We start from the raw sequence: 60,948 nt of genomic DNA on the forward strand, positions 1-60,948 counted from the left end.
GCCCCGCGGCGGAAGGATGCGGTATGGAGAGGGGGCAGCGCTCCCGCGGAGCTCCCTGAGACGGCCAGCGGCGGCGGGGCCGAGGGGGCGCCTAGCGCTCGGCCCAGCCCCGCCGCCCGCCCGCCCGGGGCCGTGAGGGGCGGCGAGGCGGCAGCGGCCGCGGCGGGGCGGGCGCTGCGCGGGGATGCCCGCTCGGGCCGGAAAGTTTCTTCCCCGCGGCGGCTCGGCCGCTTCCCGAGCGGACTTCTCCTCGGTCCTCCTCGGTAAGTGACCGCGTACCCCCGACGCTGCCATCTTGAGCGGCGGCTCCGTTCGCCCGCGACCCCCGACCGACGCCCCGGGGGGTGTGGTGGGAACGACTGGGGTTGCCGCCCCGCGGGACTCGGCGCCCTGCCCCGACAGCGGGGAGCTGCGAGGCCAGCCCGGGCGGCTTGGCGCTCCCGGGGGACCCAGCGGCAGCAGCCCCCGGCGGGCGCCCTCGGTCTCGTGCCCGGGCGCGTTTCAGCCGGTGCCCTGGCGGAGGATCCCGACCAGCCCCGTCTGTGGCGGCCGAGGGATGGGAAGGGATTAAACCGAATCTGTTAATACTGTTAAAAATGCATTTGGTCTTTACCGAGCAAGGTCCGGGTAGTGCTTGAGGGCTCGCCGAAGAAGCCGCCGGCGAGGGGTTTCTAGTGGAGGTCGCGGTCAATTCGTGCGAGAGGTGGCTCCAGCCCCTGCTGCGAACCCCGGGCTGCTTCATTGCGTTGCGGTCATTGGCAATGGCCGGCTGTCCGGCGGTGCCCTCCTTCCCATGCCCAGCTCCGCGCTCTCCATCGCCAGAACTAAGTGCCAGGCGATGCCGGACTGGGAAGAGCTGATCACTATCTCCCTTCGCCGTGGCAGAGGAGACGGGCTGCTGGCTAGTGGAGCAGCAGAAGGAATGAGACCAGCGAACCGGCAATTAAAGCAAAGGGTGCCCCGATAATTACACTTTTGCGTCAACAAAAAATGTTGTGTGGGTTTTGTTTTTTTTTTAAATAAATAAATAGTTCAGTGATAGGAAAGAGAAGACAACTCTCTGCTCTTTGTTTTGAGCGTGCAGTACCTTGGAGAGTAATTTAACAATGTCCCCTCTGACAATACCTTTCTTTTTCCGGGGGAAAATACAAATGGAGTAAATGGGACACGAAATTACCGCATACGTGGCGAATCTGGGAATGGAATAGAAAAGAAATGAGATTTAGAAGCTGTACGGGGGAAGGGAAGCAAGTTTTTTGTTGGTTTTTTTTTTTTTAAGGTGCTTTCTCTATCGACTTTCAGTGCAATTAATTGAACTTTGTAAATCGTGTTATATTCGGTGCTGTCATCTTTTGCTCCCTCAAAGAAAAAATAATCGGACACTCAGAATGGGAAAGCGGAAAGACGGTCCTGCTCCGCGGTAGCATGAATGATATCTTCCAAAAAGAATTGCAACAGTGCAGGAATCGCTCCTACACGCTGTGTTTTGTAGCTGGGATCATTGGAACTGAGAGCTGACTTCTGATGGTCTGGCAGAACAAAAGCCATGAGTGCTGAACGTTTAGCCCCCTGCCAGTTTCCTCCAAGCGATCATTGTCAGTTCCCCGGGTGACTGGAAAGGGTTCACTTTGCCTTTAGTAAGATTTGACATGCCATCCCTTACCTGTCAGCCACCATCTCCTCTTTCTGGGGGCGGGGAATTCGCCACCGTTACATAACCGTTACCTGGAGCTTCGCACATGTTCCCAAACCAGGGATGCCTCTGGACCGCAGGCAGGAGATGGATTTCTGTAATATTGCAGATCAAATGCAAGTGGATAGGAAGTAACTTTTGCAGGGCACCGCTTTCCAGTGTACAAATGTTTCCCTTGTGACTTTCCCACTCATTTGAGACAGGCAAGTAATGTATTAACCCTCCCCCCAGTAATATGTTAGTCATGTAATGAAACAAATGGTATCTGTAGATCAAACATGCTGCCTTCGTGCTTTTATTTCCCCCATCCTCTCACATCCTGCATGACACCACTAGCTACAGTCAGTGTGCGGTGTAACCCCAGACCTTGCTCGGGAGTGGGACTCAGCATGCTCTGAGCTCCAGTGCTTTGCAAGCTCCTTCTGAGACCAACTTTTTGTTTACACTGACAGATACTACTTCCCCTGTCATTTACCTAGAGTGTAAATAAATTAAGTAGCTTTTTGGCAAGAGAATATTGGGGCACATCACTGATTTGATGCTGTCAGTCTTCACACACCAGAGCTGTGTGGGCAAGGGAGATCAGCCTATTTGTGTCAACCCTTCTCCCACTTGTTGAGGGTTTTAATTAGCAGGAGTCTGAATGAGGAACAGAAGAAACACCTTTTGTACTGCACATCTGCCCCTGGTCCTCACCCTTTTCTCTTCTCCTTTTCACTGCAGGAGCTGGAGTGGCCATAGGGAGCAGTGCTCTGGGTAGCCAGCCATGATCGCCACTGGAGGCCTCCTGAGGATCTCAGCTAGGAAACAGGACCCCTTGCGACCCCAAAGCCAAGTCCCGAAGCGCAAACGCAAGGCCAAAAAGAAGCGCAAGAATGACGTGGTGGTGGTGAAAGGCAAGCTCAAGCTGTGCTCCCTCTCGGGGCTCATCGCCCTCTGTGGCATCCTCGTTCTGCTGGTGGGCATTGCCTTGGCTGTGGTGGGCTACTGGCCAAAGCCCAGCCAGGTGTACAGAGAAGGCAGCTTCAGTGGAGGCCGGCACCTGGCGCCACAAGGTGGCACCCCCAAGAACCGCTCCCGAAGCCAGGAAGGGGCACAAGCAGGGGGCCATCCAGAGTCATCTCCCAGAATCAACACCTCCACCACTGCTACCACCTGGGGGTCCCCACAGTCTCCCCCCACCTCCTTGTCCCCCCAGGCCTCAGTGGGTTTCCTTTTCCATCTTTTCTCTAGCTACTTGCATTCAGACAAGCTGAAGGTGCTGGGCCCCCTCATCATGGGTATCGGCATCTTCCTGTTCATCTGTGCCAATGCAGTATTGCATGAGAACCGCGACAAGAAGACCAAGATCATCAACCTGCGTGACCTTTACTCCACTGTCATCGATGCCCACAGCCTGCGGACCAAGGATGGAGGCACCCTGGCCTCAGCCCCTCTCAATGGTTTTGTCAACTACGTGCAGTCCCGGAGCCTGGAGCTAAAGCCTGGTGGTGAAGGCCTGGGTGCTGCGGCCATGCTGGCCAAGAGCTCCTGGCCACCAGGGCTGGCTGTCTCGCTTTCCCCACCAGAGCTGGCATCCTCATCACAGTGTTCCTCTTTCTGCACCCCACTGCAGCCGCCCAGCCTCGCCGAGGCTGTGTACAGCATCTACCAGGAGCGCACTGACCTTGCTGGCCATGCTGTCACTAGCCCACCCTGCAGCCCACCGGAGAGCTGGGGCCGGTGCAGCACAGCCAGCTCCATTGTCAGTTCTTCACTGAGCGCTTTTGCCCTCTTGCCCTTGGCACCAAGCAGCAGAGGGGGAGGATGGAGGAGGCCCTCTGGTGAGAGGGGAGCCCGGGAGATACCACGGGGGGAGTTTGAACTGAGCCTGACTGACCTCAGCAGCAGTCACATCAAGGGAGGCTGTGGGATGAGGAGGCACAAGCTGGTTCTCAGGCGGCAGAGTACCAGCTGCTTGCCTGATGCCAGGTGTCCCCTTTCCCCAGAGCCACCTCGGTCCCCCGCTGTCAGCAGGGACCTGGACTCTAGCCTCTTGGTAAAGGCATCTTCTAGCTACTCCAAATCTCTTGATCTGGGGGAGTCGCCCCCCTCATCCCCTCCTGCTATCATCAGGACAGACTCCCAGAGCTCCCAGTCTGAGCCTTCCAGCAACAATAAGGGCTACAGCCACCTGGAGGAGGCAGGCACCTCCTTGGAGTCAGTTGCCAACACCTCAGCCAGTAAAATCCATGACTGTGAGGAGGAACCACCTGAGAAGACAGACCCCCTCAAGGCTACCAGCAGAGAGCAAACAGCAAAGCAATCCCAGCAAACTCAAAGACAGTACACAAATAAAGAGAAACTGTTTATGATTTCTAGGTCGCATGCTGCATTAGGGCTGGAGGATGGGGAACTGGAGAGTACTGGCATCTAAGAAAAACAGAAGGCACAAGGACACCTTGCAACCCTCCACACCCTCTCCCCCTTCTCCATCTCCTTGTTGACTTAGGAAACCAATCAATATCCAAAGAGTTGCAGTATGTTACCCTTGAAAATTGAATTCCATATAGCCTGTAGATGACTTCAGGAAGAAAAAGAAAATCCTTTCTGTCTGATCGTGATTGTATATTTCATGCAAGCCAAATTGTATTAAATATCCACAGTCCAGAAAGTTCTTTGGATCAGATTAATACAATTTCAGACAGCGTAACTGTGCACTTTACTGTTTTGATTTCCAAGTGCCCCTTCTCCTCTGATTTCTTTCTTGCTGATTTACCACTGACTGCTTGAAAACTGCAGGCATCTTTTTAAGCTCAAGAGCAGCGTGGTCTTCACATCAAGAAAGATGAGCTCTCTCTTTGTTTTGGTTCAATCACTAAAAAGTTTGCAAGGCCTTAAGGATGACGTACCTTGACAAAGAATGAGTTTGTTTAAATTCTGGGGAAAAAAAGACAATTCAGAAGAGACTGGAGCAGAACAGAGCTCTGATGATTTAGTTAAAACCACTGCATTCCTGAATCCAAAATACCTACTACTATGTGATACTTTATTAAGTATTATTACACATGTATTGACTAATAGCATTAAAAGTTTTTTTTTTAATAAAACATTTACAAACAAAACTGCCACACAAAAAAAAGAAAAGGTGCTTTATTTTGGTAAGTAATTACATAGAAATCTTGTGGTTTTCTAGTGTGAAAGATTATAGAGATGCTACAGGCCAAATGTTTGCTTATGCTTTTAAGTGGGTAATTAATAATTTAGGAGTAATTTTAAAATAAATACTAGTTCAGTCTCTGAGAAACCACACTTCAACCAGAAAATTCTGTCTCCATTTCTAACAGTGTTCTGTGACAGCTGAAGAAATGTGAGATTTTGACACACTAAGAAAAAAAAGAGGTTTGACCTTCTGTTTAAATTTTTTGTAACACATTAATCTCAAGCTGCAGCATATTCTTTCTGAATTTTTCACTTCCCTGATAACTGTTGCATTAAGCCTTTCTGCTGTTATGGTTCCTATTTGTGAATGCATGTGCATAAGTTTAATTTTAAAGCATAATAATAGCCTTGTCAATCTCATAGCAGTTGGCCCTGCTAAAATCAGCGGAGGTTTCTCACCAACTTCAGCGTGGTGAGGATTTCTTCCTGCGTGAGCAAAGCATCAGGTTTCCTGAAGGCTGGAGAACGCCTTGTCTGTAGGCAGATTTTTGGTGAATTGACGAGCCGTTTCATTTTTCTAGCTGCAGCATGGCAGGCACTCTTTTATTTTGCCAAAACAGCTTTGTGTGCTCAGAAGATTTTGTCAATACTTCAGATTTTAAATATAGATATGGCATTTCACTACTATGGGAAAAGAAATCGACATTAAACAAATACAGTATGTAGGCAGGCAAGAGTCTGTTGCAATTAATTTTTTTTCTTATGTTTTCAAGTTTTAAAATGCTTACAAAATACATACTTAACTACCTACGTTACAGTACATGGCAAAATGGAATATAACTATCACTAAATGAAATTGCTGGATTCGTAATCCATCAAAAGCCTTTATTAAATAAGGCTAATCTAAAAGAATAGAAAAAAAAATAATTTGCCATGTTAGAGTCTTGAAACTGGAGAAGCAGAAAGTGCTTATTCTCTTGAGCAACAGAGACATTCAGGTGGCAGTCTCATTCCTCCTGTCAGTGGCAGCCAGTGCATTGACAATATCAACATCAGCGTGACGTATTTTGCTATCAAACTGCTAGCTGTCAAAAGTACATTGTAAAACTGCCTGGACTGGCACAGGCTGGATTAAGCACCATGTGAAGTGGCAAGCGGGCAGCTCAGCTGGTGCTAGCATTTGCATGGGTCTTTCATTTCCCCATGGGAGGTGGCCCTGCATTTCTGATCCTCCTCTTGTGACTTCCAGGAATATTTACAAGATGTATCTGAGCAGCATTAGCTGGTGCTGATGGTGGTTACTGACGCAGCTGAAGACACCCTGTTATTTTCCATGTGAAAACCTTTCGTGGCGATGCAAGGGAAGAGGTGAGTCATAGGGCTACTTGCTGGACCAAGGGGTCCTTGTGAAGATGTGGCAGGGGGTTGTTTTATTCTGAAGGGGGAAGCACTTTTTTATATAGTCTTAGTAAATATTTCTTTAGTCATCGGAAACTGTGTGCTCTGAAACGAAACAACTTTAAGAAACCCTATAGGTACTCCTTAGATTGATTTAAAACAAAGCAGCCCAGTAATTCTTCTGAATTCAGCTGAACAGCTTGCTCCTGTGTTGCCAAAAAGGTGTGAAACATGAATTTTCATCAGTCAAGCTGAATTTTTAATAACAGCAATGATTTGTAACATATAGATTAATAAGCAGAGAAAGCTGCCTCTCTCTATTTACAAGTTACAAAAATAAAAAGCTCTTTTTTTTTTCTCTTATTAATTAAAACTATTTATTGAGCTATTTATGTGGCTATGGAGTTTGAGTCAAAACCTTTCGTTTAAAATTCAAGAGTGGCAATCTTAACACACACATGTTGGAAAACAGCTGAGGAATTCAACTCCTGTGCATGAGCCATGACAGCCCCCAGGCTGCCTCTTGGCTATCTTTTAACCCATCCTGTCACATGCTTATGCTTTTTTCTGCAATATAGTCTCTTGCTTATAACCTTCATCCCCAATGTCCCACCATCAAACACTTCTTCCACAGTCCTTGTCAAGAGCCAAGAAGCTGCATCTACTTGCCAGTCTCCACCCGCCTGCCTGTTGCAGAAAGAGATGTGCTCCCACACAAAATGTTTATTAAGGAGTCATTAGGGGTTGTCCCCCCCCCATTTAAAAATTATATCCCTGAAGATATGCTAATACATAGGCATAAATTTTTGTTATAGGCAAAATCAGATTTTGGTCTAGAACTGTGTGGTTTGTTTTTTAGCACAGAAGTGCTATGATATTTATATAAAATTTCCAGGGGAAAAGTTAGTTTCTGCCTAAACCCTCAGAATACACCCATCACTATATAGAAGGCTACATCTGATCACACGAGATGCTGCTTGGACCAGTCTGAGGACACAGGCAACTGACCTAACAGCACTTAAGTCATGCTGCTGTTTATTACAAAATCCTCAGGACTCTGGAGAAGCTGCTAAAGTAATCATACTGTAACACAGTTCTGGTTCAGGTTTTGCTGGTTAGCAAAGTATGTAAAATCCTTGTATTAACCTGGTTCACTTGGCTGAACTGATTTATCAGACTCGCCAACTGCTGACACATCAGCTGATCTACTACAAAAGGCTACAGCCTGGATTTATTACCCTGTACTGCTTAGATACATTTTTAACAGTCTTTTCAAGAACTGACACTGCCTAACAGTGAGTAATAGTGCACATACAAACGTCAAATTAGGTAACTGTTAACACATTTGTAAGCCTGCACTCTGAGATAGATAGAGCATAGATCTCCATAACATTCAAAATGGTTTACACAAAAGTAGCAACATGACTTCAATTAAGCAATTTTTATTAGAAGTAAGAGATGGCATAATGATAAAGCTTACTGGATTTCAGTAGGAGAAATAGCTTTTGTTAACACTTGTTTTTTTTCTGTCTAAACAAGAATGCATTTATATGGATGCAGTAACACAGGAATGTATGTATAGTGACAAGTGAGAATTACTACACATAGGTCACCAAATAATGCTTTGCCTCTTTAACATATCTCAGTCCCCCAAATTTCTCTCTGCATATCAAAAGAGGGGAAAAGAAGGGATGCCAAGAAAACAGAGCAACAACCAAACTCTGGCCATAACCCAGCCAGAAATCAGACCTTGCTACACAAAACCCACACAAAATACAAGTGTTCAGTGGTAGCTGACAATTAAAACCTTAATAATAAAGATATAGATTGGGGGTGTGTGTGTGTGCACCCACTTTTTTTCTTCTAGAGCAAATACATAGAACTTTCCTCAGAAAAAAATGCAGAGGCGTAATCAGGTGAAACAGCATCAGAGTTTGGATGGGGGAATTAGAGAGGCACTGACTAGATCAGAGAACAACTCAGGAACTGGAGAAGCATGGCCTGTGTTTATCCACCAGTTAGTCTTTTATCTACATTTTAATTAGAGACTATGGAGCCACAATACTACTTTTAAAGTGTTCCTCTCCATTGTTATTCTTTTTTAATTACATTGCAATGAGACAGAAAGCTTGTTTGGTGAAAGTATCAATAGGAATGCAAACTAAACAACTGTCATAATCACTATTTAAAACTCAGGCCATGAAGTTTCCTTCACCTTCCTCTGCACAAAGGAGTTTCAGTCTAAGATTTTGAGCATTACTTTTTTCATTTCCCCTTTGTCACCATGACAAATTTGGTTCTGGTAAGGACTGGAAAACAGAAATAGGAAGATTGTTTGGCTTTAGGGAAGCAGCCCCTTCCATGCTAAATTTCATAGCTGAAGTAAAAAATGACATGTAAAATGTGAATGTTCAGTGTTCAAGTGATTAATATATTATTTTCAGAAAGGTTTAAATGAACTCTAACATGAAAGAAAACAACCAACAAGGACAGGGTATAGTTATTGCCAAACAAAAGTACTGTCATAATATTTACTGAAATAGCTAAATATATTGAGACAAGGTTTTTTATGCTCTGCGAGATGTAAAGAATAAGAGTTCCAGTACCCACTGTTGCATAAGATGGTACAATGTCATCACATAACCTAGGATTGCTCCTTTTTCATTGCCACTGGTAAGATCTGGCACATGGCTGCCATCCTACCTGGAAGGAGGCTGAGGCCACGCTCTACAGCTCTCATTTTGTTGCCATAAACTAAATCAGCCATTTGTGAAGGAGTAGGTGAGGGATACAGTGTGTTTTTACTTCACTGACTTTACAATCAAAACTCATTTTAAAGAAACAAGGTTGGTCTCACTGCCTAATACAACCTATTATTTGAAATGCTTATAGAGTGCCTATTAAAATAGCATCAGATGACCTCACAGTCCTTAATGTATTTCTTTCCAACATGCCTTGGGTACAAAACATGACTATCTTCCTTTGTGAAAACAAGGCACAGAAATACAGTCAAATCTGTGCACATACCAGATTTTTTTTTTAAGAGGAAGAATATAGGCACCAGTATGCAATTATGACAGCATACAAATACCTGCCTGTAAGAGATGTTTCCAAACCACACAAGGAGCCTGAAGTGGAACAGAGCCTTGAACGCTTGTCCTGCAACAGGAGATCCATCCCTTATCTTTAACAGAGCCTCTTTCTGTATGCAAAGCACTGAAGTGCTGACTACTTCCCTGTCTTTCAGGCTCATCACGCACAATATTACAGGAAATAACTTTGAAAAAACAAAAGGCTTTCGGAAGGTATCCCTGCAGAATATTTAAGGACACAAATGATATTAAGCAGCTGATGCCATTCCATTTCAAATGAGGAACTTAAAATGAGAACAAGTCAAGTCTGATATTGTTTACTAGTTTATTGTGGTAACACTGCATAAGGTGACAATAGTAGCAGCTCCTTGGGTTTTGGAAGTTTAAACCTGTCTGCAGTCCCTGCTAACTTAATACTGCAGACTGCTATGGTGCTTGAAAATGCAAACAGGGCAGTTCTTGTCCTTGTGCCTGTCTTTGCAACGTGTACAGCATCTGGAGGAGCAGCAGCACAGAAACAGGGGTTGCAACAGTGCTATACGCCCGTATAGCTGGTATAGATACATTTTTAACAGTCTTTTCAAGAACTGATGCTGTCCAACAGTGAGTAACATGGACCTGGCTGGCCCATGCTTGCAGCTAGCAATCTGGGAGAAGGAAAGTGGCATGTGAAGAGGTAAGGAAAGTCAGAAGTTTGTAGCCATCACCAGTAAGTCAGCTGCCAGCATGGCACCTACCGAGCCCCAGGAATTACTCAAAGAGCAAAAGAAGCCAACAAGATTGCAGGTTGCGTCATCACTAGTGTTCACCAAGAAGGCACTATTCAAGATGGCAGGCAAAGGAAAACAACAAGTCACTGAAATCTGTTTTACTTGTCCTTGGAGTTTTGGATTGCCAAATGTGGACAAAGAGGAACCACAAATAACTGCAGTTACACCAGCAGTGGTTAGTACTACTCAGCTGCTCCCACCTACAGCTGGCACTGACTTCCTGTAACTCAAACTGCTTAAGAGCCTGTGCAGCTCTGTTAGCATCATCCTACTGAGACAGAAGCAGGGAAACAAAGGCTTTCCTTTCTTCAAACACGAGAATCTAGTGTAACAGCCAAAATAAGCCACCACCTCACTCTCCTGCTATTTTCCCATGCATCTGTCCTCTTCCTGAGAAGCTGGACCACAAAAGGGCCATCAAGGCTGCAGCGGATGTATTCTCCTGGCTTGCCACATGCACCCATTCTGTGTAGCTGCCTCTGCCTGATGAACCCAAGGGAGCTGAGGGGCCTAAAGTCAAAGGAAAGTGACACATTCAAAGTAATTACATTTGTAAAGCAATATTAATATATCTTTCATTTCACTGGCAAATTGGTCCAGTTCCCTGCTCAAATGAGCATTTTGTGCTGCCTAATGATTGCCAGCAGGTTGAATTAATTCTCATATAGGCAACAGACTTCTCAATAGCAATGTTTTCCAGCAATCCATATTAGGTATGTATTCAAAATGTTCTGTAGAATATCTTGTTTCAGTATACAGTTGGAAATAAATCTTACTGGCAATTCAGGCAAATAGATTTTAGGTAACTGCTGCCATAGGAAGGATAAAACTATGGTGTTTTGGTTTTTTTTTTTCAGAAAAACGGATAAAGAAAGAGACCACAAGGATTTTATTTAATCCCAACCTAGAGAAATGGTTAAGTGGGATACAAAAATCAGACTGGGATCAACAATAGTTCCTTTACTTAAGAATTGCCATTTTACAATTCAGTCTCTTGCTAGAAATGAAATTTTCACCCCAGCAGTGTTCAGAAGTTCCCAGATACTTTGGTAGATTTGAGATGTCAAAACATTAGAAAATTAAGGCATAAATTATTCAAATTATTTAAAAATTAGTTGTAGATTCCTCTGAGCAGTTGGAATGCTTATAAATTGCAGAGAAAATAAATTACACCTAAATACCATTAGATGTTCCTCAAACATTTCTTCTGTAAATGGAATACAAGTAGCAATGCAGGGGATGGAGGAGGTTTCTCCTGTCAGCAGGAGCTCCCAGTAGCCTGCATGACATCCCTAAGTAATAGACTCATTTCAAACACATGCTGACATATTCCATACTATGATGCTGGATTGCCTAATCTTTTCTGCTTTTTTTCCCTACCACACAAGATTGCAGATTACACATTGGAAATGGGTGCAACATCCAGTATGCAGCCTTCTCTTAAAAAGTCTGTGTTCAATGAAAATAGGGAGTATTTAGTCTTCATGACTGAAATAGTGGTTAATGTACTGTTTTTACTATCTTAAAATATAGAAGTGTTAGCAGGTCATATTTTATCAGGAAGAGTCCTGAGAATTGCTCTTCCTCGTCTATCAAGGGCTATGACTGAATCAGCATTTGTTTAAATTAATAATTCTGTAACAGCACAGAGTGTAAGCAATTGTCACACATGCTCAAATCTGCGTACTGCAGCAACGTAACATATATAAATCAGCATGTTTATGCAAAACTAAAATACCTACATTGCCCAGAGAACTAAGCCAAATGCTGAAAACCAAAATTGTGGTACAACACATGGAGTAACATATGCACTCGGCGTAAAACAGGTTTCCTAGTGAGAGAAGGTAATAAGGAAATAGCTGGTCTCATCTCAGTGATTTAAAAGCACAAGCATGGTAATCAGAGCTGTTTGAAACTGAACCTGCCACAAGTTAACTCCTCACCAGTACCAAGTCACATCAGACACATGGAAAAGGGCCCAAGTTAAGGCAGGAACAGTTCCCATGGCAGGGAGATCCTTAGTGTAAGTCACTGCTTTGGGGCTCAGCACCACTGTGGCTGGTGCATCCTTGTATTCTGCATGGATGCCGCCCCTCTAGAGACTTGGTGAAGCATTTCCTACAATTGCAGGCAGCATTGTAGAGACTGTCCTTCAATGAGGAACAGCAATACTGGTGGCAGCAGCCTCAGCATCACTCAGCTCACCCTGCAGAGGAGCCCAGCACCCTCAGGAACATGCAGAGACATTCCCTCCTTCTCCATCATTTCCTCCTTCTCCACCCTCATTACACACGCGTTAGTACCAGCTGTTGTGTTTACGTATCTAAGGTTGGAGCTAGCCTGAGACAGGACAGCCCATGACCCCAAATCCTGCATTTTGCTGCTGCTTCTTTGTGTCATCTGCATATGCTACTCCACATGTTGTACCACAGTTTTGGTTTTTTGTACCACAGGGAGAACTTGTGCCTTTTCTGCCTGATCTTACACCATCCTTTGTAGGTGCTGGTTCTAAGTGCTGCTCTGCAAAACCCCGATGCATGCTTATTGGTACATTTGCTGCAATCCCATTTTGTGCTGTCTCCACTTTCCATTTGCAGTTATGTCAGCATTACGCTTGCTCCACCATTCTGAGTAGGATTATAGCCACTCAGAGACTTTGTGATGGCTCAGTGCTCCTATTGCAGCAGGGGCCCTGGAAACCAGAGCAAAATGGGCTTACAAGCAGCAGATTAATAACTGCCAAAGTGAGCTAGAGCAGGGCCTTTACCACCTCATCCTGCCCTCCTGCAATAGGCCGAGTCATGAAAGCATCCTACAGAAAAAGAACATGGTGCAGCAAGTATTGTCCTTGTTGCAGGGTGCTCACTACCCAGAAAAAGGGAGCAAAGGGTTATAGCTGGAAAACACGGAGACAGAAGCATCCTGGAAAAGACAGAGGTGTGGGACCCCATGCCAAACTAGATGAATGAAGTGGAGGGAGAAAAAAACAGGAGTAGCATAGGAAATAAACAGCAGTAGGAAAAGGCAGTATTAAAGGAAGATCTAGTGATGGGATAATGAAGAAGCTTTGCAGATTTGTCATGGTTTAAGCCCAGCTGGTAACTCAGAACCATGCAGCTGCTCACTCACTCCCCCCTCTTCTCCTCCCCACCTCTGGGTGGGATGAGGAGGAGAATCAAAAGAATGTAAACCCCACAGGTTGAGAACAGTCCAGTAACTGAAGCAAAATATAAAACTGCCCTTCCTCCTCCTACTACTGGTACGGGAAATAACAAAGGGAGAGAATATAAAACTAAACAGGAAAAAATAATTCATCAAACTAAAAACAACAAACACAAGTGATGCACAGTACAACTGCTCACCACCCACTGACCGATACCCAGCCAGACTTGAGCAGCAATCTGTGCCTTCAGGGTAACTCCCCCCAGTTTATATACTGGGCATGACGTGCTGTGGTCTGGAATACCCTTTTGGCTAGTTTGGGTGAGGTGTCCTGTCTCTGTTTCCTCCCAGCTTCTTGTGCCCCTCCTCACTGGCAGATCATGAGACTGTAAAGTCTTTGATCAGGGTAAGCATTACTTAGCAACAACTAAAAACACCGGTGTGTTATCAGCATTGTTCTCAGACTAATGCCAAAACACAGCACTCACCAGCTACTAGGAAGGAGAAAAATAACTGTTACAGCTGAACCCAGCATAAGATTCTACAAAGATCTGCTTCTGGCAATGGTAAAAGAAACATATTTTCATTTTTGAGAGACATTTTTAACTGTGTAAAAAAGAAGTAGGGAGACGTGATTTTAAGCACCACCTTCACATGCACTATCACCTGGTTTCTATGCAAAAAAACATTGGTCAGTTAAGCAGTGGCTGTCAATTCATGCTGTTAAAACACCAGAAGAGTGTCACGGCAAGTCCTGCAGGCAAGACGGGTGGCAGCATAGGGGTGGTACACGGGGCAAGGCAAGAGATAAAGTGTGCAGATATACCAAGGAATAGATGGTTGACTTTTGCCCTCAGTTGATGCTAAGACATGGAGAGGGAAAGAAAAAAATAGTAAGAAAAAACACTACCATGAGGGTGTCCAGCTCTTATTAGGTGAATGGCTTTTCTCAAGGCTTGAAATTATAGAATTACAAGGTAGGTTTCCATCACTTCCTACACATTTCAAGTTCTTCTTGTGCTAGCAAAAAGACAGCTTAAAAATACCCATAAATCCTCAGGATAAAAAAGAAGTCAAAATGTCCTTGGTTATGTCTTAAAAATATGATTTTTTTTTTTTAAGTGAAGTGCAAGCTTTGACGGGCTTTGACCAACAGTGTTATCAACCCTGAAAAAGAAATAGATTTATAAATCCCATCTACTTTGTAAAGGCATTCAGTTATTCAGGCTGAAATTATATTGTCTTCAAATAATCGTTTCTGGTCATTTTATGAGTGTAATTAGTAGACAGAGTCATTTCAAGTATCAGCCTCAGAGGCTGTTCAGCAGATTTCAGTAAAGCCAGTCAAGACCAGGAAGACCTCTTCCACAAAGTTAAACCCGAGAGAAGAAAACCTTGTCACCAGCAGAGCTGCAGAGTCTCCTGGAGCCACCTCATCATCCCAGTGTGCCAGCTAAGGTCCCTGCTTAGGCTGTATTTTCCACCGGTCACCAGACACGAGGAGATGGCACCCCTGGGATAAGAGTCAAGAATCAAGTCCATAGATTTCATAGAGATAAAAGAACCAGTTAGTCTGTGAAGTAGCATGCTCAGATCAAAATAGTGCATATGGAACAACAAAAAAAAACACCTGTTTTTTGTTTTTACATGTGTAAAACATCCTCACTTAAATTTATTTCAAGCACCATTTCAGTCAATTATCAAGAACAGCCGTTATTGTGCAGCATCAGCAAGGATCCCGGTGTCACTGATAGCACTGCCTCAGCTGAAGCCTGAGCAGGATTTAACCTCTTGTCAACTTAATTCTGAAAAATACTGAGGAACCAACCAATATTTAAAGTTTAGCCCTCTTCTGAAAGAGAACTTATCACAGAAAACCATCAATAGGCTTTCAACTTCAGATCACTATCCACAAGTAGAGTTGATCAGCTTCTTTGGCTAAGAATGAGGCAAGTCAAACTTGCCATAAACTTTACATGTGTATTAGGAACACAGTGTAATCACATCTCTCTGGCACATTTACTCAATAAATGTGTCACTATTTTATGCCTATTCAACATTTTATTTCTTATTCAGCATGAACATCAAACTAGACACCTAACAGCAGATACTAAATACTGGATTTCTGGCAAAAAGGTCTATAAACTACTATCACATACAGGTGATCACCTCTATTCTTTGCATTGAGAAAGTGAAGGCTGAAATGCTAGCAAACAGCCAGGCAGCAATTACTTGGGGTTTCTATTTTGAAGACAGTTAAAAAAAAAAAAACAAAACAATAACAAAACAAACAGAAAAAAAACCACAAAAAAAACCACCAAAAAACAGCAATAATAAAAAAAAGGCAAACAGCCAATTTGCCATTCCACCTCTGATCCAAGAACTGAAATTTAAGATGAGAAACTTAAAGTTCCCACATCTTGTAACTTGGAATAAAAAACAACTGAACACTTTTCAGAGCAGTTGACAGAATATTTTCAACTGAATTGAAAAAGTAGCTTTCTAATTGTAAGATTAGAAGCCTATCTCCAGAATGGAAAAGAAAAAGCCTTATAGGTGGACATTCAATGCCTAAATTAATTTGGGTTTTAGAAAGTACCTAATCTCTCTCCCATGAGTGGGGAAAACATGCTCTAATCTAAATATGTAGACTTTTTAGAATCTCTTTATAAGACTTGCTCCGTAATTCAGCTGCAGAGGTCAGTTGCAAAATCCCAGGGTAGGAAGCCAGCTTCAGAGGTGTTAAGCCTGTACAGTACCTTGATTTAAGCCCATCTGGAAGTGGTTTTCAGAAGAAAACTGTAAAATAAAATTACATTAAGTTGCTTAGGATTTATGGACCCCCAGATGTGTCCTTCTGGCTTTACCTCTGGATATCCACTTCCACAAAAAATATTTACCAGAGTTTAGATATTACCAGAGAGACGGCTTTTTGAACAGGAATACTCATCAAAAGCAATGTCTTCTGGTCCTGCATCTGCTTTTAGCTTCTTGGCAATATGATGTTGAGAAAGAAATGTGACAACTCTTAACAGAGAAAAATCCATAGCTTTAGTCTGATCCACCCCATCAACACGGAGGAGTGCCCTAAGCAAGCCCCACTCTTGGCTAAGCAATTGAAGTCTTTCAGCTGAGGGGGGGTCAGGGTGATAGTGCAAGATTGTGGGACTGTGCAAGAAACTGCTTCAAGGTCAAGTAGGAGATTTCTCATGGGGTCTTTTTCCTTTTAAATCAGAGGTTTTGAGGAACAAGAGCAAATTCTGGTAAATATTTTGAACTGAAGGATTATTCCCTTCCACCTGTAGCAGAGAAACAAGATAGGGCTTTTATTGTGTGGCATACTACCAAGGCAGAAGCCATGGCTAATGAGAGCAGAATACACACATGGAAATGGAATGCCCCAAGAAGGTCAAATCACTATTTATCCCTAAAACTACCTGCTCCTAGCTGAAGGATCAAGCAATTAAGATGCCTGCAGCCAACTGACTGTAGGGCTTCGTCCTACACCACCACCTTTCTGATGGCTCTCAGCAGAAGAGATTGGCATCTTCTTAAGTGTAGGTAAGCAAGGAGGTATATCTGCTCTCTTCTGCACATGTAGGAAGTATAGGACTATGGGAAGGGAAAGCCAGCTGGACTAACCAGTATAATATGAATTTTAACCTAACCCACAGATACAGGGGTCTTGCTCAGTTGCATCTACACCCTCCTCTCCCAGTCCCCCCATGAAAATGTAACATCCAGAAGCAAGAACTGGCCCATCTGATGTTTAGTGCCTAACAGCAACCAGTAACAGAGTATTCAGGATAAGGTATTTACAGAACACTCTTTTGGCTTTAGCATCCTGTTTATTAGAATAGTTAGCTTAACAAACATCGAATTAAAACCAGCCAAGAAACAGGGAGATGCTCTTGTTGAAGCCTCCTCTCAACTTCCTTGGAAAGCAATCATGATTACAGTGCAGCTCAGCATTTATTTCTTTCCAAAAGAGATCAAAAAGAAAGCTCACAAAGGGGGTAACATTTAACGCAAGTTTTCTCCCACCCCAATGTTGTACCATTGTTTCATTACCTCAAGTTACATTAAAGTCAATTAGAAGAAATTAGCAGACTGTATTTGTCTTCCATGTAAATTGCTAGTGCTGATAAAGCAGATTACTCAAAGGGAAAAAACAGGCAAGTTAGAGACCCCAAAAGAAAAAAAAAAAGAAAAGAAAAAAAAAGAGTAACAGTAAATGTACAGGGATCATAAAGAATGAATCAAACTCTATGCTAGACCTATACTGCAGTGTCATTTCCTTACAGCAAATCCTGTTGCAAGTTGTTCCTTACAGCAAACCCTGTAAGTTGTCCTTTAAGAAAGGACAACTAATCTGCTTCAGCAATACGAAGTTATTTTCACTTCAGAAGCTGTCTCCCACCTTCCCTACTCACATCAGAAGTATCAAATATATTTCAATAACTTTGAATTAAAAACCCACAAAAACATGGAACAAACCCATGGATTCCCATAGCTAAAGCAGAGCATCCACAAAATTCAAGACTTACTATATGTTCTCCATTATACAGCTGAAAATACACAGTTATGATTTAAATGGCATTATAGAAGGTAATTTTGGCTTGCTTATCATTAGAGACTAAAGAGCCAGTTACTGTATTTGGTAGATATTTGGTTTTAAGCACTATTCTAAATTGTCAAGATTAATCACAATGATACATCTTAAGTATTTATTTCAACTTAATGTACCAAAACAAGTATACTATACTCTCAATATGAGTGAAATTAATTACCCTACAATCATCACAATAATTCCAAACCAGAATTAAACTTAATTGGAACCTGCACACATTAAAAACCAACATGTTTTTGAGTGCAAGTTCACCACACATTTGCTACACTCCAGTGCCATCTGTCTATAAAAAGATAATTAACATTTTCAATACAAAGAAATACAGCTTGTTTTAAAGTGTACTTGGTCCTAGGCTGTTGAATCCACTTAAATTCCTAAGATGAACGACAGCGCTGATCCTTTTCTGAATTAAAAAGCTGTTACAAATCGGTTTCCTCACTGTGTGTTTAAAAAGTGAGCTTTTCTGAGAAACAAATTCCTGCGGAATGTGCTGATACAGAGATGATCTGTGGAGGTCTCACTCCTAACTACTCCCTCAAATTAACCTTCAGGTCTTCTAGCACTGAGCAACTGCATTTTGAAGACCCCAGAAAACCTGGGAATAATCACCCTCCAGTCTGCATTTAGAAGACCATTTGGGGACAGCCCTTTGAAAGTCCACAACCTCAGTGGAGTGGCAAAAAATACAAGCACTCTGCCAAGCTCTGCAGCACAAGGGAGCTGACACGGACGCCGGTGCTGAGGACAAAGCAGGTTCATTAAATGCAGGGCCTTCCCTTTCCTCCCGCACGGTGGCTGGCCGGGGGAGGTTGTTTTCTCCCCTCCTTGTGAAAAGAGCACAACTACAGTTTGATTTTTTTCCTAAATTCTGGTAACAAGCTGAACAGCTTTAAAACAGCCTGATGTGAATTTAACAAAATGTGGCCTAGCCCCTGCGCTCAAGGGTGTATTCCCACACATCACATAGGAAACCAAAACGCTGAACACTTAATGCTACACCGTACTGGGGGGGGGGGGGGGGGGGGGGGGGAAGTTACTTGGTCACACTTTTTTTGAAGGGCACGCGTTTCAAGGAAATGCTAGAGCTTCTAGAACACTAAATATTGCTTTTCAAGGGGGAATTAGAGCAGAAGGAAGACAGACCTTTTCCAAGTGCCTCCCCCTGCTCCTCACTCCCTGCACCGGTGCGGCTGTTTTTCCCGTAGCGCCATCTGCTGGTCTCCCGGCCGTGAGGCACCGCAGGGAAAATACCATCCCTACCCCTATCCCTATCCCTATCCCGCAGGTAGGGCGGGCTTCGTGGGGAGGCACAGCTCACCCGCCCCTTGGCGAGGAGACTCCAAACCCAGCGACGGACTAAAACTCCTAATCTCTTCCCTCCAGAAGTGAGCACTTCTCTGTTCTCTGCCGTTTCTCACTAATTCACATACACATGTGAGACTGCAACATAGGTTTAGAAAAAGGCTTGTTCTTCCTCATTTCCTCCTCAAGGCGTTTCACAAAACTAATTCATTATGGATTCCTTTCCTTTATCTAAATAAAATTTAGTGTTGTACCTCATTTAATTCCAAAAATACTATTTCTGTAAGTCAGGTGAAATAATTTTCTCGTTAAGTAGCTACAAGTCAAAGGAAACACACTTTTGTGAAATACGGGCTTAACTAAAATCACCTACCATTTACCAACATGCAGTGAATGATTGTATTGCAATCACAGTTTGGAGCCTTAAGTCAGAGCAGCTGTAGTGATTATGCCAGAAGTGATGTCTTTAGGTATTACCCAGAGAGGGGAAAGCAAGCAGGCAAAGGAAGGAGCAAAGTTGGGGCTGCAGGGCCAGGGCAGTGGGGAAGCAAGGCAGGAAGAAGTGCAGCAAAGGTAGAAACATGTATTTGGGCACCAGAGGTGTCTGGCAACAGGTTTGGCCTGATGCTTTAAATCAGAGTTCATTTTTCTTTACAGTACACATGCTCTACAGTACACACACAGCTATAGTACAGGTTCGTGTTTCATTTCACCATCACAATATTCAGTGATTTTTCCATCATATTTTGTTCTACTTTGTTTTTTTCAGTCTCCTAAAGAGACCATTTTTTTACCAAGCTTGAGTTCATCATCCTCCATCTCAGCCTGATGCAGCTCAGCACCACCGTGGCTGTGGGCCTTCACCACCATCACCAAGCATGGGCTCAGTTCACAAATGACTGCAACAGCTTTATCCTGAACTTGTTGGCTCATCAGGTGCATATTCAGTTGCTTCAGTTTTCTGCAAGCTACCATCTGTTATCTCTGCACTTTCTTGTTCCTTTTCCATGCTTTTCAATGCATCTGAACTTGCTGGCAACAGACCAAGTACTGACTCTGAGCAGATCTCTCCAGCTGCAAGAAGAATCCCATCTGCAGCTTCAGGCTGTCCCTCCATCTCATTTTCAGTTTCTTTACTTGCAATCAAAGCCTCAGCAATATTTTCAGGTGGTTTATCATCAGCTACTACTGTTGAGGCAAGCTTATAACTTGCAGCATTTGCTCCTATTTCAGCCTCTGCAGCACTGTTCGGAAGGTCTTCACTGGTTTCTGCCCCATCTGTCTGCACTTCTTGCTCTTTACTCTCTTCTGTATTGCTGGAGCCCACATTAATCGAACACTCACAATAATAGTAACCAGATTGCTGCTTCTTCTTACGCATGGCACAGAGGTCAATTTGACTGAAGACCTCTGTGCCAAAGTAGCTGTTTTCATACTCCTTATACAGATCTGAACAAATTTTTTTGAAGCCCTGAATATTGAAAGAACAATGTCACATTATATGTTTATTACATATGCACACATAAAATACATGCACTTTAGAAATGTACAAGATGTAAGCATTATTGTAAAACTTAAAGATAATACCTCCCTCCTCCTCCCAATTAGGATAGCAGTATTAACTGTATCTGGTAGTATTTAGATTGATCTAAGTGCTGAGAAAAATCAACCATTACAAGTGAAAAATCATAGGAACTTCAGCTTTTGCTGACTCCTCTACCTACTGCAACTTCCACAAACAAAAAACATTTCTATGAAGATATGGGAATAAAATCAATTTAACCCACTGTTATTCAAATGCAGTCACCTAATTTTAGATATTTTAAGCAAGTTTGCAGTCACCACGTCCATTGGGATGCCAGTCCCTAGTTTTTTGAATTGGCTTTACATGGAATTTTTTTTCATTTAAAGTTTACTTTGCTGTTTCATCCTGCTGCTACCTTTAGCAACTGAAAAATGAATCTTTCTCCTTGGTGTACACATTCCATGACAGTAATTAAATTGCGTGATAGAAACAGGTTAGAAAGAGTTCACGCACCTCCTTTCCTGTGAGCAAGAAGTATTCAAAGGAAATTTAACTCACTGACTTATTGCGAAAGTAAGCTCATTTCAGCAAGCCAGAAAAGGAAAAGGAAATCACAGAAACTCTTTTGATAGCTAGCAAGCACTGCTAGTATCCCAATGGCCAAATGCTACAGCAGTCATGCCACATAAATGGAAGGGTTTCCACATAGATGTGTTTTCAGGTGTTGATGTGCTCTTTTCAGACTAATAAAAAATAGTTTCTACTGCCATAATAAAAGCACATGTTCAGAAACCATTATAGTTTAAGACTGTCAAGATTTAAAATCCACAGTCACCCCAAGTAATTTCTTTGCAGTTTTCCCCCAACAACTTCGGGCACAGTAGCACTGATTCCCCTTTACAGGTGTCAACAGGGATGGGCAAGCAATCCAACAACTCCATGGTCCCCACAGTTTTAATTCAGCCAGCAACAGGTTGCCAATTTAAACGAGGAGCTCCCACTAAGCATTTAACCTATAACAAACCGTAGATGCCAAGGGCATGCGTGGAGATGAAGGATAGATGAATCATTAAGCAAGAGGGGATAGTCCTCACCTTTTCTTAACCTAATGAGCAAACAAACTAACAAGGCTCCAAGGACCTGTTTGCAGCACATTGCTTCAAAGAAGTCTCAATCGGTTTGTTCAGGCCTGCTCACAAATGCACAGGAGTGTATAATTTAAAAACAAAAAACAAAAAAGCAAAAACCAAAAAACCAAAAAGCCTCTTTACATGCTTCTTTCCTTGTAAGAACAGCTTTTTTAGCAGGTGGATATGCATGGTTTGTGGTGTGGGGACTGCAGGAGGATGGCCAGTGTCACCTGAACAAAACTAGATGTAAATGGTTTCACAATCAAACATATCAAGCCATTAGGCATCACTGCCCCCAGTGACCAAAAAGCTTTGAAGTTTAATTAGACAAATTGCACACCTCTTCCTGTGCTCTGGAGACACCCATGTGTCAGTCAGATCCAGGCTGTCCAGTAGCCAAGAGCTATGTGTTGCTTTAATGCCACCAGGTTCAAGTTCTGCTGAAAGGCAGAGGTAAACTGTGCATGGGCCGTTTTCTGGGTAGTTCAGGATGATAATGGAAATTTGAGTAAGGTCATGTCATTGAAGATAACTCATCAAGCAGCCAGAAGAGGGCAGGATTAGGGTTGTCTTTTCAGTAAGAAGCTCCAAATATTTTAACGTAAATATGCAACTCTGGAGGATTGCTGCTCTCTCACTACCTAGGTTAGCCCACAGCTATTTGCAGACCTGTACCAAATAAATCTACTTAAAGCAGCATAAAAATCAAGAACAAGCATTTTCTGCTTTAGCACGAGGCATCTGATCCGCAGCTTTTCTCTGGCGCAGGCAAGCACAGGCAGCAGCCAGCACTGGAGGCCAACCACCTGCACTGACAGAAGTGCTTCCTTAGTCTGTGTGCTGGAGAAGGCTCTTACTACAGGTACTGAAGTGGATTCTCTTAAAAGGTGAACTGTTCCCTTTTGGCTCGTTAGAAGGAGAGGTCAGAGAACCTGAAGAGCCCATATTTTTTATTCATGCCAGAGGTGCACTTCACATTTTGAACCCGATAAACAGCACATACTGCTCCTTTGGTAGCTATTCCAGCTAAATAGCACACAAACCAAGCTCTCCGACCTCTTGAGATATTTAGAGGCAAAACTAAAGTCAAAGATGCACAATTCCCAGGGAAAAAAGTTAGAGTTTGGAGTAGTTGCTTTAAAGAGAACCAGCTCCTCCTTTCTCACAAATAAGGACAAGGTCTCTAGCTACTCCACCAATCCCACCATGTATCTGTCTTGTTAACAAAGTATTGTTGAGATGTAAACTATATACAGTGACTACCAGTAACTATTTCTCAAACTTCTTATATGAAGCACTGAAGTTGCATGAAGCGCTGAAACTGCATCCTTACTACAACTGAACAGTTATTTATTGTATAAAGAAAGTAATTACAGCCAGTAGATGGCATCATAATAACTAAGGTAATACTTAGTCTTATTCATACTTTGGCATCTTCTAGTGTTTAGGAAGATTGATTTCTCTCCTGCAGTCTTTAGGAATGGATTATAATAGAAGTAGTCAGTTTTCCTTTTCCCATTACATTTTGATTTTGAAAGAGATGCAGTAAACTGTCCAGTTTGATCTTTAAGACTAAATCCTATGTCTAAGGTTGAGACTTACTAACCTCAGGGAAACTTGTTCATGGACATATAAAGTGCACATAGCTCCTGATAACTAACTTAACATGCAGCCCTGCCTCACTTCAGTTTTCACAGACCTGATGTGTAGAATGGTATTGTAGGAGCAACAGTTTTAAGGTGCAAATAAATTTGGACAGGAAGGAGCAATGCTTGGTAAACAAGGGAAAAGAAGAGAATATTTTCTACCTGGACTTCAGGAAGTCTTTTGACTCTGTTTTCCCTTAAGATCCTCATAGAGAAGCTGATGAAGCATGGGCTAGATGAACACTGGTAAACTGAAAACTGGCTGAACAACCAGGTCCAGAGGGTAGCGACTGGTGGCACAAAGTCCAGTTGGAGGCTGGTAGCTAGAGGCATACCCTGGAGGTCTATACTGGGGTATGCCTCTGACTCAGCAACTTTGTTAATAGTGTGGATGATGCGGCAGGTGTGCAGCCTCAGCAACTTCACTGACAAAATGACAAAACTGGGAGGAAAGGCTGATTCAGCAGGGGGTTATACTGACATCCAGGAGGTACCTCAACAGGCTGAAGAAATAGGCCAACAGGAGGAACTTCATGAAGTTCAGCAAGGGGAAGTGTAAAGTCTTACTACAGGGAATGAACAACCACATGCACCAATAAAGGCTGAAAGCTGATAGTAAAGCAGCTTTGCAGAAAAGGACCTGGAGGTCTCGGCGGATATCAAGTTGACCATAAGCCAGCAGCATTCCCTTGCAACAAAGGTGACCAGTGATATCCTGGGCTGCGTTAGGACAAGTACTGCCAACAGGTTAAATGGAGGTGATCCTTCCCTCTGCTCAGCAATGGTGAGACTATAGCTGGAGTACTGGGCCCAGCTCTGGGCTCCCCACTTGGTAAACAAACGTTCAAATCTCTATACATTTACATATTCATATAAGCAAGATTACATACACAAATCATTACACAATAATACATGCCGTATTTGATGCTAGATATCAAAAGAGAAGAACATGCAATATTTTTTTTTTTTTACTTTGAGCTTGATAGTAAGAACTGTGAAAATACTCTGGACAAAAGTCAACAGTAATTCCTACACACCTGTTGTATATTTTCTTTTGCATTAGACATTGCTGATGATTGTACTCATGAAATTCCCCATAGACAATATAAAAGAAAAAAGCCTCCAGCACAAAACTATCAGTACTATCCAACTTTGATTGTACCATGTATAGAGAAGGCAAATATCAATTCAATATGAAGCACTTGATGTGCACAAATACAAGGTTATTTTCTTCAGCTATTACAGCATTTTCTGTTTTCTTTGTGTATACTCCTTTAGTGTTTCAGGTTTGCAATATATTGACCTCATAAATACAAGTACTATTCCTGGAAACAAGCAGGACAATATACCACTGGGAAATGAGCAATCTAATCAGAGTTGGGGTTTATTTTAATTGTATGTGATAAAATCTCATACAATGCTGCAGTAAAGGTTAGAAAAGCACACCACACATTTCTAGCATAAATCAAGGCACCAGCCTGGCTTCCAACATGACATTAATATTGTTCTCAAATAAATATTGCTCAGAATCCATCCTGCCCTATGGAAACAGATTGACATTGTGTTTTCCGTGCAGACTCGACTAGCCGCAACAGAAGGAAAGGACTGTGTTCTCTACAATACATCCATACACAATATGAGAAAGAGACCTCATCACTTCTAATTGTTTATGAGCAAACAACTGTGCAGGCCAGCCCATATGCAAGCTTTGTTAAATAGAAATATTTTTTCCCTAGTTGCAATGATTATTGCAATGATTATTGCAACTAAACCATATATATGCACACTTAAGTATACGCTAGATACTTATATATACTTACATATATAGTCCCCAAGAATTTAATTAGAAGGAAAATAATCACTAGAACAGAACAGATTCCAGTAAGGAAAAACATGTATATTAAAACCCATTACTTACCTTTCTTTTCAACCTTGGTGCTTTGGAGAGCTTTAGGAAAGTAAGATGTGGTTTGAAATCCTTGCTCCCTGAAACATCGAGATTCATTTCCACAAAGCATTCTTCTACAGCTTCTGGTAAAGAGATAAAATCAGAAATAATAATAAAAAAATAATAACAGTTGTGAGGTAGTTAAAAATATTTGCAATCAGGTTGCTGAAAAGCCATTATGGCTTTCTTGAGCAAGCCACATAGTTAAAACACACACAGCAGATAACCAGCTGCTGTGCCACCACAGACAACAGAAATGAAAAATAAGCAAAACCAAAGTTGTACATGATGTACAGCTATATTTAAAAACCTGAAAGTGGATCCAAACTTTCATGCTTGCAATGCAACTTCTTCTGAACTCACAGGGCTGCTATAACAACAGTGAGTTCAGGGAAGCCCATGCCCATGAAAGCCCTGCCCAAACAAGATGCAGCACCAGTGGCCACAACTGGGGAGTGTAATGAAACAGAGTCTCCCCGATTATTGAAAAAAGCAGTGAGATAAGCAAAGTGCTTCTAGTAAAAGGTGACAAGATGCACAGAACTAGTACAACTCTGCAGCACTTAGAGCAGTTCAGAGGGAAACATCACATGCAGTACTCCTTCCCCAGATTATGTAATGTACAGCATTTGTGATGGTGTCAGTATAAATGTTTTGACCACAGAATTATAAAGCAATAAGGTTTTATTCTGCATTGAAAGGAGCGTCTGTAAGCAACTCTAGACTTTATATTCTTCAAGGTCTTTCAGCTAAGGTTGTAACAAGTTGATCTATTGCTGGTTTTTGTGAAGTTTGAATTGTGGGATGCAGAGTCCTGCAAGACTAGTGAGGTGAAGCTTACATGAGGTAGACCCCTGCCAAGTCTAGCAAATGTAGAAGATCAAGTGTTGGTCAACAGTTGCGCTTGACCAGTTAAAACCTCTTCCCAGCCATTTTTCTTACTGCCAGAGGTATTTTATCCCCATTATACAACTGGGAGGGAGGGGGGAAGAGGGGGTGGGAATAAGAAAAATCAATATCTGCCCTGGAAACCTGTAAATTCATATGGCTCTCCCAGACCACCCCCAACCTTGCCACCCATCCTTGTTACTCCTTAACTGCTTAGGCAGTGAGAGAAGCAGGTTCAGTGTTCACATTTGTATTAAAAATAGCATATCACATATGTGATTAGTGCCTTGTTGAAAATCATGCTACTTCCATTTTATGTTTCCCTCTATCAGGAATTTTAGATACATGTATGTTTACTAGTTTATCACATGCTTTTATATCAAGGCCAAGTATCCGGCTTGGAGTTTGGCTAATTAATACGTTAGAATGTTTCATCTCGGTATTTGTGAGGGAACAGCAGCTGAGGCTGTCTGGTCACTTTGCCAAGACAGCTACTTTGTTTTCCATCTGGAAAACGTATAAATAATAGGAACCAATTGCCCAAAAAAAGTATCTAGTGCCCTTCTAGATACCCTACAGGAAGCCCACCTGGCCTCCATCTGCTGCTGCAGAAGGGTGCAGTCTGGCTGTATATCCAGTGTGGACATTGCAGATAATTTAGGGCATCTAAAAATGATACTAGGTGATTATGGCTAGGTATCAAATAAGCCCTAAAGCACCTCTGGTACTCTGTCAAATAAAGCACACTAACAAAGTTTCTGCATAGAATCATAGGGTGGTTTGGGTTAGAAGTTGTCTTAAAGATCATCTAGTTCCAACCCCCCTACCATTGGCAGGGGAACCTTCCACTAGACCAGGTTGCTCAAAGCCCCATCTTAAGTCACGTTGTCAATACGTCAAAGCACAGCAAGCCCCAAGGAACACATGCAGCAGCAAAGTATCTAAGCTCCTGCTAGGAAAAAGCCCTCCCCACACATCATCTTGATAAATAACACCATCCAGATGCACAAGAAGCAGCAGCCTAAATCTTAACTGTGGCTGGTTTCTTCTCCCAAGTAAGAAGTGACAGAACAAAAGGTAACAGCCTCAAGCTGCACCACATGAGGTTTAGATAAGATATGAGGAAAAATATCTCCACTGAAAGGTTAGTCATATATTGGAACAGGCTGCCCAGGGAATCACCAAACCTGGAAGTAAAAAAAAAAAAACATGCAGATGAGGCCCTTGGTGACATGGTTTAGTGGTGGTCTTGACAGTCCTGCAACTGTTGGACTTGGTCTTTTCCAACCTAGTGATTCTGTGATTAACCTAACAAAAAGCTGTAAGTAGCATCTCCTCATGTTCACCACCCAACACCAGTCCTACCAAACAGCAGGAAGAGATTGCTACTGCAAAGTGAAGGTCTTACTGCCATGAGCAGTTTCATCAGAAAGGTTGATGATGGGTCAAGGGTGGGAATCATCTTCAAGAAGTCTATTTAGGACCAGTGTTAATAGCTGATGTCCTGCCATGTCAGGATGGCACTCAATTTTCCAGACACTATCATCCCTAGCTTACTTGAGAAATAGCCTAAGACAATTCAAAGACATCTTAAGCAGTACCTCTTTTTCAAAGCAGATGGGGTCACTAGCAGCAAAAGAAGCCCAGTTATGCACAGTATTTACCAATTAACTGCTGCTAATTGATCAAGAGTCAGGATAACTCTCCACTTTGAAACCAAAGCCCATGATGTAGGAACAAAAGCAAATGAAGAGCCAAGACCCACCTATTTTTTTTTTTTATATATATATTTTCTGATTCCAGGAACACTTTAGAGGTTCAGAAACTTCATTAGAGCAGCTGAACTGTTAAACTGTTGCTGACAAATTAAAAAGGTCACAACAAGGCAGAGGCAGCTGGCAGGAGGAGTTTGAGCTTTTCCAATCAAATTATTCACCCATCATGCTGCTTGGAAAGACAGCATTTGAAAATCCTCACCTACCCCATAAGCAACTAAAAATATTGACTAAAGGGTAAGACTCCCCCCCCCCCCAAACCAGCCCTATTCATTGTTTAACAATTTAATCAATATGCTCAGAGAGAGGGGGAGGAGAAAAAACAAGAAAATATTTCTTCAGACATATCATTAAAAGAATAGATTTTGATACATATTTGCATAATCCTTAGACTCATTAAGTTCTAGAAATGGTCAGAAGTTATGCAGAAAGGAGAACACCACTGGAAGTTACATCTCTCTGAATAGCAAAGCCACAGAGTTAACAGCGCGAAAACTGGAAGCTTGTCTCACAGTCAAGGAAGCATTTCAGGCAATCAGTGAAAAATCATACTGCATTAAAACCACGTGAGTACTGACAAAATATTCCTGGGGTTTGCAATCAAAACTTTTCTTCTCCATCTCATTAAGGGGTTCAGATCAGAAGCTAGACACCAGGTTTCCGGAACCCTGAAGATAAATGTTATCCAGACAGAGAACACAAAAGGATCTGCCACCCACTATTGTAATGGTTTTTAGAGTTAAAACAGCCCAAATGCCATTTCAAAAAAAAAAAAAAAAAAAAAAGAAAAAAAGGATTGACCTTGTATGCTGTGATTCATTGGAATAAAATTTCCAGTGAAGGAAAAAAAAAGGAAAAAAGAAACAAAAAACAACAAGTAAATGGGATAAGAGCAGTAGTCAGACAAGAGAAAGGAGGTATTCACTTCTGCATCTTTCAGAAGTGAAGGAAAGAGCTATAGTTGGGAGGGGGCATCACAGTGAAGCAGGCCTTCTTTCAGTGGCACTTGAGTATACATGTTGCGGACAGGTATGTACCATATATGATCTGAAGAAAAACTGCATCATATGTCTTCTACTTAGTCACCTTCCAGCCAAGATTATTTTGTGGTAAACTTAAAGACATTAGAAGAAACAATTTGAGCATGAGCAAGTTTGTTGAGTCTCCAATCCTAATATGTATGGACAACAGAGTACTTTCAAACAAAAACATATCTGGTTTGAGTTAAAATTATCTTTACCATGGATGAAGTAATAAGAGAAATGAAGGCTAGAGGCAGGCAAAAACATAAACAGTGAAGTGGCCAATTTTATTAAGCTGACAATTACAGCACAGCATCTGTACCTATTGAGGCATCTTCTGTCTAGTTGTAACACTGACTACTTAAGATGGAAAATAAACAGAAAAGCAAGATTGTTATATCAAAGCTAAAAACTGGAGAAGGTAGGAAGCAGCTTCAACAAAAAAAAAAACAACAAAAACAGACTGTTCTAAAAAGTCATATCCTTTGAGGATAACACAGTATCTGTACTGCATGCCTTTTGAGAAGCATTAGTTGTACTATGCTTCCTTTTTGCTTAGGATGAAAATAGCAGAGAAAAATAATGTATATCGATTGTTTCTGCTCTGTTGGAAGTGGATGCCCAGGACACAAATTAGGTTCTGCATTGCAGGCTAAGGCAGCAACTAAAACCAGAACAGGCTGGGGCAGGAAGAGCCCTTATGAAATTGTGCTCAGATGCAGGTAAGCAAGTCAAAGATCTGGAACATCTTCATGAACCCATCAGTGCTTTGGGAAGTTAGAGCAGACACAAGATACTTGTTCCATCTTCTACAGTAGAAGCAAAAGACTGGTTTGCTGGTGCTACACGTATATGTATGTAACTGCTGCTATATGTCACCTCCTTTTCTAGAGATTTCATGAGCTCTTCCATTTAAAGGAAATGCTTGCAAATTTGACTGGGCAAACACTTTAAGAAGTTTCCAGTTTATTAGAAGGAATGGAACCCCAGTTTTGAGGTGCCACTTTGAAGACCCTATGTACTCTATACAGGCCTGAGAGATCCTGACTGCAGGGCAGGGTAGCAATAGCCTTGCTGTGCGATCTTAACATGTCAAATGTCTGTGCGTCTCACTTGTCCCAGGTTAGTACAGAGAATTTATTTTAGCTCTAATGCCCAGCTGCAAGCTTCATATTTAACAATCAAGAAAAACAAGGAAACCAGGAAAGGCACATCATGGCTATGCACAGCAGCTCATGCCGGCACTTACAGCTGATGGATTCTACAAGCTGGTTTACCACAAGTGTTAAAGAGTCAGGTTAGATACTCACCTGCAATTCTGCTCAGTGTTTTCTGGTCTTCCTCCAACATTTTCACATATATGACTTGATTGTTAAACTGTCCAATCCCATGAAACATCATATTAAGTTCTTTACCCTGCAAGATGGCTTCCACTTTACTCTTGCTTTGCTTCAGTGCCAGCACAGCCCTTCAAAATTAATACATATACACACATTGAAAGAAGATTATTAGATTACATATGAAAATATTGATCCTTTTAATACCAGCAAATACGCCTAATTTTGTCTACTTTGCAGCACTAAAAAGGTGTAACAAGCACACTGTATTTCAGAGCTAATGCCTTTGTAACAGAAGATGCAGAGGCATTTTAAACACATTATGTCTTTCAATAACTTTAACCTTAGTTTATATAGCAAAAGTGAGTTTCACTAGCAAAGTGAATGTTCAAGTCATTAACATGCCAGGAACAGCTATGTGACTATATGCTGCTAAAGAGTCAAAAAGAGTAAAACTGAACTTATGTTTGCGTCACGTAGTTTAAAGCTTTATCATTGCCATTTTCAACTTGTTCACTAGTTTTGTTCTTAAGCCAAAATTAATTTATTCTTCCACCTGAAGCACATTTAGCATTTGTCTCCTATTCCAGCACAGCTAAGAAAATATCAAACTTATGCTTATGTTAGGAGCTCTATGTCCCATTTCAATAAAGTTTACATGTGCACCTTGCTGTGCAGATACATCTCCAAAAAAGTGAATTACCCGATGACATTAATACTTCAAACTCAACCATTTTTTCTGAAAAACATGGGGGAAAGAACTATAACTAATAGGTTTCTAAATGTAGACACCAAGTCTTTCAGCAGCTTAACACCCACTGAAGTTTCACAGGTGTCCTTTTTTACCCTTGGTGTCTCAGGAAGGGGGATCCTCTCAGTCCCTGGAATTGAGCAGAAACCTTCTACTAATGCTTCTTACTTCTAACAAAATACTTCATAACTAAGGACTGCAAGCCAATGGGTTGCCATGGCTCCTGTAGCCACATTTACTTTATCATTTCACCTACGGCAAGTTGTGCCTACTACAACCCACATAGCACAAACTAATTCCTTTAGGAAAACATGCTGCATGCATACAAAGGCCACTTCAGCCAGAGTCAACATTATGAGTAATCCTCACTACTACATTTGAGCTATTTCAGCTACAGCAACATAGGGACTACTTCCTTCTGAAACTTCTGGGGCCTCTGCAGGTGAAGATTCGGTGAGGACAGGACTGAAGGTGGAAAGTGAAGGAATTCTTTGCAGAGGATTTTGCTTTTTCCACCTTAATAACAAGCAAGGCTAATCTAGCCTTTTATTTCCGTTATGTCCAAGCTACCATTAAATGCTGCTAGAACAACTTCTCACAGAATCATAGAATGTTTTGGGTTGGAAGGGACCTTAAAGGTCATGTAGTTCTAACCCTCCTGCCATGGGCAGGGACACCTTCAACTAGATCAGGTTGCTCAAAGCCCCATCCAACCTGTCCAGGGATGGGGCAGCCACAGATTCTCTGGACAACCTGTGCCAGCGTCTCACCACCCTCACGGTAAAATATTTCTTCCTAATCTAAATCTACCCTCCTTCATCTCAAAGTCATTCTGGCTTGTCCTGCGACTACCTCCCCTTGTAAAGTCTCTCTCCAGATTTCAAAAAAGTTCCTTTCCAGCTTCCATCATGAGATTTGAAGATGCCTGCCTGCCTCCCTCTATGAAGGGCTGGGCCAGCTCTTTCAACAGTGCTATTAGCTTGACAAGTGAGAAATACTTGGCCTAACACTTTAAGGCAGTCTTTCATGTGAGCAGTAGTCACTGAACTACAGCCTCATTTAGTAGAGCTGTGTAGGTAGATAGAAGATAAAGGCTGAAAAGCATTTGGCAAGGAAGATCTGCTTTTCATTAGGTATGCCCATTATTTTTGTATTACAGGCACATATCTAGTCTTAAGTTCATTAACACTACTTAGCTCCACTCACCTCCCTAACCAATTGATTCCCATTTTGATTGCTGCTCTCTGCTAGCTTTCCAGGCTCTTGGAAGATAGCCTGCCTAGTCAGCAGCACTGACACAGGGTTTTATTACTAAATTACCATACATGGTGTCTTCTGCATGCAGGCAGTTTAGCCATGTAATGATCCTCCCATATTTTTTCCCCTCAGGTCCTCCAAAAAGGCCTCTAGAATGTACAATAAGGCAGGTAATTTTAAAGGCAGGCACATGCAACCCTGTAATTTCCAACTTAATCCTGTTTAACGGTTACTGCCTGTGTGCACAGAAGTGTTTCTCTACTCATATTGGTTGACATCTCTTCAGCTAGACATTCTGCTGTATACCCAAGCATATCCTATGTCACGTTTCCATGGTGTTGAGGCCTTACAATTTTTTCATTCCCTTGCTGAGGTAAGCCAAGGCCCCTGGAGAAAGGGCTGCTTCCACCAGATTTCCACCTCTATCACACAGTGTCTTCTAAGAAACATAAAGGCCTTCCCTCCCTGCCTCTTCATGTCAAGAGTCTCAAGTTTCCCATTGTGGAACAGGCTTAGGATAAGGCTTAGAGAAAGGAGATCTATAGCATACTGGCTCTATTTGCTAAATCTTTCTAGCAGCTCTAGCCTTCCTGACTACAGGGTACCTTTTCTTAGTCATCTTTTAATATCCCCATCTTAATCCACAGTGCCCCATTGATAGCCCACAGCTTGAATCAGACAAGTAAGCAGCTTGGAAAGGAACTAAGCAATTTTCGTTTTATTCTACAAGTAACATCCTACCAGCTAACATTTCCCAGCTGATACGAGCACAGCTGATCTGAAAAGCTGTGGTTTCTCAAAAGGCAGCGGCTCAGAGAACTTTACATCCACGGAGTTAATTTATAGCGGTAATACAGTAACACAGTAGTAATAGTCACCCATGGCACGTACACAAAATTTCAACCTCTAAAGCATCACACCTAGGTTTCGTAAAGATCTTTCCCCTCAGGTATTGAGAACAAGACAGAAACTGATAACAAGATAAATTGCATGTAAGCTATGCCAAAACACTTACAATAGCACAAGTAAGGCTGGCTACCGCATTTACAGAAAAAATAGCTGCACCTGTATTTTGCAGGATTCTTACTTTTTTATTTCTTCTTCTGTTCCCAGGTGAGCTACTATTATAGTCAAGTGCATAGTTTGAACAGGAAGAAGAGCTCTCAACAGATCAGGTTCTTTAGTGAATATGAGCTCTTGGACATCTTCAATTCGGTCCAAAATCTGCAATGGAGTAAACAGGAGACAGCAAAATATATCTTAATTTTAGAATGCCCAAATATTACTTAAACTCAGAATGAAACCGTACACATCCAAAACTCCAACTCCGAAGTTAAGCCAGGAATCTGCAAAGTAAAACTCCCCAGATCTATCATATAACAACTTTCAGATTCAATTTCAAAGTTAATTTTTCAGGAATTGATTGATCTGGCTCTCTTTTTAAAGCCTACTGGCTAAAGTCATAGCTCTCATGTAAGAAAGCACTGCTAGATCTTAAAGTAGGTCTGAATCTGACCCTAAGCATGTTAGAATAACGCTTGCAGCACTGTGTAAATATTAATGGGATCCTCATGCAGTTGTCAGTTGTTAATAGACCATGGAAATTGAATAACATTTCCATAATTAATCTTGTGCCATTTTCTGATTACAAGTTTGATCACAGATTAAACTAATGTCTCTCCCCAAAAAGAAACTAACACCAGGCAAAGATCATCTCGGTAAGCACACTGTTTTCCAAGTTGGTATTTTCTAGAACCATTTGGCCATTTTCTGGTTCTTCTGAGTCTGTGCCTTTACTCCAAAGAAAGATACTTTCAGAATGATCTGTTAAGGTTTATAAGCTAGTCACAGGAACAAGGTAGGAAGGAGAAGAATTCAATAACACAGGGACTGAGCACCTGGTGGAAGCCTTTCTTAAAGCCAAGTCACTTATAGATTTTCAGATTATTTCACTCAGCAAATTCTGGCTTAAATGTCTAGGTGCTCACACATGTTAGAGCTCCACTTTATTCTTACACAGGTTGAAACAGCTGGGTCAATATGTTTTTGTTTTGCAGTCTTTCTACATAATGCCTTGGCAGTCGTTGTACAGTGCAGTCAATAGTCCTACAACCTGCACAGCAGAAGAGATTAGTCTAACAAGTTTCTGATAAATGTCGTGATAAACCCACACACAATTAAGAGAATCCATTTGAAGATATGAACAGTGAACTCTCTAAATGCACAGACTCTTACAGTACATTTGTCACTGGAAAACACATCAGTGAAGTGACTTTTACATTAAGGTAATTTTTACTGCAACTGAGGCACAGTTTATTATGGTCTGCTACTTACAGCTCATTTGCTTAGATCATGAAAACAGAGCAGGAATTAAGCCATCAAGTTGTCTGACCACAGGAACTAAATCTTTGCTTCTACAAGACTAGGTTATGTATTGACAGCAATTCCACAAAACAGCCTTGTGTTCTCCTTTGCCCAATCTTTTTAAGAATACTCTTCAAATAAACTAGATGATTCCTTTGCCTCTTCAGTTGGAGGCTTAGCCAGCTGGGAAGCCAAGTTTGAGCAGAATTTCTTCATGTAGACATCTAACTACTGTAGAGGCAATTTTAATGTCTTTCCTGACCCTTTCTTGTCAGCTTCACAAATGTATCTTCAAAACATTCTGCTTCTCCTGTGGGCACAGCCCACCTTATCTCTATTTTTTTTTTTTGTGGCCCAGTCTGTAGCACTTTTCTAAAAATTCTGGGTTTTTTATAGGATGGCTGATTTTTGAGGGTAAGGGACAGGGAGTAAGCACTTATAATGGACTACTAAAAGCCCAAAACCTCCATTGCCTGAGGCTGGTGTCCCTACTAGACACAAAGGGAAAAGGACTATTGCACCAGGAATGCAACAGGTTTTTTTCCCCGTTTCCAAAAACCTGTTTCCTCAACAGGTTTTTGTCCTGTTGAAAGGGTGAAAAATGAAGACAACTCTCGAAAGTCATGTCAAGATGTCTCAAAAATATGATTAAGGGAAATTAATTCTACCAAAAATACTAACAGCATCTTTAAAACACTTCTGTAATAGGCTACAAGGCCTACAGTATAACAAGCATCTGTGCTCTACATTCAGTCAGGTTAGTAACATCTGCTTTAGCAGTAAAAACGTTTGAAACTGTTGATAAAACATGTTATACATGCATGTATATGTATATATACACACACACACACACACGCACATTTATTTACTCACCTTTCACATATACCAGGCCTAAAGTACTGTGCCCTTCAGTGTTCCTATCACAGAGCTTAACCTAGGGCTGCCACCCTTAAAAGATAACACTCAAGAGGAGCATTCAGCCAGGGATCAGATAAATTACAAGATCTGCTAATTTGGCTAGTGGCAGCAGGGAAATCTGAAAGGGCAGAATTGAGAGAGAATAAAAGCAGAAAGAAGGGAAGGACATTCATAGAGGTGTACCAAATGTGATCACAAGCTGTAATATTAGGACACTCAATTTTTATTAAAATAGCAAAATAAGTTAAGCATTCATGTCCCCTCAAGCAGTTCCATGATCTCACTCCTTAAATGGCAGGAAACTTCCCAGTTTCCAGCCTAGATTTATTCTTTGCCCACTTCATACCCATTTGCTCGTCTGCCAACATTGTCTTCCAGCTTACAGTTATTTTCCGTTCCTGGCATTTATCTTCCTGATGTGCTCTGCACTTTTGTTCACCTCTCTGAAGCCAGTCATATGTAGAAATCGCCAAAAGTTATAGAAGGCCATCCTCCAGATAACCTTCAGAGACTATTCCACTCAAGATGAAGCCAGAGCAAATAATTGCCTACCAAGAGGAAGGCACCTTTGACATCTCCATTTAACACATACATAAGACTTTCTGCACTTAACTCAGGTAGAAACAAGAACTCAAAAGCCTGCCAAAGAAAGCTGCTATACTGCAGCTTCTTGTCACACTGGGGAAAAGAAAAAAAAAGTAGTACAACAGATACTACCTTTCTAGTTAATTATTACCTTTCAGCAGCATAAATACAGTCATGGCAGATACTGCATGGAAACCTAGCCTAGGAAAAAATAGGGCTCAAGTTATATATTGCAACAAGCAGTATCCACTTGGCTCACTGGAAAAAACACCATAAACTAACAGCAGAAGCTGGTAGCAGAGAGTTATATTTTCACTACATTCACACAAGTTAACACTCAGTTTTTGCTTGGTAAGAAGAGATCCCAAGATGCATACATATTATAAATATTAATTAACACAATTTATATGCTGTTTCTCAGTTCTGCCCATGGTAGCTGGGACACAGCAATTACTGATATAAATTAAGACTTCCCCCTGCCTGCCTCTGTCAGATGGAAGAGACTGATTCTTGTCTCTGCACCCCAAAGCTTTTCTCTCTTCTCTGCATTTGAGTGCTCAGTCACCTGTTGCCCCTACAAAGTCCACAGCATGGGGCATGGCTAACTTCAACACTCCTGTTCACCAGCCAAGTGACCAGTGTCCCAGGCAAGAGGAATGCAGCAGGTACAAGTACAAAGCGAGGGCCCTGTTTGCTTTTGCATACCCGAAGCAGCTGCTAACAAATCATTGTCATGAGCAAGCCAATTGTCTATAGGAGGCTAAAGTGAGAAAAAAAATCCCTGTTCATAAAGGTACTGACAGCAATGCTTTGGGAACAAAACTGTGTTCTTTAGAAACTTTGGGGGGTGTTCAAGACTTATTCCATCAGAATGGGAATAAGTAGCTCAAGGTGGGCAAATATAGTCTCTCTTACTTTACAAAGGGACATACAGTTATGCCAAAGTTAGGGGCTTCAAACCAATCATACATAAGTAGTTAAAGAACAAAGTGTGAAATCTGTCCCTCCAGCTTTTGTATTATTTTTGGATTTTTTTTCCATGTTTCCCAAGACAGTGCCTGTAGTACACTACAGGGCTGTCTTGACATATTTAAGAACATTTACTGTGGTAACTGAAATGCTTTAGGTCCCTCACAAAGGCTCTAGAAGAAAATACATCTGTTTGTATTTCTGCTGTTTGCTGTCTTTTGGTTTAATAATATGAAGGTGAAAGACTATTGCTTTTTCAACACTTCTTCAAACTTGGATGAAGTATAAGTGTGCAGACTCCACACACAGCCTTCATGGAATTAACCATCTACCTAAGATGTCAGGGTACGTTTGTCAGGTAAAAGATTGAAAAGAGAATAAAGACATGATAAAATCTTCCATAGAAGCAAAGGAAGCTCTCCCCCTCTGCTGTGACCTTCAGTAGGGAAGGAAGTGAACAAGCAAGTCAATATCATTGCACTAAATATGGCTGTAAGACATCATAGAATGCAACAGTGCAAGATGGTGAAAGCCACCGCTTCATTTAGAAAAATGATTATAGAACAGAAGATAATATTGAGGGCAGACCTTATGGAAAGGGCACTGGCAATCCTCAATGTGTTGTTTGTTTGGGTTTTTTAATTCCTAGTAGTAACTAAAATATTGGTGTGTTATTGACAGTGTTCTAGCTACAGATACAAAGCACAGCACCTACAAGGGCTGCTATGGGTAAGTTGACTGCATCCCAACCAGACACTACTTCAGGAGCAGCCAATTCCTGCTCCACTGCCTGGCTTCTTAACAAGCTTTGAAACCAAAGTAACTAAAATTATGCTTAGCTTACTTAAGGTTTTCATGAAACTGCTACTTCGAAATACCTGATCATCTGTTATTGGAATCGCAACAAAATAATTTGGAGTCTCTCGTGGACGTTTCTTTGACATGTCTTGCCCCAGGTCTTCCTTCTCGTCTTTCACCTTCCCCTTAGGCCATTCTTGGACTTTTCCTTGCTCCTGCTTTCTCTCTGTAGCTCTTTGACCTTCATCTTCTGGGGGTAGATCTGCTTTTAGCTGTTCCTGCTCTTGGCTCTGATCCTCAGTCACCATCCCATCCTGCTCTATATTGTCTTCAACCTGCAGCTCCACCACTTCTACTCTTCCCTCTTCTTGGCTCTGGTCCTGCTGGGGTTTTGTCACCTCTCCTCCTTGATCCTGCCTTTGGCTCGGAGCCCCCTGTGGCACCTGCTCCATCACAGCCAGTCCACTCTCACCTTCAGATTTTGCTTTTGTCTCTCCCCAATTTTGCTTTGGAACAAGCTGCTTTCCATTCCCTAACACTTCCTCACCTTGGTTCTGGAGGCAGATTGCCTCTTCCTGGTCATGTCCCAACTGCAGCTGCACAGTGACCTTGATGCCAGCCATACCCTGTCCCTGCTCCTGTGGCTGTACCTGTACAGTTACTTGCGGGAGAGCTGGCCCTCGGCCACTCTGCTGTAACTGCACCTGCACGGTCACTGATGGGGCCTCCCATCTTGGGCTTGGCTTCCGAGGTCGCACATTCACATTCACCTCTGGAAACTCCAGACCTGGGCTCATCTTCTGTGGGCACACCTGCACGGTCACCTCCATGGCCTCCCACCCCTGGTCTGTTTCTTGTGGTCCCATATTTGGGGCAATGCCTCCTCGTGTTGTCTGCTTCTGCAGCTGCACATGGACATTGTCCCTTCCCTGGGGCTGCTGATCAAGGGGCTGCAGCTGTGCTGATGAGAGATCGTCTCGTCCTTGCCTTATCTGTACTGGTGAGCAGAGTTGCTGAGCTCCCTCTGGACTTTGATCCAAATGAACCTGCTGCTGGACTGTCTCTTGATGCCTACTCCTACACAAGTCCCCTTTTACAACCTCCATCCTATGGCAACAGAATTTTCTTATCCAAAGCTGGGGATTCTTCAAGATCCTCCTCCTCCTCTTTGGCTCTTCAAAGAATTTTTTAAAGCAACTGGAAAACAAAGAAAAAAGCTCAATAGCTATCAAAAGAAAGAATTGCTTACAACAGTTCAGTCAGGGTTCAGCTCTGCAGTTACACTCACTACAGGGAGCACCAACCAGGTCAAATAGCTCAATTTAAAAACCTCTGGAGACCCCACTTCAATATTAAACCACTGTGGTAGTTTAAAAATGTACAATAGTCTTGACTTCTACCCTTGCCCTGTTTAGGTCTCACATATGTTAAGGTACAAGTATGCCATTTCATAGCATGCAGCAGTTTAGATGTAGGTTTTATCAAGGGACTACAAGTACATTACCTAAGGTAAAGAAATCCAGATTAGAAGAATAACCTGAGCCAAATACTCAAACACTGACTATATCCAAAATCAATTTTGCCAGTGAAGCTTTGGTTTCCTGTGACAGCAACATGTTCTCATCTGATCAGACTAGCATGCACTTTTTTCCTCCCAAGTACACATTACTGCTTTTCTACTCCAAAATCCTGCCATGTGTTCCTTTATCTGAAGATCTTCGATTCATCCTATCTTATATCATTGAAAGCCCAAAGGGATTTCTTTTTTCCCTACTAATTGTTTCAGAGGCAAACTCCACAGAACCCCAGAGAACCAAAACATATTTCCTCATCAATCAGTACAGCTCCTCAGTGCAGCTGGATCTACTGCATCCAGACACAAGTGTCACTATTTAAGGAAGACAGCTAAGCAAATAAATCCTGTTTGGTCTGTAGAATTTATCTGTTTCTGGAAAAATGGTTCAGACCCAAGATTATGACCTGCCTCTAACTTTAAGTCCTTTTAAGTCATGGCAGCACTGAGTTTTTCTGAAGCTATAAAAAAAAATGTAGGCAGATATATTTTTCACAAATCTGCTCTCCAAGACAACCAAAACATTTGTTCAGAATTTGGAAGAAAACTAGATCCCTCCCCACCTCCACAAAACCCACATCCATGAAAAAGTCACAATTGAATAGACAAAGCCTAGCAAACCCACACAACCTAAATATTTTAATACTGGGCAGTCTGAGCCACCGGTAATACAGCTCTCTCCCTATATGGAAAAAAAAACATCCAAACAAACAAAAAACAAAAACAAACCAAAACAAAAAATGCAAGGTTTTTTTTTTTGCAGTGGGCTAAAGGTGAGAAGCTTAAGAAACTCACCCCGAGTTCATATTGAGCTAATACACTTTCAAGAATCCAGGTGTTGTTCCATACAAAGAGCTAGTTTTAGAAAGTGGATTTGAATGTTTGCATATACTTCATGTGTCATTTCACTAAGCACTTAGCTCCATGTCTTGTATTCAATTACAATTTAGGAATTTTGTTGCCTGTATGTCAAATCCACTGCCTTAAAAAGAGACTAATGAAGACTTTTTAAAATGCAAGAGACCAAATGCTTATGGAAATAGACCCTTCCTCTGGAGATGAAGCACTGTGGTCATAAACTAATTATAAAATCAGCTATTACTCATGATATTTGTGCCTGGGCTCCAATGAAAGATTCTGTCCTTCTTGAAGAGTGTTTAATCAGGGATATGCCAAGTCCCTGATCAGCTAGTAGATGATCCTTAAGGAAAGGCAGAATCCAGCATAATACTTTATCCTGAAACAGCATGGAACTTACCTTCAAGTATCTCTCTAACATCAGCTTTGATAGAATGAAGCTCTACCATTGCTGTCAAGCAATGGAAATGAAAGAAAAATATTGAAGTCTCACACCCCAACCATGTAACTGCTATAGATCACAGGTGCATTTTTAAAGTACTTGAAATGGAATATCAGCTGCTGAGACACTATTACACTCTCTTCCTCACAGTCAAGCTACCTGAGAAAGTAAACCCCTTTTTCTCCTTCAGAAGTCAAGTTAAGTCTCAAGGACGTGAAAAGCCTTGGTAAGTTGTCGTGGTTTAAACCCAGTCAGGTAACTCATTCACTCACTCCCCCCTTCTTTCCCTCTCCCTACTCCCAGAGGGATGGAGAGGAGAATTGAAAAGAATGCAACTCCCACAGGTTGAGATAAGAACAGTTTAGTAACTAAGGTATAACACAAATCACTACTGCTACCACCAATGATAATAATGATAAAGGAAATAACAAGGGAAGAGAATACAACACCTCACCACCAGCCAACAAATAACTCGCCCCCCCAGCACAACCAAGCTCTGACCAATACCTCATCCAACCCCCCAGTCTACCAGCCCTTCTGGCTAACTCCCAGTTACATCCTGGGCATGACGTGCTGTGGTATGGAATACCTCTTTGGTCAGTTTGGGTCAGGTGTCCTGTCTCTGCTTCCCCCTGGCTTCCCCTTCTCCCTGGCAGGGCATGAGGCTCACAAAGTCCTTGGCCAAACCAAAACATCATTGTTATCAGCTCTGTTCCCGAGCTGAAAGTCAAAACACTGCACTGCATCAGCTACCAAGAAGGAGAAAAATGACTGCTACTGCTGAACCCAGGACATAAGTACATACTTTGATAGTTCAGCAAGATTCAGAGAATGCAGCATCTGAGTAAAATAGTAAACTCAGTTTACTCTGTAAACAAGTATTTATATGCATGTCACTCAGTCAGAAATGATGTTTAATGCACTTAGAGTGACAGCAGGATTCATGCCACTAAAACCTCATAAACCCCACTGAAGTCTTTGTCTTACGAGATGTACAGCCGAGGCATGATGCAACAGATTTAGACAAACCCTTGTACACAGCCTAAGTTGCTCTGGGAGAAATTGTTAAAATGCGTAACAACTTGTTAAAACAAGTAGCAAGTGCCAAGGTGGTGGGCATTTGTTGGTTTCTGTTGGGTTTTTTCCCTTACCAAGCTAACACTTACAAGCTTGTCATCTCTTGCATTTGTGCCTGCGCAGTAGCTTTCAGTGAGGATTTTGCAGACCGTCACCAATGTAGGATAGAAAAACATGACAGCTCAGGCTGAGTATAAAAGTAGTGCATGGAAAGAAGCTTTGGTGTTCTTTATCAACTAATGGACATCTTTCATGGTTTTCAACATGTAACATCCAAGTAGTCTTGTCGATATTACACAGTTCTTTCCCTATACTATTTTACTCTTAAACCTGTGTTGCTTCATAGGTGCAAATCTACCAGAAAATCTTCTGTTGACATCCCGACCGCCTAAAAGAACTAGAGCTGCACCTGTTACCCAGCCACCGCTACACTATTCACAAGTCCACGGAGTCCTTGCAGCCATTTCATGGTTATCACCAAGTCAGGAATTAAGGGCTCAAGATTTTTTTGCCTTTTGTTGTACAACCTGAATTCCTCCGAGGTTGACAAAGCGGTAGCATTTTGATCTTTCAACCACTTCAGCACCTGTAGGAAATAAAATGTGGCTATAGACCCCAGAAGGCTCCAAGCTTCCCCCAGACTCCTTCCACTGTTGCCCAGAGCCCTGCCAAGCCATTGCAGGTGACAACATCAAATACTCATCCATCTACAGTAAGCTCCAGTGCAAGGCAGACAGCCAAAAGCCAAGTGTCACAGGCTGCGTTCTATACAAATAAAGGTTCCTTCTCCTATAGGACTTAAAAAGCCCTGAAATACATTTTTTTGAGCTCCTGAAAAGAAGCTAGACCACCTACTTACATCCAAAACATGTAAAATATGAGAGCTCTTTCTTCAAATAAATTGCTTATTCCACTTTTAGCCTTTCAGCAGATCTTCTGCAGATACCTGCATCCCAACCAGTAGCTCTGAAACAGCAAAAGCATGAACTCCAAAGGCAAGCTTCTCCCACCTTTAGCCCCATGCCTAAATCTGGAAACAGCTACTAACTCTGGCTAGCTAGCACCACCCTTGATCAAAAGGGTCTATAAACATCCAGAAGGAAAGTTGACCTATCCTACATAGATGTAGGCAGCATTTAGCCGAAGGCCTTAGTTTGCCCTCTGCTGCTTCTCACCTCCTCAGTCTTACAGTAATCGGATGCTCAAAGTAAATGACAATACATAATTCTCTGCTGCTCTAAGCTTTAACTCATCTAGTGTGAAACAATTTTGCATTGCCAGTGATAAACTACCATACCATACAGAAACCCTGGAAGCTAGGCAATGTTTGCTTCTACACAGAAAGTTTTTGCACTGCAGGGAAGCCCCACAGGAAACTGCTGACTGGGTAACACTGCCTCAATACTTCTAACAGACGGTGTTGAAATCTGCTACAGCCACCCCACCTCATGTGAACCAGTCTCCCCGAGCAGAAAATAAGCCATGACAACAGCTTTTACACAGTTGTCCATCAGGTAAGTCAAACTCCTCAGCTGTGACAGTAACATGCAAGTTTTCTGCCACTGGTCTGGGAAACCCAAATAAAAGTCAAGGGTCTTGCTTTCTGCCCCAAGTCCTCTCCCTCACTCCTCAACTACAGGACAGCAGGATGCAGATGCAGATCAGCAGCTAAGGAGAGGGCTTGGCAAAGTTCAGGGAGGCTACTTAGACTGCTAGGAATAAAGGGAAGACTTGCCAAGGTACTGGCCAAGCATAAGCACCTGCTCACTGTAGTAATTCACTTCTCATGCTTTACCCAACATGTGAACAGCTGCCTGGGGCCTCAGTACCCTCCATGCTCCCCCTCTGCCTCTCCTTTTCCCTGCCCCATTCCTCTTCCCAATAAAGCTATCAGTTTGGTGAAATAATCTGATGTGCAGGAGGCAAAGTGCATTCGGGGCAAGCAGACCTAGGTGCAGCAGGAGTCTCTCTAAACAATACTGCCTTCTGGCAACCTATGCTTAAAACATGCAACTTGTCCAGCCATTCTAGAAAGCTGCAGTTACACAAGTCACTTTCCTCAGTCTTCTGATATATTTGTGTGGTCATCAGGCCTTATTCTCCCCAGAAATAACTGCATGCTTTGCAGCACTGACATCTGATACTTGTATATTTTTCTTGTTAAACTGCCTTTTCAGGATTCTGCTCCCATGTTATTAAGTAGAAGAGGAAGCAGCAGGTCAATGAGCTTACCATAAATACTCTTAGAAACAATATTTCCATATAAATTGCATCATCTTCTAAGTCACCATAGTGTGCCACAAAATCTGTTCATTCCCTATCAATGAAATCTAAATCAAGTTAGGTTAGGAGAAAGCACATACAATTTATTGGGCCCGAGTTTCTTCCCAGTTTATTGCACCTTCATAAGTGTGAAATTTTGTTGCAGTTGACAAGAAACGGTAGCAGGAAGAACTGAGGAACCAAGATTAAATTCAGTAAGCAAGTCATCTGTACAACACAACTTTAGCTAGAGAACTTGCTTCACATAAACATTTTATCCTGTCTCACCTTTTGCTAGAGGTCTAATATAGGGGGAGGACGAAGGTCAAAGGTGGGAGGGAATACAGAACAGCTGTTAAATAGCACAGAAACAGTGACTAAGTGATCAAAAAACATCAGTGTTCCCAGGTCTTTACATAGTAGTGTTCACAGTCCAAACCTAACAAATTCAGAATGAAGAAAACTCATTGGCTGGTTGCTTTGTGTGTAACATTATCTGTTACTAAAGAAGGGCCCAGGTTCAAGAGTTTCATTTTCATTTTTTTAGCCTATTTTTGTTGTACAAAAGTGGCAAAATGAGGCAACTCACCCCTCTCAAAACTGATACTGTTTTTCAGCATGTCTATTTTTGCCCGACTAGTAGCCCAAATAACAAATGAGTAGGGTATTCCAAGCTGCTATTTAACAGAAGACCACTAATTCCTCACCAACACTAAGTTTACAGTGTTTGTTCACCTACATAGGTGAGGCCAAGAGACAGGGGTGGAGGATGAAAATAGGAGGAGTGGGAGCTATGAACCAAACGATATTTATGCTTGGTGAAAAGACATTACAGCAGAAAGACCCACACTTCATAGAGGCAACATGTACTTCACAAAGATACTTTTTCCTTAGTGGCTCATTATGATTCAACACTTTGTCAGACTACACTGAATGAATTGTTCCCAGAGTACAGATGAAAGATAAAAAAGGCTTGGCTTGTATTTAATGATCCACCATATCTGCATGTGGGTACAGTTTCAGCATTTAGCATGTGCTATGTATATAATAGTGACTACAGTGTCTTACAAAGACCACCACTATCTGGTAGAGAAGGAAAGCCAACACCGTTCCTCTGAAGTGGAAAGCAGTTATTAGCTTTTAAATGACAGCATGTAACTTGCTTTATTAGCCATTGTTTAAAACACTATAATTAGAAAAAAATGTTAGATATGCAAGATAAACCGTCCTCCCTCAAATAATACACGCTCCCCTGAGAGTTACTGCGTTAAAGAGAGTTTTGTAGAAGTTTTTTTTTATACTGAGATAAAGAAATTGTGTCACACTCCCATAGCAGCAAGAACTGATTCACCCATAAAACATGTCCCAGTCATTGCTTTTCTGTATAAAAATCTCCAAGCAGCCATTAAACAGCAATTATCCTTGATGCTGTACTGATCCTTAAGGCATAATAGAGGAAGGTATTCTGTACCTTCTCAGCTGGTTTAAATGATCATCCCTGCTGACCCCCACCCCATCTTGAGTGAAGTAAAACTCAGTTAAGGCACAATTCATTTAACCATGTTAGTCTGCACTTCAAAATGCACCTTCACACTTCCTAGAATAAACAAAAGTGTTACTCCTGTAGTAAGACACAACAAACTTGAGATAATCTACATATGATAATCAGACAGCACACACTTGAGATTACTTTGATTTTTGATAGGCATATCATTTATGCAAGCAAACATCATTCTTTAAAAAAGCAAGAGTCAATTCATCCTGGAGAAGAGAAGGCTGCATGGAGACCTCATAGGCCCCCTTCCAATACTGGAAGGCTGCTATAGGGATGCTGGGGAGGGACTCTTCATTAGGGACTGTAGTGATAGGACAAGGGGTAATGGGTTAAAACTCAAACAGGGGAAGTTTAGATTGGATATAAGGAGGAAATTCTTTCCTATGAGGGTGGTGAGGCACTGGAATGGGTTGCCCAGGGAGGTTGTGAATGCTCCATCCCTGGCGGTGTTCAAGGCCAGGTTGGACAAAGCCTTGGGTGAGATGGTTTAGTGTGAGGTGTCCCTGCCCATGGCAGGGGAGTTGGAACTTGATGATCTTAAGGTCCTTTCCAACCCTAACTATTCTATGATTCTAATCACTTCTGATACATGGGAAACTAAAATACCAGGACTGAAGTAATAATTAAAAGGATGAGGATACACACAATCATCTGCTCAGAAGCAGACCTTGCAGGTATGTGCTGACTTTGTTACTCCTTCACAAAGGCAGCTCCTAAACCCTCACTAAACAGATTGGTTAGAAGGCTAAGCCTAAGACTGATCCAGGAAACCCCTGTTCTGGTAAACAAGGTTTCTTTCTCACTCAGGCAGGAGCTTCAAGTCTAGCTCTCCATGCCTGCACACTCCCAGCCACCATCAGCTCAGAGGTGGCACTCCCATCACCCATTGACACCAGAACTTCTGAAACACCCATGAACTAAGCCAGCTCTACACAGGATGGACACCTCTTCCCCAACTGCTTCTGTCTATTTCAAAACACTTTGAGTGCAAAAGCGTGGCTTACACTGTTAGAATTAGACCAACACCTGTGTATTTGAGACAGCACAGTCCAGAAACTGACCACCTACTCTCACAGACCATTTCTTAATGTACTTCTACAGATTCCGCTATTTCAGCAACATTTCACAAGTCAGAATACTTCAAGTGTCCACTTTCCAGCTATAAATTAAGGAGATAATCTTTAATCAGAAATACAATACGTTACATCACTTAAGCCTCTGCTTACGACTGTCTCCAATAATACCCAGCCACAATGATCGTCTGCAATCCAAAGGATTTACACAGTAAACTATGGCTCTCCTTAAGTACCTCATATCCACTTGAAAAAGCAAATATAGATTTTCTCTTTTAAAATAATTATTCTTTAAGTACACAAGGATATCTGTAAGTTTCCATCTTAAGTGCCTGAGTACACAACCTTGGCAAAAGAGAATACCATATCTGTACATCTAAGCCTTTACTAGAAGTTTTAATTATGCATATTTGCAAACCCCATATGAGCATCCAAACCACTTACTGTCAGGTCCTTAGCTCATGCCTGCCTGAAGCCTTTCTAATCAGCCAATTACACAAACACTATTCAAGCAAGAAGCGTGAAAGGACTGAGGCTAACACACTCTTTAGGCTAGAAGTGTACATGGCAGAGCACAGTACAGCCAGGGCATGCCAACTGTGCATCAAGTGCTGCAGGAGAACATCTGGCCAGCATCCAGCCCCCCTTCAGCCACAGCAGCATAGGATGCAAGCCGAGATGGAGGCAGGCACAGAGCTGCTGAAGGTTAGCATGTTTCTCTCCCCAGAGGAGTGTACCTGAGGGACCAGAGAAAGCATCTCTCAAACCCATTAAAGAAAAAAAACACCAAAAAAAAACCAAGCAACCAACAAAACCCAAACCCACTGAAAAAAAAGGAAACCCATCTCATCATATTTCTTCTTACTTGCATAAGGACTTGTCCTGGGTTCAGCAGTAGCAGTCATGTTTCTCTTCCTTGGTAGCTGGTGCAGTGCAGTGTTTTGACTTTCGGCTCGGGAACAGAGCTGATAGAGATGTTTTGGTTTGGCCAAGGACTTTGTGAGCCTCATGCTCTGCCAGGGAGGAGGGGAAGCTGGGAGGAAGCAGAGACAGGACACCTGACCCAAACTGACCAAAGAGCTATTCCATACCACAGCACGTCATGCCCAGGATGTAACTGGGAGTTAGCCGGAAGGGCTGGGAGACTGCAGCGTTGGAGGAGGTATCGGTCGGTGCTTGGTTGGGCTTGGGGGGCGAGTTATCGGTTGGCTGGTGCTGAGGTGTTGTATTCTCTCCCTTGTTATTTCCTTTATCATTATTATCACTGGTGGTAGCAGTAGTGATTTGTGTTATACCTTAGTTACTAAACTGTTCTTATCTCAACCCGTGGGAGTTGCATTCTTTTCAGTTCTCCTCTCCATCCCTCTGAGAGCAGGGGGAGGGCAAGAAAGGGGGGGAAGTGAGCGAACGAATTACCTGACTGGGTTTAAACCACGACAGGACTGAAAATTTCAGGGAAACCAAACTGCCCCCATTTTATAAGCATCCTTAAGAAACAAAAGATAAATTCTTCTTTACATAAAGAATAAGGAATTACTTTAAACTCAGCTGCTAGTCTGCTAATTGAGCAAAGGACATAGTAAAAGCCACTGGTTTTGACAACACACATTATTCATAATAAGGTCTGGTTTGCACCTATAGCATAACATGGAACAAATATTAGCTAGAAATGCATTTTAGCAATGCAGAATTCAAGTTACATGGTAGTTACACTTTTGCTAATTAAACAAGAGTTTAAAGTCAGTAGCTTAAATCTTTCTTTGCAAAGCAGCTTCTACTGACTATTTTTTGTTTGTGTTGAAGCACTTGAAACAGCATTTTCCATTCTTCAGTTGGAGCAAGGTCACAACATGTACCTTACTGCAAACCTGAATATTTTTCAATAATGTTTAAGAATCTATTACATACACCTTCTTGAGGATTTTTGAGGCATGATTAATAAAAATGATCTTGTGTACTGATGTGTGTAAACAGAACAAACCCCTGTGTCACAGCTGGGATGGTTTTTCTGCTATGTAAACATACACTTCTGCATAGTCATGCTCCTGTTTCAGTTTACTCTGCACCAAGGGACTGCAGACCTGCTCAGGTATGAAAGGTAATGCTATTTATTCCCAGCCTTCCTACCTGTATTCTCAAAGGAGAGCTCAGTAAAATCAAAGTATATGTACGGTCCAAGAAAATGCTCCTCTTTCAATAAGAAGCTCACATTATGCATGCCTTCTGCTAGAGGAACACAGATCCTTCTTCTAAAGAGGATATAAAAGCATCTGAGCCGGGGGATGGAAACTGTGACGCAAGAGGCAGCCACTGGAAAGACATATGGAGGCAGAGAAATAAGAGAGATATCAGGAGTTGGCAAATCTCCTCTTACGTTTCACATTCATATGCTCACCACATTTAGACACAAAGACTGTACCTAACACTCCAGCGCAGGGTTTGTGGTTTGGATTTTTTGCATTCTCCAGAGCACATGTTATTATAGACGTAGCCCTGTACAGCACAATAATCCTGCATTGCTAATCTGCATTTTGTATTAAAGCCAGAAATAGTGGCAACACACTGGACTGTAGTGAAATTACAAAGTACATTACTATTATACCATCTTGCAAGTATGAGCTGTCAACTACCATTCAGTAGTACACAGCCTTTTTGTCCTGCGCACATACAGCAGAGGAAATTGAACAAAGCAAAGAGCATTTGTGATTCTTGACTGTTATCAAGAAAGTAATTTTCTTCTCAAATTGAAGAATAGTTGCAGGGTATAAAGAAAACAGTTATCCCTGAAACTCCTTTATCTACTCTGGCAAGATGATGTCCATTAAGTTCTCCAAGTTTCTCCTGTTTTTCTGTTTTGGTTTGTTGGTTGAGGTTTTTTTGCTGTTGTTGTTGGGTTTGGGTTTTTTGGTTGGTTGATTTTGTTGTTTGAGTCGTGGCCTTTTTGGGGGGTGGGGTGGATAAGACATATTTCCACCTGCATTACTGCAATATGACCAATGGAGAGAGTCAAGAACTAATGCTTTTCTGCCACATAGTACATACTGTAACATGTTTCTGTCAAACTCTCCTTGGGATGCTTATGCCTTTTTGTCTGGGGTACCAAAAAAGCATTCTTCAATGACAATGACAACTCACAGTTATCACCATGAAAGCTGTTACTTAGACTGCAAGTCTAAAAAAAACTAAAACCTCTACCAACTTTTTCCTGGTTTCTATTAGCAGGATGTGTTGTTAGGGAATGATCCTCAGTGTATTCAGAGGACTAAATACCTCCAGCATTTGAGCCAGCTTTCTTGGGGTGGGTTAGGAAAGAGCTTGTGGCAGGACAGAGGGGAAGGTTACCTCCGACAGCCTTCTGGCAAGCTGCCACAAGGAAATTAAAGTTTGATGAACAAATTTAGTCTCATACTACGCAATGTTTTACTAAACCACATAATATACCCAAAGTTACAAGTTGTAGGATGACACAGCTAAATTACAGGCATGATTTTGGACAAAGCTCAGGTCTGCATCTGTTATCCAACTTCCTGGCCTTCAGAAGCAGCAGATCAAACTAAATGCAGAACTTGTCTCCTTTCCATCCCCCAGCTTGTTTTAAAATCAGCATCACATTGGGGCATCTCTGGTGAAAGATATCTCTGATAATGAATCCTCAAATGTGACAGCTAAAAACTGACCTCTCACTGCAGCCTATTAACCCTATTACCTAAAACCGTGTGCAATTATCAACCCTAATGTGTTGAGAGCCTTCTGCTTGCTACAGTTATGAACACATAACTTCTTAAGCGCCTATTAGGAAGCTGTTGAGGCACACCCTTGCCAACACTTGAGTAAAACAGGAACAAATTAACTGCTTTGATATATTTTGAGACTGTTGTTGAGTCTTCAAAGACAAGACAACCCTGAAAAATAGTTTTTTCCATAAATGAAATCTTAATTTGCTAGGATCCTCCTGGGGATGAATAACAGGTCTGGGTATATATTATGCAAAAAATTCTTACATGCTGTGGCTTGTAACTTTTTTTTGTGGCTGAAATTCTCTTGTGCACTTAAAGGTGGGTCTGATACCTGCAGCAGAAGAGGCCTTTTCTTGGGTCAGTCATCCCCATCTCAAATGCGATGCTACACATATCCATTCCAACACATAAGAAAACAGCAGAAGCTGAAAGGAAATTCATGACACTCACTAGATTAAATAATCTAGGAAACAAAGAAATAGAAGCTTTTCAAAGGCAAGCTTGTTTCTGTAGATGTTTTAATAAGGCTATTACTCAGAAGCATCCACAGGAAAAGAAAATATTACCTAATGCTACTAGATAATAATTACATATTTGTTGAATACACGTTCAGCATGTGTATAGACTCGTGTTCTTCAGAAATTGCTTTGAGTTTTAGCCTCTGAAAAGAGAAACAATACCATATTTAACTGCTCAAAAAAACTACAAAAAAAGTTATTTACAGAAGTTATTTTGTCTTTATTATGGATTTTTAGGAAACAGCAAGTCACCTTTCTATATTGAGAAGGCAGAAGAGAGACTACATAAAGCTATAAATACTATTAATTGCAGAGTAAAGCACAATATCATTAAGAGCTATGGAAACTGTCCCATCTCCTTTATTCCTTTTGCTTCTGACAATCAAGCTTAAGAGAAAGGGTAATTGAACCTTTCCATCGAAACCCTTGTGTGGATTAAATCCTTTCCAAGAATGAACTAGCATTGATTACTTGTAAGAACTAGCAATTTTACAGCCACTTTAGAGGCATGGAACCATCCCAGAACTTCAGAAGCTGGGCCTTCAATGAGCAAGCAGCTGCACCACCAGCATAGCAATGAAAGCATATGATCAGTTGCTTCAGAAGCAACTCAAATAGATCAAGAAGAGACATCAACTGTAGTTGATCTATTTAAATTCCTAAGATTATATGGAAACATGGAAGAGAGGTGCAGGAATATAGAGCTCTTTGAATTAAGCTTACAGGAATTTTGATAACCCACTCAACATTTCAGAGCAGTTCAACACCATCATGTGCAACATCAGTATGAGGAATAAGGAACACCAAAAAACTAACAATTAATAAAGGAGCCCTGAAAAAAATGCTCCTGGTTGGGGGATGGTTGTTTTTCAGTATTAAAATAGGCAAAAAGAGTCTTAAGTTACAGTTTGTATACATATATATACACACATATTGCATGCATGTATATGCATGCACATATTTATATAACCTAAACATGCATTTTAGTTATACAAACTGTTGATAGGTATCAACATTAGATTATAAATCAGCTCTCTCACTTCCTAATTGTAGAAACCCTTTACACTGCATAACTATATGTTCCTTTCTGCAGTAAAAGGACCCCAAAAGAAAGACTATCTAACAGAGACCAACAAGCACTTCACCTTCATAGCAATCTTCAGTGGGCCCACCAATCCACTCTGCAGATCAGAACAAATAACTCCAGGTAGCATTTTTCCCCTCCCAGTGTCCCCCTTTTGGTTTCCCAGATGAAGACATCTCCCAGGGCCATGATCTTATTAAAGTGGTAGGAGAGCCTAAGTAGACTTACCCCATAGCCAAGAGGAAGAGGCAAATTGGACTCAAGAAGTCATTCTATAGGTGACAAGGAACAGCAGCCACAGATATGCTCTCAGGGCAGCAAGACAGAACAGGCAGCCAGAGGTCAGTGAGAGACAAGGGCAAAGGGCTCATTACATCTTACCCAAACATCACTCCCTAGCTCCTCAACAGTGCTGTAAAGCCGTAAGATATCTCTCCTGATTTGATGAAATGCTCTCAGCTACAGACTAGCCTCCCCCAGGCATGCTACTGAGTACTCTCTGGGCTAGGTAGACCTGCATTAACAGTGCTCATCTGCACATATTGAGCAAAAAGAACAGATTTGCACTTCAAAGCTACTGACTTGGCATTGTTCCAGTAAATACCAAGATCATCTTGAAGTTGTTGTCAGATCACATGCCAAACCTATAGGACAACCTTAATGTTGAGATGAAAGAGGAGGACAGAAAAGTTTTTCTTAAAACCATCATAACAGCAAATGCTAAAGCATAAACAAAACCAAAATACATTACAAATAAGTGGGACACTATTGTCATTAGCTATCCCCAGTGTCAGTAGCTTATTAGGCCTACAGTCAGTTGTTAACAACCTCAGATTTAGATTATTATTCAAGCTGCATATCTTTGAAGGCCTATTAAAGACAACAACAAAATACCCTAAGTAAGTATGTCTTTAGAGGGTCAGGTTTCTACAAACATGTATTAACTCGTAACTTCGTGTTCAAGGCCAAATTACTCCAAGGACAGACATTAGTTAAAATAAAAAACAAATCAAAGAAAAAATAGAATTATTTTTATAATATTTTTCCCCAGACCCTCCCACGTAAAAGAAGTGGGACTTAGGTTCAGTTTAAGTAGTTCTGGGTTTTGCTCCTCTTGAGTTCTCTAATCACATTAGCATCACAAGTAGACACAGTCAAAAATATTGAAACTTAAAATAGGAAGTATATAAATTCATAATTCAGATTCACAACAGACTGCTACCTCCTGCTATAGAAGCCCATGCTAATGGGCATCACTACAATACCTCAAGGATCACATTTCAAAGGGCAATTCCCTCAGAAGTAAAAACAGGATCATAAGGTACAATGCAGAGCCATAATAAAAAGCCACAATAAGCACACTGAGCAATTTAGTTTTCCACATACAGCAGTTGCATTTTACCCCAATATCAAATTAGCTTAACCACACCATTCTCTGCCTCCTCTCTCCCAACCCAGAAAGTTCTATTACCTTTAACCATTTTTCAAGTTCATTAACAATAGCCATAACTTGTCACCCTCGGTGAGCAGCATGTTTGCTTAACCAATTGCAACTCTTTAAAGAGCAAAACTATAACACAATAACACTTACAAAGTAAAGTTTAAATAATTACTTACATAACTACCAGCTAGTAGCAACACTGACAACTTACCTAAAAATCCTTTAAACACTTTAGCTACAAATACCTAAACACACACACTTTTTAACTAAAACTCACCCTATCAACAGAGGATTGGATGGCTTTTTATATCAAATAAAATTCACATGACTGGGCCTGTCTCATGAATGTGACCCACCTGCACCTGCGCTGAATAAAGTGGTCATTTAGGAGAAAAATACTGCAGTCTAACTACTACAAGTTGCTGCTTATCTGATAGATTGGGAAGACAGCAGAACAAACATTGATACAGCTGAAACACCAAATATTTTCTTTAAAGTTTTACTGTTTTAGCCTGTTTTCTTACACAGAACACCTGAGGATCTTGGACACACTCAGTTAAGTGTTAATGAATAAATGCCTAGGGCTGGTTGTGACCTACTTGTATAAAAGCTTCTCCTTCACTGTGTTTGTTCTTTTTTTTTTTTTTTTCTTTTCCTCCCCCTTTTTTCCCCCTTTCCTCCCCTGTATATGCTTTGCAATTTGCTGAGAAGACACTCTTGGTGGTATTTAGTGATCAAGTCAAGCTAAGAAGGTGTGAGGTAAAGCTTTGTGGTTCTTTAGGTGTTGTTTCTAAAGGAAGGGATCTAACAGATTTGAGTTGATGCTTTTCCAGCATTTTGAAATTAATAAATTGACTAGTGTTAAATATGTGCCCCTAAGAAAGCAATTTGATTAAGCAGAAGAGTGAGTGTTTAGGTAATGATTCTTAGGCTAACCTTTGAGAAGGTAATGAAGATAAGGCAGTAAATAATGGTGTTGCATAACTTGGTCATGTAACCAAATATTGTTGTCTCCAGCCATGCTTCAAAGAAAGAATGTTCATTACACTGCAGGTACTTCTGAGGCTTTTATTATAACTCCTGTTGATAAATCTCTCCATAATATGATAGTGCCTCCTATTTTTTTAATCATAAAATAATAGATTGCATTGCATTAGGTCACGATAACTAATGCTGTCTTTATACAGTGCTGACAAGTATCTTACAAAAAAACATTTAATTCAAGCTTTGTTACAGGTCAAATGAAAGATAGGTTGACCAGTAAAACAGGAAGATCCTGATCTTCTTACACATTATATCCAAAAAACAAGTCTATATTCTTAAGTAAATACAGTTATTAAGGGATTTTATCTGTACTAGTGGGCCAGCTGATTTATGGTGGCCAGAGCTGGGTTGTTTTTTCTCTTTACCCTGATTCCTTAACCAGATTTCCCTGCCCTTGAAATATTGATGCAAAGGATGTATGTTGTGGTGTGGAGGAATCTGTGCCATCATCCCTAGGCACTCTACTCCTTACCAGAGAAAAGAGATGATGCCTGGATGAAACTATTAAGATCAACTGGATGACCTATGTAAAGTTCATCACAGGCACTGATGATAATGAACCTTACATGGTGAAGTAAATCTTGTGGGAGAAGATCTTCATGGGAGGCCACACTGGACCCTCTTTGCTGGACCTGAGATGAAGCTAGCTGTGCTACTGCCATTTAGCCTGTGGTTGCCATGACATTATCCCTACCCTACTAATCTAAGCAAAACAGGGCATCCTCCCCTGGTTCCCTGTGTGGCCAGTGCATGGCACCCTGACCTCTCTGGGGCTGTACATGGGCTGTAGCTATAATGGCTCATTGTGCAAGTGAGATGCACCTGTGTGATGGGCTGTGAGTACTATCAGAAGTCATTGAAGTATTATTAGTATTATTGCTTTGTGAAGTTTGGTTATTATTGTTTTACTAATTTTGTAGGTAAAATGACTATTTGAATCAAGCAAAGGTTCATCTATGTCCCTAGCTCAGTCACAGCCCTGCTAATTGCTTTCATGTTGGAGCACGCCAATGAAAGTTGGTGCCTGCTGTGTGGGCAGTAGGCACTCATAGCTTCAAGAAGTCTGAAGAGACAGCCTGGTGGGCAGTGAAAGGCTGTCCTGTGACAAATTTCTGTCTCAGAAGTAGTCTACAATTTTCAAATGCTCCCAAGAAAGTATGAATTTATTGTAAAGAAGGCTTATATTAATTTTTAATTTTCTTCTTTAATTCTTCTTTTGTCCTATGACACAAACATATTCCTGGATTTGGACTAGATCTGCAATAAAGTATTTTTATGGTTGTCTAAATGGCTTGCTCCAGAACGTAGTTACTCACTGAAGACTCATCCTTCCCCCGTTGTGAATGCTGTCACTTGAACAGCTGACTCAATTAGATTTTCAGAAAGGTAGTTTAAAAAACTAAAGCAACTGTGTTGGACTAAAGTACTTCTCCTCTGTGATTTAGGTTTTAATTGATTATGTAGGGTGTCCTCCAGAAGCCTACAATGATTAGCAAGTTTGCTGTGTTATCTTTTGAAAATATTATCAGAGAAATCCTTGCCTGGAGAGAGTATTTCCAGAGGAATCCTTTGCTTTTGTGTGAAAATTGCGTGCCCTTTACAGATCCGATACTGTTCTCTACCATTTACAGATGCTGTGGTGAACATTTAATCTCAGGGATGTTAACCTTTTAAAACCTTGAAGTCTAAAAATCTTATATTTACAGGCTGGTCTCTCCTTAACAGAAATCTAGTTTTTGCACATCTGGTGCCTGAACTGACACTTTTCTGTCCAAATCAGCCTCTGATGGGCCCTGGCTAGGGGGATGTCAGCACTTTACTTAGGTGAGCCTCAACTACTCGGCTTGGTCCTCACACCATGCATACAGAAACAGATAGCGGCAGATGGGCAGTTAGCTGTGACCCACAAGTCTCTTCGTGCTGCATATTGGAGATAGGCTTCATTGGTTCTCTACTAGCAGGCACAGGGATGGAATACATTTGGTGCTCTGTGCTCAGGGATTTCTGTGTATAAAGTATGCATGTTTGAGCATGATCTGGACTACACCAGCACCAGAGGCACAATACAAACTAGCCTTTGTAAGGTGCCATATGGAGACACGGTGATGTTGATGCTGAATCTGCTATATATTTTCCCACTGAGTGCTTGTGCAGCATGTGTAAAATTGCAATCAAATTAGATGTCTCCTACCCGTAGCTGGTCTTGATTTAAGCAGCTGTGCAAGGAATGAAAGGATCTTTTTTGCTTTCAAACTTTTGGAAGTGGCAAGGGCCTACATAATAAAATACTCTGGGGATATTACAAAGCTAATGTAATGGCCAAGAAAGAGTGAGGAAAAAAAATTGTCTAGACCTCAGTCCTTAACTTAAAAGCGTATTAATTTCTTAATTACAGTATTGTGAGGTTATCCTTTAACAAACAGCTGGTTCGAAACTGCCAGCCAGTAGTACCTGGTATCTTTTCCTTTCCACTGCGAGTCCATACTCATGGTGCTCTTAATAACACATCCTCTTGGAGCATATTTCTCTGCTTTGACCACATAGAGTGACACCTTCAAGTCCCTATGTGCAGATCAATTAGCCACCTCCTGCCCAATGCAATGGAGAAATACAAGTATGTGAAGCTCAAGAAACAGGTGAAATATCTAGGAGCTATTGTACTAACTTTATTTCTTTAAAGACCCTTGAAGTCTGCCATCCAGGTACCAATAGCCAAACAATCACATAGGAGTCCTAATAGTTAACTTTTCTTTAACGGTCTGTCTATGGGGATATCATTCTCTGATTTTCTCCAGTTCCTGAAGAATAATTTGGCTGCCTGTGCAAGCTTGATTTGAGTGTGATTCCACAGCTGCAGAAGCCCATTGATGTGTGGTGGTGAGCAAATCACTGTGTTTTTTTCAGGGCTCAGCTGTTTAAAATATACTGAATGCAAAATCACTGGTAAGTTACAATGTGTTTAAATTACTCTAATTAAAGCTTCTGTAGTATGGCACAGTTCATGATATTTCATTGCAAATTATAGCTCATGTACCTACCATGGCAAGCAGGCATTATCCCTTATCTCTTTATTCAAAAACTAGAAAGAATGGGAAGAAACAAACTTTTCAAGTTAAATTGCGGACTAACTAGCTGAAGTCTTTTGACAAATTTTTTAGCACCTCTGCAATGAGACAAACAGTTAAATTATGGGTCTGAAGAGCTTCATCTGATGGTGGGAGAATGAGAAATCCCTCCTTAGGTAGGCTTTAGACTGTTTCTATTTTTAATAGGTTGGCTATACCATACAAAAGGGTGCACTTAATATTGCTCATCAAGCTGTGTATCATGCTGTGCAGATTGCAAGTCTTCATGCTGCAGGCAGGAGCAAGTCAAACTCATTAATGGCAAGTAGGTGTTAAACTAGTGGGGATGGAAGTTTGGGGGAGGGTTGATTTGGGGATTTTGCATAAAGATGAAGACCAGCAGGGAGAACCTTAGAAAAAGTTCTCCTGGCTTCACAGAAGATTGACATGATGAAGTTTCTGGAGTGTCTTTTCCATGTTTCTTGCTAAAGCTTGTTTTCCCTGTCTCAGCATGGCCAAAGACAGGCCTGTGTAACACAATGCTTTGTTGTAAAGAAACTTCCAATCAGACATCAACAGTGATTTCCAGCCAGCCAGGTTGCAGTCACCCAAACTGGGTGTGGAGTTGCCCATTGCTGCTGCAACTGGTGCCCATGAATCTACCCAGTTCAATTGTACATTTAGGATATTTAGATTAACTAGTGGTTTCAGCAGGTTTGGGAACACGGTACATGACAAATAACACCCTAAACTGCTGGGCGTGCAGCACATAGAAGTGACATAACCATACTGGTACACCACAGCACCCATGTTGACATGGACTTAACAACTTTGAGTTTGATGAACACGTACTGCCTCTGGGTCTGATTCGGCTTGGAATGGGTGTGTTGAAACTTGTAGTTCTACATTTGCCCACTCCAGGATATCCTCTTGTGAAGAATTTTTGTTCCATATCTAAAATTAGTTCCATATCTAAAATCAGGTATTCTACTCCATAAACACTAGGGGGTCTATGGAGTATCTTTCCTTTTGTATATTGAAATTGAAAGTGGTGAAAGAGCAAGGAAAAGGGGGAACAGAAATTTACACAGAACAGAAAAACAGGTGCTAAGAGCTCCTACCCCAGAACTATTGTGTGGTTGGAGGGATAGATTGGTTTGTTTGTCTGGAGCACTGTAATGGATGACTGCAAGCTCTTTAGGAAGGACAGTTTGGGCAGATAAGGAGGACATGTTGCATGCCATGCAGAATAATGCATCAAATACAGAAGATTGCTATGAAATAAGTAACAGGTTTGTCCAGAGCTTATGGGTAGGGAACAGAGGGTACTGAGGGAACTGTGCTAGATGTCTGCTACAGACCATGAATCAAGAGCAGCAGTTGAACAAAACTGAATATCTTGGAAGAAGTCTCATGACCATAGGGGATGCTGCCCTGAAAGGCAGAGGAACTCCGGAGCTGGTTGAAATTCTTAGGCAGCCTTCTCAAAGGGTAAGAAAGAACTGTTTCAATGCTCAAAAAATGAACACATGTAAGGATACCGTCTGGGCTCTCAGCAAACTGGTGGGTGATATGAAACTTGGTGAGAAGCAGCTGAAAAGCAGGACTGAATCTGAGGACCTTCAGCAAGCTGCAGCAGTCAGCTGACAGCAATCTCATGATGCTCCACAAAGACAACCATGAAGCCTTATACCTGGGATGTGATAACCCCACATATGCATTGGGGATGACTGGCTGTGGAGCAGCTCTGCAGGATAGGACCTGGGAATCCTGACAGACACGTTTAACCTGAGTCAGCAACATGCTTTTATATGGCAATGGGAGCCACCTGTATGCATGCATTATAGGACAGAGTAGATGCTGAGCAGAGTGCTTCTTCCTTTCCTTGTAGCACTTGTGAAACAGCACCTGGAGAACTACGTGTCCAGTTTGGTGCTCCCTAGTACAAAAAAATACATGGAAATGCTGGAGCATGTCACAAGACACAAAAAAGGAGAGGAAAAGGAACTGGCTTTTTTAGCCTTAAAAAGCAAAGGGAAAAAAAGATTAAATTGCTCTCTACAGCTATGTGTGGGGGTGATTACAGAGGCAATGGGGATAGACTTATCAGTACACAATGACAGGGCAGGAGGCCATGCTGCAGCATGGGCAAATCCCAGTGATTAAGGTCTGGAACAAGCTGTCCAGAGAGGCTGAGCAGCTTCCATCCTTGGAAAATGTCAAACCTCCGCTGACCATATCCAGACTTGGTTTTGGTTTCTTAATATCTGTTTTAAGTGTATGCTGAACACCAAGGCTGATTATTTCTTGTCATACTCCCAAAAAGCATGCAGACCGTTTGCTGATTATCGTCTTTATAGCAAAACTTTTACATGCTTGGATAGTCTTTTCTCTCTCATATTTCTCAGCTAGGTTTAGTATCTTCATCCTTTCCACTTCAGGCCTTTTAAACTGATTCACCCTGGGTTTTGGGTTTTTTCCCCTCATTATTCTGTCTGCACCTTGTGGTATCCAGAACTGGACATTGGGCCCCAGCTGCTGACTCTAGGCACCACACGAGGTGAAATAAAACCCCCTGCTTCCTATGCCTTAGGTATGATGCTCAGGCTACAACATACAAAAATTCAGTTTGCTTTTATTGAAATAGCACTACAACATCTGCATGTGTGCAGTTCATATCAGCTACTTAGGCTTTTGCAGTAGTGCTGTTCAGCTGCATGGCTCCTACTCTGTGTTCGTTATCTGTTTCTTTCGTAACCCATTGCTCTGCAGTTTCATGCATTGAAATTAACTTTTCAGATTTCAGCCAGTACCCCTGGGGCTCAAAAGTGGAGTTTGTGATGCTCTTTTCAGAGTGCTCCAAATTGGTATCTGTTCGTACTCTGAGATAGAAGTTGTTTACAGAAATGTTGGATTGTGACACTACATTACCTACTACCCCAGAGTTTTAGCTAATGTCAAGTTTAGCTGCAATGACAGAATTCATCAGCACTAAGGGCGGATAATCAAGACCAAAACACCCCCACCATTTCTTGATGCTCTTGACATTTTCTTCATGGGTATTGAAGTCAAGCTTTCTGTTTTTTTTTTTTTGGATTTCATTTTCAGATATACTTTC

General features: G+C 41.7%; 2 protein-coding genes across 3 annotated transcripts; one reads left to right on the top strand and one right to left on the bottom strand.

The window, feature by feature from the left end:
* Nucleotides 1–77: 77 nt before the first annotated feature.
* On the top strand, nt 78–6,202 carry TMEM200C (transmembrane protein 200C). Its single transcript, XM_057397508.1, has 2 exons — nt 78–263; nt 2,417–6,202. Exon 2 carries the CDS (start codon nt 2,460–2,462, stop codon nt 4,107–4,109), a length of 1,650 nt encoding a protein of 549 aa, XP_057253491.1. The 5' UTR covers nt 78–263; nt 2,417–2,459; the 3' UTR covers nt 4,110–6,202.
* Nucleotides 6,203–20,001: 13,799 nt separating this feature from the next.
* Nucleotides 20,002–39,259, bottom strand: LOC130592873 (uncharacterized). Of its 2 annotated transcripts, none has more exons than XM_057397539.1 (5): nt 38,182–39,259; nt 33,555–33,691; nt 30,433–30,590; nt 25,408–25,517; nt 20,002–20,659 (listed from the first exon to the last, which is right to left on the bottom strand). In XM_057397539.1, the coding sequence occupies exons 1-5, from the start codon at nt 39,205–39,207 to the stop codon at nt 20,099–20,101; spliced, it is 1,992 nt and encodes a 663-aa protein (XP_057253522.1). In that variant the 5' UTR covers nt 39,208–39,259; the 3' UTR covers nt 20,002–20,098. The 2 variants fall into 2 exon arrangements, with proteins under 2 accessions (XP_057253522.1, XP_057253521.1); XM_057397538.1 differs by having other exon boundaries at nt 25,408–25,520.
* Between the last annotated feature and the right edge of the window lie 21,689 nt (nt 39,260–60,948).

Source organism: Pezoporus wallicus, unplaced genomic scaffold (assembly GCF_028554395.1).
Source record: "Pezoporus wallicus isolate ANWC-B61680 ecotype Strahan unplaced genomic scaffold, APGP_CSIRO_Pwel_v1 contig_227, whole genome shotgun sequence".
In the NCBI taxonomy this organism is placed as follows: Eukaryota; Metazoa; Chordata; class Aves; order Psittaciformes; family Psittacidae; genus Pezoporus; species Pezoporus wallicus.

Bases quoted from the DNA above. Each gene is read 5' to 3' on its own strand.
- LOC130592873 (XM_057397538.1), bottom strand. From the start codon at position 39,207: ATGGAGGTTGTAAAAGGGGACTTGTGTAGGAGTAGGCATCAAGAGACA. The intron at 33,692-38,181 runs GTATTTCGAAGT...ACTCCATTGCAG, and splicing joins TTCCAATAACAGATGATCAG to ATTTTGGACCGAATTGAAGA. The intron at 20,660-25,407 runs GTAAGTAATGGG...TTCAATATTCAG, and splicing joins CACCAAGGTTGAAAAGAAAG to GGCTTCAAAAAAATTTGTTC.
- TMEM200C (XM_057397508.1), top strand. From the start codon at position 2,460: ATGATCGCCACTGGAGGCCTCCTGAGGATCTCAGCTAGGAAACAGGAC.